The sequence below is a fragment of the Taudactylus pleione genome, unplaced genomic scaffold (assembly GCF_031769625.1).
Source record: "Taudactylus pleione unplaced genomic scaffold, aTauple2 ptg000253l, whole genome shotgun sequence".
Taxonomy (NCBI): Eukaryota; Metazoa; Chordata; class Amphibia; order Anura; family Myobatrachidae; genus Taudactylus; species Taudactylus pleione.
In genome coordinates, this window is record NW_028284655.1 from 118,373 (window position 1) to 190,461 (window position 72,089).

Here is a 72,089-nt window from a genome sequence, read left to right on the forward strand (position 1 = left end):
CAATTGCCAAGAGGAAAACAGTCTTAAAAGTTAGCCACTTGAGCTCCACTGACTCCAAGGGCTCAAAAGGCGGACCCTGTAAGGCCCGAAGAACCACCGCCAAATCCCACGGGGCCACAGATGGCACAATGGGAGGCTGGATTCTTAAAACTCCCTGGAAAAAGGTGTGTACATCCGGCATAGCAGCAATCCTGCGCTGGAACCACACCGACAGAGCAGACACGTGCACCTTCAGTGAGGAAAGACGTAATCCTAAGTCCAAACCCGACTGAAGGAAAGCCAGAATACGCGAAACCCGGAACACCTGGGGATCATATTTTCTGGCCTCGCACCACTGAAAGTAAGTGTGCCACACTCTGTGATAGATCCTCGCGGAAGCAGGCTTGCACGCCCTCAGCATGGTGGTAATAACGGAGCTAGAAAAGCCCCGAGACCTCAGGACGGCTGTCTCAAGAGCCACGCCGTCAAAGATAGTCGACCCAGATCCGGGTGAAGACAGGGCCCCTGAGACAACAGGTCCCGCCGTTGAGGTAGGAGGTACGGAGCGTCGATGGACAGGCTCCGCAGATCGGAGTACCACGGCCTTCTGGGCCATGCTGGGGCCACCAGGATCAGTGTGCCTCCGTCTTGCTTGAACTTGCGCAGGACCCGAGGCAGCAGAGATATCAGAGGGAACAAGTAAGCCAGTTGAAACAGCCATCTCACCGACAGCGCGTCTATCAGACTTGCGCCTGCGTCCCTTGTCCTTGACCCGTACACGGGCAGCTTGTGATTGTGACGGGACGCCATCAGGTCCAGCTCTGGCAGCCCCCACTTGTCCACGAGTAGTTGGAATACCTCTGGATGAAGCGACCATTCCCCGGGATGCACGTCGTAACGGCTGAGGAAGTCTGCCTCCCAATTGAGGACTCCCGGGATGAAGACTGCCGAGAGAGCTGGAAGATAGCGCTGCGCCCAAGCCAGGACGCGGGACACCTCCGACATCGCAGCTCGACTGCGAGTCCCTCCCTGGTGATTGATGTACGCCACCGTGGTGGCGTTATCTGACTGCACCTGAATGGCCCTTCCGTGAAGAGCGGTGCCGGACGACTGCAGGGCTCTGTATACTGCCCGCAGTTCCAGGATGTTGATGGGAAGAATCGCTTCCTCCGCCGACCAACGACCCTGAAGGGACAAGGAGCCTGTCACCGCCCCCCAACCCCGGAGACTGGCATCTGTCGTGAGCAGAACCCATTCTGGGATCCAAAAGGGGCACCCTTCGAGGAGATGAGCCGTCTGCAGCCACCAGGCTAGGGAGAGATGCACCTCCGAGGACAACACCAGTATCTGAGAGCGGATCCTGTGTGGCAATCCGTTCCATTCCGAAAGAATCAGCCCCTGCAGGGGCCTGGAATGGAACTGGGCAAACTCCACCATGTCGAATGCCGTCACCATGGACCCCAAAACTCTCATCGCTGAGTGCACCGACACTCTGCCACTGCTCAGACAACTGTGAATCCGCAGCTGTAAGGAGGAGACCTTCTCTGGAGTCAGAGTCCAGCAGGGCCCCCAAATGAACCATCCGCTGTGATGGGATGAGGGAGGACTTCTTCCAGTTGATCAACCAGCTGTGTGCCTGTAGACAAGCGACCGTCAGGTGAAGATGCTGGATCAGTACCTCCGGGGAGCTCGCCAGCAAGAGGAGGTCGTCAAGATACGGTAGCAACCGTATCCCCTGGCTCTGAAGGTGAGCCGCCATGACCGCCATCACCTTGGTAAATACCCTTGGTGCCATGGAGAGGCCAAAGGGTAGAGCCCTGAATTGGTAGTGGTTGTGGAGAATAGCAAACCGCAGAAACCATTGGTGCGATGTTGCTATAGGCACATGGAGGTAGGCGTCCTGGATATCCAGGGAGACCATATAATCCCCCGGTTCCATCGCCAGAATTATGGAACGCAAAGTTTCCATCCTGAATTTGGGAACCCTGAGAAACCTGTTCAGGGACTTCAAATTGAGGATGGGGCGATGAGAGCCATTGGGTTTCTGCACCAGAAACAGCGTAGAGTAATACCCCATCCCACGTTGAGACTGTGGTACGGGTATAATGACCCCCGCCGTCAGCAAGGCCTCTATGGCTTCCTGAACCTGCAAGGCCTTGGTTTTGTCCTGAGAAGGACTTGTGCAAAAAAACTGGCGAGGCGGCCTGTGCCGAAAAGACAGGGCGTACCCCTGGGAGACCACTTCTCGCACCCAGGCATCCGTGGTGGTATTGTGCCAGCACTGGGCGAATTGAAGAAGTCGGCCTCCCACTCTGGGGTCCCCCAGAGGGAGGCCCGTCCCATCACGCAGAAGGCTTATCTTCTTGCTTGGAAGAAGGGCGCCCAGCACTCCAGGCTTGCTTCTTTGGCTTTGAGGCGGTCTTGGGTGCGGACTGCCTCGGGAAGGACTGACCCTTTGCCTTGCCCTGAACCCGAAAAGAACGAAAGGCCGAGCTCCGGACCTTAGCAGGTGTAGCAGCTGAAGGGAGGAAGGCTGACTTGGATTTTGCCAGGGTATCTACTATTTTGTCCAGGTCCGGACCAAATAGTAAATCTCCATTAAAAGGTAAGGCCTCCAAGCCTTTCTTTGAATCCGCGTCTGCTCTCCAAGACCTCAACCACAAGGATCTGCGAGCAGACACTGCTGCCGCTGAAACCCTAGAGGTCAGCAGGCTAGCATCCAAAGATGCTTCTCCAATGTAGGAGGCGGCATCTCTCATCTGTCCTAACAACGCCCTCTGGACATCCGGAGCTTCATCCGTAAACGTGTCCTCCAAGGCGTTGGCCCACCCCTCAATGGCCTTGGCCACCCAGGAGATGGCCATGGACGGCTGGGCTACAGCCCCTGAGAGAGAATAAATAGACTTTAGACAAGTCTCCACCTTCCTGTCCGTAGGATCCTTCAGCAAGGATATAGACGGCAATGGCAAAGTAGCACTCCTGATGAGGCGTGTTACATGGGAATCGACCGCAGGCGGAGTTTCCCATTTCTTACAATGCGCTTCCGGAAATGGATAATTGGACGCCAAGCGTTTCTGTGGCAGGAATCGCTTACTGGGCGCCTGCCAGGCCACCGCCTTGTGATCAGTCAACTGATCAGACAAGTGGAACGCTGCAAAAGGAACCTTAGCCTTTTTAAAACTAGGATACCTCGACTTGGGAGCGGGTGCCTCATCCTCAATCAGAAGAATGGCCCGCACCGCCCTAACCAGAGCCCGCACATTGATGGAAGACTTAGTGTCTACCTCCTGGACTGAGGCATCTGAGGCTGAGTCATCCTGCACCTCACCATCATCCGAGGACCCCTCAGAGTCCGAAAAGTGCACAGCCTGCGCCATAACTGTGCGTTTAGACGCCCTGGAGGGCACGTCACTGCGCAACATCGACTGAAAAGCCGAAGATGCTGCCGCCAAATCTTGGACAGTGTGGGAAAGTGCATCCACCCAGGGTGGAGGAGCTGCCCCAGGAGCCTGAAACGGCACCACAGCCTGCTGCGCCACAGGGGTGGACTGTATATACATTGGCAACCCCGCATAGGGACCAACAGGCTGAGACCCCGGGGGAGTCTGCAATAATTGTGGGACACCCGGGGAATGGCAGGCTGGGGCAACGCCCTAGTAGGGGCGGCAGTCCGGACCGACAGACGGTCCGCGATGGACACCAGCACCTGGGAAAACATCGCCCATGGTGGCTCCTGCGACATAGGAGGTTTAGACATACCAGGGAGCACCTGACACCATCCGCACAGGCCGTCCTGTGACAAATCCTCCCTATCCACTCCTGCAGAACAGCGCCTGCAGGATAACAATACCGGAGCCCCGGAGTGCTCAATCTCCTCCTCAGACATGACTTAGGAAGAAAACGTGCGCACTCACCCGTGTGCTGGACAACAGCCCACAATATGGCACTGTGTAGCACTCAACTGTATGTGACGGACCTCACAAATACGTGATCTATATAAGTGAGGTCAGTAGACACACCCTTCCCCCACACACCTGTAGGGCTTGTAGGAGAAGGAAATGGATAGGTATAGGCTGACAGTAAGTAGAAAAAAGACACAGACAGGCAGCACTAGCAAAAGTCACATACCATGCAGGAAGATATACTCACTGCACCTTTCCACTATAATCAACCTCCCAGATTCAGTGTCTGGGAGGGCTATAGTGCTGTGTACACTGTCCTTTTGCAGGGGAGAGGTCCGCGTGCTCCCTGAGAGTATCTGCGCTGCCACTTGGAGAAAATGGCTGCTGGAGACCTCAGAGGAGTGGCCGAGGAATCTGCAGCTCAGCGACACCAGACTACTAGCTGAAAGGCGCGCTGAGCTGAGGAGCCGCTAGACAGGGAAGGCTTCCTCCCCAGGCTAGCAAATTTAACCCCCGGGTTGCCGGTATCCCACTTGCCGTTTATTTACCCTGGTGGTCTAGTGGTCTGGTGGGGTATGCCTCAGCTGGAGGGGGGGCCCGCCGCCACCGCTAGCGTCCCCGGTCTGTCCCCTAGACCGGGGGCATGGGACTGCATTTAAAAGGAACCCGCGCACCGCCGCTAATCAGCGGTGCGCGGCTTACCTTGATCTCCCCGGCGTCTCCGGCAGCAGTCCCGGGGGAAACTAGAGTCCGGCTAGTAGACTCTGGCTTCCCCCGCCGCGATCCCCAGTTCAGTGCTGGCGTCACGGCGCCAGCAGGGAGGAGCGGCAGCGTGGGCGTCTGTACAGACAGCCCATCGCTGCCGCTCTGGAGAACAAAACTAAAGTAAAAAATAAATTTAACCCAGTTAAATAAAAAGCTTTAGGGGGCTGCTCCTGCAGCCCCCCCCCCCCCGCAGGGTGACCCGACTCCGGCCGGGCACCATCTCAAACTGAGGTGCCTGTGGCTCGGGGGCGGGGTATAGGGGAGGATGGACCCAAGTGCATCCTGGGAGAAGCTAAAAGCTTTAACTCCGTGGTGCCCGAGGATCCAGGATCCAGCTATACCCCAAGGTCACCCTGTGGACCCCTATGGACCCTGAAGTAGAAATAAACTTTATCACCACTACAACAGCACACCTTACACCTGATATACTTTCCACTATAATGAAATCATCATTACAAAGCCACAGCTGTATCACTTCAGAAGTGTAAACAATAACATCTCCAAGAGACACTGCTCACAGAAAAGCAGCACATCACTGCCTCACTGACAGAAATACACATTTCTGACAAAAACATAGCCTGACAATTTTTCATCAAAGATTGACTTATACAACGGTGATCTATTCAAGAACTTGAACAACTTACCTGACCAGCCACTTCAGCATCCAGCATAGCAAGCAGTGAGCAGACATGCCAGCCTTGACCCTGAAGAAGCATTAAGCACTTCCTGTCAGTACAATTCAGCTGAACAAGTTTTCTTTCCAAAATGAACCACTCCTACAGTGACAGTAGTCATTAATGTTCAACTGTTTAAAACAACCTTTTCTCAATGTTCAACTGTTATATCCACTTACACGGTTATCCAGTTAATTGCATATTCATTAAAAATTATTCGAATTAAACAGCCTATTCTGAACTATTTTGATTTCCTATTCTGTATTTGTTTTACACTATATCATTCTCCCCATAGAACTACTGTATATTGTCACAACAGGGGACATTTTATGATAGATATACCACTCTTGGGTGTGCAGTCATGCCTTGGGTGGTTGAACCCAACGCATATATAAGAGCACGACATCACACCCAAGAGTGGCTATATATATATATATATATATAATGCATCTGATGCTAGTTGTACAATTCTGTTCCGATTCTGTGTGGTCACAACACCGCACCAAGGAGGACAATTCTACTTTCAGGAAGGCACCCCTATATTTTGCCCCTTATCCGGAGTGCTGAACCATTGGAGACGGATCTTCCGTGTGGTTATTTTTGATTTATGCTTGAGTGCCGCCGCTTGGATGTATACGTGTTATTTATTTAGGAGGGCACCAGCAGCAGTTGATATACATATAGCCCAGTGCCGAGTATTTGGACTCTTATATATATATATATATATATATATATAAAAAACACAGCAGGATATGACATGTGCCTAAGAGAGGACCAAATAGTCCCCTCTAAGCAGGAAGTAGCAGAGGGGCAGATCATCACACATCATCCCCCGCTGGGTCTGCAGACAGATGATCAATAATCTCCTCCAATCAGTCAGAATATCTACATTTAGGTTTACTAGTTTAGTGGGGGCGACCCTGTCTTTTGCCGTAGTCACGTCTTATGCTAATACTGCAGTTGATTTTCCTTATACTGAGACTCCCCCCTGCAGTTTCTTACATCGGTGCAATTCCATCTTGGTGAATCTTTAGACGTACCATCGAAACTTGCACTATGGCAGGTGCAGTACCTGTTTGACCATAGGTCTATACAGAAATTTATTAGGGTCATGCGCTTCACTCGGTTGCTGCTATGTAGTTATAGAATGGATTCCCTAGAGAACCCCTACATAGATATAACAAGGGTATATCACTAAGCGCTACCACATAAGTAAGAGAAACAAAATATTAGATAGGTATCACATATACCAATACACAAGAATGCAATAAAACAAAGTTCACCCGACAGGGTATATAAACTCTTCGATCTTCAAACCGATTTTTTAGAAACAAGGATATCTTTCCAAGGTTCCAATCATAGTCAATTCAACGTATTGGACACTTCTTAATCTCTCAATGTTCCACATCCATATAATGACATAGAAGAGAGAAAAGAGATCCAAAAATAGTGCAATACTATAAAGTTTAATTCTGCACAATATATTCAAAATTCTCATACATATGATGTGTATATAATGCAATGTAATAAATACTCCACCAATAAAAATAAGGTAATCAAGGCGTACCGGAAGGAGTGGGTGCATTGAAAATACATGCCTTGATTACCTTATTTTTGTCTTACTGCATTCTTATTGCATTCTTGTGTATTGGTATATGTGATACCTATCTAATATTTTGTTTCTCTTACTTATGTGGTAGCGCTTAGTGATATATCCTGTTTGACAATGGTCTCCTGTGTGAGTGGTTGTGCATCTTTGGACACAGCTGCTTAAATTTACTACACAATTTTGTATATTATTTACCAAGATTGCCAGGCACCTACACCGGTTCCCCATCGTTTGCAATACATATAAGCTATTTGGTAAGAGTACCCACTTATATTTATAAAGCATACTGCTTACTGTCAAATGGTCATCACTATTGCCTTCCACCCACCATTTTTTACTACTTATACATAGGAACGTTTTAAATGTAATGAATGAGTGTAATACTGTTCAACAGTGGTATATACATGTACATTGTATAAATTTTGCATTTAATTGAAAATGTTATTTATAATTTAGTGTTTAGAAAATTGGTATATTAATATCACTGTATTTTATCAAATAAATCAGAGTAAACCAACACCTACGTACGCAAGATCAAATAAGGTTCTGTTTATATAATTGTCTATTTCTTCAGGAAAAAAAGTAGAAATAGCATAGCAGATACCTGATGATAACTTCAGTGGGTTTTTGTTTTTAAAAATGTCACATTTAATGTAAACATTTATATTTAATAACTTGGTAGTTTTGTCATAAGGATGATGGTGTTACACTATATTTTCATATATATCGCAAATGTGTCATTAATGGTAATAACATTATTTTCAATGGTAGTTATGTTAAAATAAGCCTACCTTAGAGTGCGAGGTGTCCTATCAGCAGACATAAATGATAACTGACTGTTTTATACCAAGCTGTGACTTTTATATCAGAACTGAGTGACCTCACAAAGGCTGGTTGTGATGTCATTAGTCACATGATCAGCTGCTGCATATCACCCTGCTGTATTTTACCACTCACAGTAAGGAATTTATGTCTGGTTATAACATGTTAAATCACTTTTTTTAAATTTACTTTAAATTCAAAGCTTTAATGTAAGCTTGAAGTATCTTAACACTTATTTTTATTCCATACATTTAATTACATGGGAACTATGAATGTTCCAGTCGTAAGCATATGCTTTAATTAGGGTGAAAGACAGAGGAAGCCTAACTCCTTAACGCCCAGCTGCCTTCCAGGCACTCCATTTGTGTGGCCCACAGAAGCAGCCAAACAGTGGTGAAAATTCCTGTCGCAGCTGTTTGTTGTGCCGCTTCCTCGGACGGCTTGCAAAGGTGAGCTACCCCAAATAGCATGGTACTGCAAAACGAGATACGTTCAATATCCCAACAGCAGGGATTCTGGCAGTCAGTACCCAGCCCCTGCAGAACACCCTTATCTTTCCAATTACTGGCTTGGAAGGAAATGTCATGACCAGGCCATACAGAGCCAGTTATGTGTTTTTCTGCATGCCTGCGGCAAATGTATTATGCTACTGCTGATACAGGCAACTGATATATAGCTATATTGCTCCATGCATCACACACTTAACTAATCGCAGCAGCGTAGGCCCCCTTTGTGTTCTACCTCACCTGGAACAGCTCTTTCCTCTCTGGGTTGCTAAAAACAGACATTAACTGAAAGTGTCACCCCAGTAATATTGCCCACATAGGCATGGGCTATCACAGCCTTTACAGATCCTGCATCGCAGTATGTCAAAAAGCTTAAATTGAGACGCATGTAACAAATAGCAACAGGTTCCACTGATACAAGGATGTGTGTAGCCCATAGCAACAGATTTAGCTAATAGCAATGTGTGCGTGTAACCCATTGCAACAGATTCAGTTGAAGTACAGTAGGTACATGTCTTACTCAGAGCAATAGATTCAGCTGAAACAGGGCTATGGGCAACACACATCAACAGATTCACCTGAAATAGGCAAATGCATGACCCACTGCAACAGACCCAGGTGAAATAGGGACAGGTATGTCACAGCCCATAGTAACAGCTTCAGATTTTTATCAACACTTCATTTTTCATGAACATTCCGGAGATGATGTGCTGGGAACAAGGTGTACGCAGATTCTTTTGGTGTGCTAGGAAATGAGGAAAGAGGCACAGCTTTGACTTGTTCTTTACGCAGACAGTCTATGCTGGGTTTCAGATGATGAATGTGCTGGAACATTGTCAGAAATCTCTTCACTCTAAACAATTTAATTCACCTCATACAGGAGAATAAATCCTCTGACAATGAAGCCAGTCTGTGTGTGTCTGCTTTTCATTTACGGTAATCACAGGAATGAGGTCATTGTCTTTCCCTGCGACTTTCTGACATGTACAGTAGTCACGCATTATAGGAGAATCACAGGGAGATAGTTATCCTAATACAGTATTATATACTAGGCACCAACCTCATCTGCCACCATAGAAATCATCAAAAACAATTGCTAATGATCAGTCTGTTGCTGAACTGCCTCTATTAGGGGTATTCAATATGAAACGTAAACTTCGCCGTCTATGCGTGTCGAAGTTTTCGTCGCACGGCGGAGCTTTTTCCCGGTGAAAAAGTATCGCACGCACCCCCGCTTATACCCGTATTCAATATGAAATCGTCGAAAACGGCACCCGGCGAAAGTGTAAACAGCGAAAACTTCGCTGATTTTGGGGAAATGACCCTAGCACCCCCAATAAGATGGTCTGCCATGGGGGATCACTCTGGATACTCCCGATTAGCCCTGCTGAAGGTTTCTGGGGTCTTTAAACGGGCTCGATAGCTGCTATTTTGGGGATTTGGGAAGGTGGTGAAGAATAGTATTTAGAAGTTTTTTTTCCAGAAAATAATTAGTCCCATCAAATTTTGGGTACTTGAAAATTGGGGTGAGCATATTTAAAAGTTTCTCAAGTGAAGTTTTAAAAAACGTGAAAAATCCACCTGCCGCAAACACCTGCAATGAAAAAACACCTGGGGAATACTTGGGGACCCCCCTAGATTGTAGTTCGCTAGTTTTTAACTTTGTACCCCCCAATTTTTTGGGGGGGTCTTCTGAGGTATTTTTAAAAAAATAATTGACACAGTTTACCTTTGGGGGACTGTCTGAAGGTTGCAGGGTGGTTTCCGAAATGTTGCACCCCAAAACCCCAATTCTGCACTATTTTTCGCCACCCATTCCTAGGTGATACTTTTCGCAGGGTCGAATGCAATATACTTTTCAAATTGAATACGGTGTAAAAGTAAAAGCGGCGAAAATGACGTCATCCGAGCGAAAACATCGCTCCATATTGAATACCCCTATATAACTGCAAATCTGGTCCATGAGAACGTCACTATTATAGGACCAATACAGCAATGTAGGCCTATTTAATAACATACAGTACATATATACGGTAGAAACATTTCCATACCAGTTTTAATGCTCCTGAAGTCACAATTATACTATGGACACTGTGTAGCCAATCTTCTAATTAACCCTCCACAAGTAACGCAAAACAACCTTCCACTAGGGGACATTGTAAGCAGACTTTTTGTGCTGCACAGAACATAATGAAGTTTCATTTTAATATCTATTCAGGTGTAATGTTTAAATGCCAAGTGTGTGTGCACGCGTTACTGTCATATATATTCAGATGTAATGTTCAACGGCAGGTGTGTGCGTGTCACCGTCATATATATTCAAGGCAATTTGGGAGGGGGGGGGTGTGTGTGTGAGAGACTCTCATAAATATTCAGGTGTTGGGAGTTTCTGGGTTTACGTTTAAAGGCGTGTGTGGTTTAATTTTTCAAACAAAATACAACCACACGTCAATATACTCCTCCAACTTTCATTGTACAGGACAGCGTTTTTTTTTTTTTACTCCAACCTTCATGATACTCAACAAGTCAGGTTTTCAGGAAACCGGTGGTATATTTACTGGCCCACCAAAAAATAAAAAGGCATTCACTCAACTGTACACGATTAGAGAAACCAGAATACATGTTGGAGGTCCAGTACTTGAGGATTGGAGCAGAAAACCACTGGCATATTAGAGCTGCTCCAAAACACGAAGGGGTTCACCTTTGACTACACGGCAGACGGTCTGGGCTGACCAATTAGGAGAATCTACCCCTCTTCCAGTGACTAAACCAGAAGTCAGGTGACAGGAACCAATTACCACTACACTGTGACATACTTCTGTTTTCCTGTCAGGTAAAATGATAATAAATACTGAGCCCTCTCAATCATGATGAGCCACAGTTACTGTATTTTGTGAGAGGAACCAACTCTCATGGGAGCGCAGTCTATATATTTACTAGAACTCAGCAGTAGCAATTGGCACTGCCTCATGTCGCTACTGATCCTAGGCTAGTTCCCATGAGTATTGCTTCAGGAATATGGTCGATGGTGTATGACAGGTGCATTACATTGAGAATACTTTATTTAATCTGACATCCAAACTAATGACATTAATACAATCAATTAAAATATCACATATTTACTTGTAATATCCCCTTGGTTTATTAGTACCATACCGCGCAGACAAGTTCAACCAATAAAATTCATTCCTTCGTCACACACAAAAATGCGACTGATTATTCCAGGCACAGCCCGATATAAGACGGGACTGGCGGCTTCAGTGCAGGGCCTTTCAGCTCAGTGCATTTGTGGGAGGCTAGAGGTCAGGGTTATGAATGGATCAAAAAGGTCGAAGACTAAGGAGACAAAGGTCACAGGATGAAAGGGACAATGGGTGAGCGGAGAGGCGGGTAGTCTCTGAACTCTTTTAGGTAACTGCGATGTTTTCCTTTGGCCCATATTGTCATTTGGATGAATCCGACCAAGGTGAAGAGGGCGACTAAGAAAGAGGGAATGAATGTATAAAATATCTGACGCTTTAATAATATAACCACATATCACAGAAGCAAAATGGCAGAGCAATAAAACATCACACATTTTTAGAATTGTTCATAAAATATACTGTGTCCTATAGCAACCAATCAGATTCTTACATCTGTTTAGTATGGTTTAGATAAAGAAAACAAATGTCTTATTGGTTGCTTTGAGCAACTCCTCCTTTTCTTTACAGTTACCTCTGGAAAAGGTTATAAACTGGGAATGCAATGATGAAATGATCATACCCTAGTCCAGCACACTGCTACAGCAACAACAGCCCTACCCCATTCATTGCAGCGTCTCTTACTAATGCTGGGCATCACTCTACAGTTATCTGTCACATCTCTCTGGTGGGAAGGAAAATCTGGTCCATTTTCTAGTGTTTGGGAGCCAATTTCTATTGTTATTTGCTCCCATATATGACCAGATTTTCATTCCAACCAGCCAGATTGGACAGATATCTGACAGATAACTGCATAGTGTATGCCCAGCACAACACATCCTTTCCAGCCCCAGATAAAAGCTGTAGTTAATCATTCTTGGCTGATAAAGTGAATTTAATTTCACTTTAAAAAAAATCAAGATTCTGGACTCATAAATTGCTGTTAGGAGATTAATATATGGTAATCTCCTATCTAACAAGTGCAAAATAACATCACCAGCGTCCACTCTCAAACCAAAGCCCTCAGCAGTATTAACAAGCAAAGCAGCACACGAGGTACGGCACGCTGCATTCAGTATACGATAAGGGCAGAATCCCACCAGACACCAAGTAAATTATATTATATTACATAATGTTATACATACATACATACATACATACATACATACATACATACATGAACAGCGACACTCGGGTCAATCAAGCAAACGGAGTCAGAGGTAAGTATCGTAGTTTAGAAAATGTTAATGCCCCATCATCAGGGTCTGATGATGAAGCACTAAAAGCTTTGAAACGTCAATACACTTACATACAGGAACAGCGGCACTTGGGTCAATAAAGCGAATGGAGTCAGAGGTATGTATATTGGGCTTCCTGCTGGCAGTCCTAACGGGGGGGGGGGGGGGGGGTGGGGCACTGGGGACCATTTGCGGTGTGAAAAATATAATATTATGTATATACACACACATTATATATATATATATATATATATATATATATATATATATACACACACATACACGCACATACATACACAAAGTCCGGGCACTCACTCAGTATAGGGTAGTTATTGCATAGGTGCCCTCCATGGACCACCAGGTCCCGTATAGCAAAAAAAACAACTGGCGGCACTCCACGACTATTTCTAAATGATGAATTTATCATCATTTAGAAAAACAATCGTGGAGTGCCGCCAGTTGTTTTTGATATTTATATGGAATATGCTTGAGCACAATTGCAGTTTCTTACAGAATGTCCTTGTGGAACTACAAGTCCAATAATAGATTGCTCAATTCATTTGCAGGCTGCAATCCACATGGAAAAAAGTGTAAAAATGCTTGCACACTGCTTGTTATCAGTTGTCGTATTCCCCAATGTACCAGAATCCAAACAGGAAAAGATTTCTACAAAACTGAATAAAGGGGGCACCACATAGAAATGTGATTGCTAAAATAGTGCATTAAAAGTCTAACAGGCACTGAAAAATAGCATGCGTAACAACAATGGTGGTTAGTCCTCCGCAGGTTAACAAGTATAATGGATTTCTCCAGCAAAGCACCAAGTTCCTCCAGAGTCTCAGAGACCAGGAACGTCACCACACCAAGCCATGACCCTACGCGTTTCATCACATGGACTTCGGCAGAGGGCTTCATCCAGAGACCTTATTTATAGGTCACAAGTAAATGTAGCGTCAAATCACAATTAATTAATCTCTGTGTGAACTAATCAGCTGCTAGCCTGTTATATTACAATTACATGAAATCACATAAATAAAGAAGCAGTAGTAATAAACAATGATGAATACACATATTTGCTTTTGTTTTTCCCACATATCTCTTATCACTTCCCCATTCTAACAGGTATATTACATGGGTTGTATTACAATTAATTAACCCCTTTATTTTAAATTCTTTCAGGGGTTTTTTCACTGCTGAAGGATTTAGGGTCTGATTCAGACCCGCTCGCGAGCGATCACAGCGCTCGCAAGCAGGTCGATGGTCTCCGGCGTGCGCATGCGTGAGACCCATACTGCGACGCCAACTCAGTCGCAACGTGTCTCGCTACAAGACGAGGCGGCTGTCGATGTTGATTGACAGCTCGCACCATTTTGTAGGCGAGGAGGGGGGGTAGCTGCACAAACGCCTGGCGTTTGTGGGCAGACCTACTGACATCACTCGAACAGGAAGTCCACTTGGGCTTGCAAGAGCTGAGACCCTACCACAGGGTCTCCTCGCAAGCCAGATGGTCGCGATAATCGCGACCATCGCCAGGCCGCCCGCAAAAGCTGTGGGTGGTCACCCACAGCTTAGCGAGCGGCCGGGAAAAAAAAACAAAAAACTCCGTCCTGATTCAGAGCAAGCGCCTCTGAATCAGGCCCTTAGTCCCTTTTAATCCATGAGGATACACCTTGCATTTACCACATGTAAAAAACCCTTCTGTTTTTCCTAAAGGGAAACCAATATTCGTGTTTTTACTTTTACCTGATAATAGACTGTGTGTTAAATATGATTTTAGTGTTTTAAAACAGAGAGCCTTAAACTTCGAATTTTGGAACACTTAAGAAGTACAAAAAATATGGTAGAAAATCAGTGTTCCCCGACATGTTAAACAATGTCATGCTTGTAATCCCACAACTCTGAAATGTATGGGCCTTGAACATATGCCTGTTGATAAAAGGGGAGGTGATAGACCCAATCGGCTGGGCAGGAGAGAAACATTTTGGATTGTAACTCTGAATACGTGATACCCAAATGGGTTAAACGAAGGTTATGAGATTACCTCTTTTTGACCTAAATCTTCACTGCATTGTCTCTAGCAATTTGGCAACACACACGAGTGTTTCTAAATGCTGTATGTTGTTAGTCCTTAATTAGCGAAGGGTTCTGTATAAAACTCCATAAGACAAGTATTCAGTCATTTTATGATAAGGAATAATATTATTTTGTAGCATGATGAAAGTCACTGTACCTTATGTAATATGCTGATAAAACTCCATGTAATTATGTTATTCCTTGTTTTTTATATATGTGTACTCATAACATTGTTTATTACTACTGCATCTTTATTCATGCGATTTCATTTAATTGTGATATAACAGGCTAGCAGCTGATTAGTTCACACAGAGATTAAGTAGTAAATTTGTGATTTGACGCTACATTTACTTGTGACCTATAAATAAGGTCTCTGGATGATGCCATGCTAGCCCTCTGACGAAGTCCATGTGACGAAACGCGTAATGACGTTCCTGGTCTCAGACTCTGGAGGAACTTAGGCCCTGATTCAGACCCACTCGCGAGCGGCTGTCCGCTCGCAAGTGGGTCGATGGCCTGCACTGCGCATGCGCACGACGGAGGGAGCTCCGTCGTGCGCATGCGCAAGACGCGACGAGCGAAGGACTTTCCTTCGCTCGTAGTGTCTGATCAAAGGGGGCGTGCTGTCGATGTTGATTGACAGCACGCCCCCTTTGGTGTGCGTGCCTGCCAGACGGAGGCGTTCCCAAGGGAACGCCTACCGTCAGAAGCCGGCCCCACTGACATCACTAGTGATGTCAGTGGGAGTGATTTTGGCTCTGATAGAGCCAAAATCACTCCTGGCCTTGCGGTTGAGAAACTCAACCGCAGGCTTCTGCTCGCAGTGGCGATGGTCGCGATGGTCAAGACCATCGCGACCATTATCCTGCACGCTCGTATATGCTGTGGGTGGTGACCCACAGCTATACGAGCGTCCAGCAGGACGCTCCATATTTATGGAGGTGGGCCCTGATTCAGAGCGAGCGCTCTGGTCAGAGCGTCCGGCTCTGAATCAGGGCCTTAGTGCTTTGCTGGAGAAATCCATTATACTTGTTAACCTGGGGAGGACTAACCACCATTGTTGATTTGCATGCTATTTTTCAGTGCCTGTTGTGATTGCTAAAATAGAAATGTTATACTGTTAATGCACTATATTGTACCCCCTTTATTCAGCTTTGCAGAAAAATTACATTATATATATTTGGGGTTTTTTTTGGTACTCACCAGGTAGACACTGGGTCATGATAGCAAATCCGATCCAGGAGCCGACCTACGAAGCAGAAACAGACAGGTTACACATAGGTGCGTGTATGCTGTATGCCATATGTACTAACATGGCCTGGCTCCATGTCACCCTATAGCTGGCACATGGTGACCAATAGTAACCTCTCACTCTCAGATTCTTACCTCATATGTGTAGTTAGGGCAGGACACCAGTAGGAAGAGCCATGTGAACGGATTACGTGTTGGAAAAGGAATCTTTCGCGTTTTTGAGCCTTCAAATACACAAAATATGGTGAGTAATGGAAATGGGGTTTTAGTTAAGATTAAAACATCAAAGAAGGTTTTCACACAGATTGAAATAGTTTTTCTTCACTTTTCCAATACTTTTGCCATCACTTTTAGGACTTGAAGATAGAAGACCCAGAGAGTATGTGCGATCATTAAATTGGACTCTACCTATTGTATTGGCTCTTTGGTCTCTCAGATACATTTGTGAGAACATCAAGTTCATTGAAAAATGCATCCACCGCCTATCACAGGCAGAATGGGATTTACCATAATAAAAAGACAATTTTTCCGCATACCAGCCAAATGGCTAGATTGAAAATTAATAATATAAAAGCAGGATGGGCTGACAAGTGCTACTGAATTTCACTTTAGGCTGTCAGTTGCCCCCATCTAGTACACTCCCTGATCTTACATCTAGTAACACGGCAGTTCCCAGTCTTTCTGATACTGTGCCACACACACAAATAAAATTAAAAATACATGGTAGGCAGAATCGGGATGGGGACGGGATGCCGGTGGTCAGAATCCCAAAGCCGACAATTCTACAGAGTTTGTATACCGACACCTGTCGGTAGGGATCCTAACCCTCCCCAGTGCCTAAACCTAACCTCCCCCTCCTCGCACCCTAAACCTAACCCTCCCCCTTGTGTCTAACCCTAACACCACTACTTAGCTTCGGGATTCTGGCGTTAGGGATGCCAGCACCGGGATTCTGACAGTTGTCGGGATTCCAATGCTGGCATTCTGAGTGCCAGAATCCCCGCGGTCAGGATATTGACTGCATCTCAGCAGAATCATGAATAACTCAACTTAAAAAAAACAGCTGCTGAATCTATAACTATACAATGAAAATATATTACACATGGCATTGCATAAATTAAACTTATTTTAATAATTAGATTTATGTGCTTACCTGTTAAATCATTTTCTTTAATTCCTTTATGCTGGGTAGAGGTTGGGTGGGCACAACATAGTTAATACGTGTGCTCCACAGCCCAGGCTCCCTCCCTGCCCTCAGCCACATGCACTTCAGTTAAGTTAGTAAATCTAAGGCAAGAAGCAAGAAGGAGGGGAAGGAAGACTGGCACGCACTCAGGTCCAAACACACAGCAGATGTGAACAGGAGAACTGGAAGCAGAGCAAAGCCCCGCAAGCCAGGTGCATCAGGGTGGGTGCCCTGTATCTCCTATGGAAACAAAGAAAAGGATTTAACAGGTAAGCACATAATATCTCTTTTTCTTCTTCCTCCATAGGGGACACAGGCTTGACGCTGGGACGTTCCAAAGCTAGACCCCTAATTGAGGGAACGCTCCTGGGCTGCATTGAGAACTCTTTGCTCAAAAGCCACATCAGGGGAAGCGAAGTGTCAAAGGTATAGAATTTCAGAAACGTATTGGAAGAGGACCAGTTTGACGGAGAGGCCCCTAAGATCCGCGTACCAAGCCCTTCTCCGCCAATAGGGAGCCACTAGGATCACTGTGCCGTCCTCCAACTTCAACTTGAGGAAGACCCGTGGAATCAGAGAGATTGGAGGGAAGATGTATTAGAGCGGGAAGGTCCACTGAACTGCCAAGGCATCTACCAGAAAGGCCTCCAGATCTCTGGTGCGTGAGCAATACCTCGGAACCTGACGATTGTGTCGAGATACCATCATGTTGATGCCCGGCAAGCACCAAAGAAGAACCAGAAGCTGAAAGATGTCCGGATTTAGGGCCCATTTGCGATAATGAACGTCCTGGTGGCTTAGGAAGTTCGCTTTCCAATTTTGCACTCCGGGAATGTAAACCGCCGACAGGGACGATAGATGCCTTTCCACCCATAGGAGAATGCAACTGACTTCCCTAATAGCGGCACGACTGCGAGTGCCACCTTGATAGTTTATGTAGGAGACAGCCATCGCGTTGTCAGACTGCACCTGGACTGGGCGACCCCAGAGGAGAGGCAAAGCCAGACAAAGAGCTCTGTAAACCGCTCGGAGCTCCAGAACGTTGATCGCAATTGGCTCTCGTGAGCAGACTACTGACCCTTATAAGTCTGCTGACAGGACACCGTCCCCCAAACCGAAGACTTGTGTTGATTGTGAGGAGGACCCAAGTCCTGAATACAAAAGGATTAGTTGGGACCTCTGGAGCCACCACAAGAGGGAATGACGCATTTCCTGAGAGAGAACAATCACCTGAGACCTGAGCTGTAGATGGGATTTGTTCCATCGTGATAAAATCTCCAACTGGAGAGGCCGGGAATGAAACTGGGCATACTCCACCATGTCGAAGGTGGAGACCAGAGAGCCCAGAATCTGCATGCAAGAGTGTATTGACACTCTGCAATGATGCAGAAATAAACAAATTTTGGTCTTTAAGTCCCGAACTTTGTCTGCCAGGAGGAAAACCAGCTGAACCCCCAAATGCACCATCTCCTGAGAAGAGAGGAGTGATGTTCCATTCGTGAACCTGGAGAAGGCACACCGTGACCCGAAAGTCTTCCTTGAGAACCTACGGAGACTGGGCCAGGAGAAGCAAGTCATCAAGATGGGGAATCCGAATATTTCCCTGCCCTGAAGATGAGTCACAAGGACCGCCATGACTTTCATGAAGACACAAGGAGCCATGGAAAGTCCAAATGGAAAAGCCCGAAACTGGAAATGTTCCTCCTTGACCGTAAACCTGAGGAATTGTTGGTGACTGAGACGGATGGAAACATGCAAATTGGCATCTTGGATGTCTAAGGAGGCCATGAAGTCCCCCAGCTCCATAGCTAGTATAATGGAGCAAAGAGATTCCATTCGGAACTTTGGAATCCTCAAGTACCTGTTGAGAATCTGTCGGAAGGACACGTTCGGGTTCAAAACCAGAAAGAGACTGGCATAAAAGCCTGTGCCCCGCTGAGACGAGGGAACTGAAACAATGCTCTTGTTTTCTCCTGATCCAAAGGAAGACCTGTGGAAAAAAAACTGGGTCGTAGGATGCTCCCGAAAGGTCAACGCAAATCCCTGGAAGACTACCCCTCTTACCCAGGCGTCCTCCGTGGTTGCCTTCCAAATTTCGGAAAAAAAAAAAGAAGCCGGCCTCCTACGCTGGTGTCCTTCCCAGTCATGTAGCAGGTTAGTCGGCTGGCTTAGCAGCCAGGCATCAGGGAGACCAGGGTTGCTTACCTGCTGGCTTAGAACTTTTAGCGGAGGATACTTGGGACCTAGAAAACAACAAGCCTTTGGCTTTTCCCTGTTGACGAAAGGAGTTAAAATTAGAAGATCGCGACCTAGGAGCTGCCTCAGAAGGTAGAAGAGAGTGTTTTAGGTGCCGCCAACGTAGCCACTATTTTGTCCAACTTCGGACCAAAAAGAATATCTCCTGAAAAGGGGAGAGCTTAAAGGGCGTTCTAAGAGTCAACATCCGCACACCAGGAATGAAGCCAAATGGCTCTTCCAGCTGACACTGAAGAGATCGAAACCTTGGAAGTTAGTATACCTGTGTCTATAGCCGCTCCCCCAAAATAAAAAGTCGCCTCACGGATATGTTCTACGAGAGACAAAAGCTCATTCCTGTATGTACCTGAAGTGAGGCCATCCTCCAGGGCCATCCTCTGCCTAGCGACCAATGGCCTTAGCAACCCAGGCTGATGCGAGGGTCGGACGAGCTACTGCAACTGCATTAGAGAAAAAAAAGACTAAAGAAAAAGTTTCCAACTTCCTTAAGGGATGCAGTGTTAGAAAGAGGAAGGGAGGTATTCTTGACCAGGCGGGCAAAATGCACATCAACCGGGGGAGGAGACTCCCATTTAGCCCGATCGGCAGAGGATAAAAGGAAGTAATGCACTTAGAGACCTGGAAGCGAATATTAGGATGGGACCATGCCTCCGCCAAAAGGTCCTCAAGCTGCGCCGAAGAAGAAAACTCTGCCTTCTTTTGAAGTTTAAACACTGGAGCATTGGACATAGGGGCCGGTTCCGCATGCTTGATTAGCAGTACTGGTTTAAATGCTTTGATCAAGGAAACTACATCTACCTGAGGCTGGGAATCCTCCAGAATAGAAGAGGACTCAAAAGCAGAGGCTACAGATAAGTTTTCCTCATGGTCTGAGGAAACTTCAGAGTCTGAATCGATATCAGACAGGGGTGTAGAGCTGTCCCTTCTAGAGGGCTCACGCTTAGAAGAGTGCTCCCTGTCCAGCATCTGTTTGAAAGATTCTGACACCTGTGCTAAACCCTGAACTGACTGTGTAAAGGACTGCATCCAAGGAGGCTCCATAGCAGAAGGCAGCAAAAGGGATGGCATCAAATGGGGCATTTGTGTCGCGCCTGAAGGGACACCAGCAGGGGGAGCGGACCCCGGGGATGAGAACCTATCCACTAACTGCAATATTACCTGGAATAGCGTGGAAAGCCAAGCAGGTTCCCGATTGGCAGGTGGAGCTGAAGGAACCTCCTGTTGTGGGGTTCTAAAACAAACAAACAAAAAAGACCATTGTGGTCCGGAACCTGTGAAGAAAACACAGCAGCACAAGTCCTACAATTACACAGCACAGAAGCACCCACCTCCCTGGGAGCTTTACCTCTGGAAGACACAGTACAGAAATCCAAGGAGGTTCCCATACACTAGAGCCCAGAACTGTGATAAGCAATAAATGTTAATGCACCACAAATAAAAAATAAGTGAGGCTAAGCAGAGACTGAGACTATGCAAAGTACATTAAACAGTCATACACACAGAAACATCCAATGCAGCAATAAACAAGGCAATAAATGCTCAACAAACCAACCCCAAGGGGTAAAATTACTAAGATGGGAGTTCTATTTAAGAAGTGATGTTGCCCATAGCAACCAATCAGATTCTACTTCTCATTTATCTAGCAGCTTCTAGAAGATAATACCTGGAAACTGATTGGTTGCTATGGGTAACATCACTTCTTAATAGAACACCCATCTTAGTAAATTTACCCCCAAGAGAGGAGGTAGGAGCTATACGTATAACCTGACTGCTGAGTGCGAGGAACACAAGGAGACCAGGAGTCTGCACTCTCTGGAGACCAGCTGATCCAGCAAGCACTATGAAAATGGCTGCCCAGCGTCTGTGGGGGAGGGGAGAGAGGAGGAGTCACCCTGGGACGCAATGCCTCTTTGAGGGGATGCAGAGAGGACCTAGGGCCCCACTGCCAACACCGCTGGTGTCTCCATGACCAGCAGTGAGAAGCCATGACAATTAGACTCCCTTACCTGTCCCCTGGTGCGCCGGCTGCGGCTCCCTCCATGGAAGCTCTGGTCGAAGAAGCTAACCCAGTCGCCAGCGCTGCGACCACAGGCGCTGGGGTGGTGGAGCGACAGTGTAGGCATCCTACAGGACGCCCAGCACTGCCCACTCAGTAAAAAATAAATAAAAAACAACAAATAGTTATTGAAGCTGTTGCCCAGCATCACTCTGTGCCGCAGCTGCAGGCACCAACAAGAAACTGAAGAGCCTGTGGCTGGGGCGCGGGGAATAGGGGGGAGGGAGCTTGGCTGTGGAGAACAAACATTAACTATGTGGTGCAAAGACTCCAACCCACCAAAGCCTGTGTCCTCTATTTAGGAAGAAGAAATATATTTTTCCTACAACATCTAATTCTCGTGAAACAAATGTTGCCCCATACACTGGTTGGCTGCCCATATCTAGGGCACCACCACTGACACTTGTTCTGTATAGGAGGACTCACCAGCTGGCCGCAGATTCCTCAGAGCAATGTGTATAGAGAAATTCCCCAGCTGACAGAACTGATAGATAAAAACACACCAGATGTATTAGTACATATGCACAATGCTATAGTGATGAACTGACAGTATTAGTAGTAAAAGGAGTGATAATCACTAACCAGGAATATAGCGACTGCCATCTTCACCTGCTCTTCTCCAAACACTGGTGGACAAATTAAACATCATGATTATGGTGTACAAGCAATAAACACTCATATCCCCCCACATTGTGTGCAAAATTATCTTATATAATGTGTAACAAACCCACAGCAATATACATATGGCAGATTCTACAGGATGCAAATCAAGTCGCATGTCGCTGGAATACGGATATTGGCTCCACCCACAACATGGCTGTCTCCAGCATGTGCAGGCAATAATTCCATGTCAGATCGATGTACAACCAAATAAAAAAATATTTAGGAGCCACTAGTCATTCTATGTTGAAATGTATAGATTTGTGAAAATGATGAGATAGGTTTTCTTATTGGATCAGTTTGTATTTCTTTTCATTTTAGAGATCTATTAATGATGTTATCTGGCTGGGTAGCATCAGTCTGTGGATCACAACATCATACAGAGCTGCATTCCCCCAGTCTGTCTCCATGTTCCCTTATGAGCCTGGCTTACACACAGTGACATGAGATGCACACATGTATAATCACTCACCTGGTGGTGTATACAGGGGGTGATTTATGTAGTAAGCCATCCAGGCTGCAAATCCCCAGTAGTACATACAGTTCTGGAACACACAGCACAGACCATTACAGCTCATCAGTGCGACATAGTTTTCTAGCATATTTAATGGCGGGGACAAAGCATTGAAAATAAATAAATAATAAAGACCAGCCTTCAACAATTCTATAGTACCAGCTATATGCTATAAGATTGGACTAAACAAAAAGGTGCATTGTATTGCCCTTAAAGGAGCAAGATACACACCAAATATCACATGGGGTGTTTATAGAAGTGTGTGGGGGTTACTGAACACACAATCTGGGATGACCATACACATTGCACTGCATTACTTTTTTTAATTATATTGGCCATTTGGTTTCGCTCTCTGTGATGAGATACCAGTCTCGCCCCCTGTGGGTTGGACACTTGTATACAATTTTGCAGCTGCTGCTTTGTGAAAGTAATCCTCCCCTATAGCAATGTGTCTGATACCTGTTTGGCAGTATAACGTATGTTGGATGCTGCTGTGTTGTAGTTTCCCTGTGTGGTCGTTTACTCATCCCTCTGGTGAGGGCAGTCTAGCCTTTCTGCTGGGTGTGGACATCCATGATCTAGGGCTGCGTTTCCCCTTTATAACACTAGTGACACTATGGGGTAAATTTGCCAACAATTGTTTTTGGTTCTAAACCAAAACCGTTCGAAACAGACGTTGGATTTTAGTTTCAATTGAAACCAGACACCAATGTCAGTTGGTTTTTGCATTTCTAAGTGCCATCGGTGTTGCTCTTTCAGTTCAAAAACAGACATCAATTAGAAGTAAAAAAACAAAAGCAAATCCGTCAAACAGAAGCACTGTACATATGACCTGTGCAGACTTTGTTAATACAAACTTCAAAATAAAGTACATTTTTTTTTATTTATTTTTAAAATGGTGTAGGCTTCCTCCCTCCCAAAGTCAATACCCAACCCCAGCTGTGCTGTATGGGAATGGTAGAGCTCATTAAGTGACGTGCAGTGAGGGCGGAAGTGCGATTCTATGCCCTTAAAGTCCACCTAAAGAAGAAACTTGTCCCCTTGCGGGCTCGCGTCGCTCGTCACGATTCGGGCTCGGTGGCTCGCCACAAGATTATATTCCCCCTCTATGTCCACGTGGATGGTAGGGAATGACGTTGGGCAGTAGCGGATGACGTCAAGGTCCTCTCCGTGAAGGGTATCTAGATACTACCGTATGGGAATTAATAGGGAAATGCTGAGAGCAGACACTGCCATAGCAACCCTCCGCTCTCAGCCAAACAACGCTTCCCCATGCATTCCTACGGAGTGACCAGGGATAACCTCTCATTCGGGTTAGGTGAAGTACAGTATATACAGTGCTGTCCATTGGGATTGGGTTTTCTGTTTGTTATCTTCTGAAGACCTAAGGATGCGTACACGGACCGAAGAAGATGCCATCAAAGGGTTTGGTAAGTATGACTTTGTTTTTTTTTTTTTTTTAAATAATAGATTACAACCTTTGGTGTGAGAGTCCTGTGCTTGTTTTAAGGTTCTCTCTTTTTCCTTACAGGCTAACTATAGGTGCCAGCAGGTCCTTAATGTATGGGCATTATGGCACTATTTTCCCATACCAGCCCCAGCTGAGAGGTCCGGGACTAGTCATTGATTTGGGGGGGAAACCCCACATAATTTTGTAACCATCATAGTGATCTGTGCAGTGCTTCTCCCAAACTCACCTGGCACATGCCAGTCTATTGTTTGGTTGGGTTTTCCATGGTTTTCTGGGTCGGTTTACAAACAGACTATTAGTAAATCAGCTTTTTCTCATCTTGACTATGTAAAAAAAAAAAATTATTGTTGGTTCAAAGTTCCAAAGTCAGGTTTTTGGTGATTTTTGACATTAGTAAATGGTCAGTTTGCAAAACAGACAGGAAAGAGACCAAAAACCCCAAACCGACCTTTAGTAAATAAACCCTATGACTGATTCACGTCGTGTGGGGGGGGAGAAAGATTTTAACACCTAGTATAGTTGAGCTGGCTGCGACCTGACGAAACATTGGGATTCCATAACACACTTCCCATTTAAATTCTGCATGAAAGTCTTTAAAAGTAGAGTTGTTACCACTAGCAACCAATCAGATTATGGCTACCACATTCCACAGTGTGCTAGATAAATAAGTAGAATCTGATGGTTGTTATGGGCAACAACTCCACTTCTATAAGACCACATTTTAGTAAATATACCCCTAGGTGACTTCTGTTAGTAAAGCATTTTCTATAAACAGTCAAAGCCCCAACCTCATAAAACCACCTCCTCCATAAGCTCATTGTCTCATCCAGATATTGTCTCTTCCTAATATCCGCTCTTCCTGGTACAGAAAACTTATCACCTAGTAGATCTTTAGTAAGCTGTTCAATGAGCTTATTGGTCTAGACCAGGGGTCTTGATCAACCTTTGGCCCTCCAGCGGCTGTGGAACTACACATCCCAGCATCCCCTGCCACCGATTTGATATAATAGCATGCTAAAACTGTTGCAGGGCATCCTGGGATCTGTAGTTCCACAGCAGCTGGAGGGCCAAAGGTTGAAGACCCATGGTCTAGACTATAGTTATTTACCCTAAAAGGGCATTTACCTTGAAAATGTTCCTGAAAGGCATCGTGCCATGGGAAAAACGGTGTACAAAGAGCGTCTCCAGGAGACGTTTAATGTAGTGGAACGAATGACAGATACACGCTAGGCTGTAATAGATAAAATTGTGATATAAATATAACAGATTCATGTACACACACATAAAAAGGTACACAGAGCGAAGCCAGCTCATATATGTACAGATACACATCATTGTGGATAGACATAATTGTGAATAATGCAGGCCAGGCATGCAGTTAGGCCAGGCAGTAATATATAAATATATATACACATTAGAAGATTCATTATAAAATTTGGTGTCAAATTAAACAGTTGTCCTACCCCAGATTAATAAGGAACAGAGGGCCTGATTCAGAGCCAGACGCTCTTTAAGAGCGCTCGCTCTGAATCAGGGCGTCCCTGTTGTTTTTTTTTCTTTAAAGACGGCCTCCTGGCCGCTCGCATAGCTGTAGGTGACCACCCACAGCTTTAGCGAGCAGCCAGGTGATGGTCGCGATGGTCATGACCATCGGGGTTTGCGACGAGACCCTTCTGGCAGGGTCTCGTTCCCGCAAGCCCCAGTGAGCTTTCGGCTCTAATAGAGCCGGAAGCTCACCACTGACATCACTCGTGATGTCAGTGGGGCCGCCCCCAAACGTCAGGCGTTCCTTCAGGAACGCCTCCGTTTGGCCAGCCACCCCCCCTGCCCGCCTCCAAAACGGGGCAAGCTGTCAATCACAATCGACAGCTGCTCCGCTTTGGTGCGAGACCAGTAGCGACGGAGCGCCCGTTGCTGGCCGGGTCTCACGCATGCGCAGTGGGGGACCATCGGCCTGCTTGCAGGCGCTGTGCGCTCGCGAGCGGGTCTGAACCAGGCCCAGAGATCAGAACTCTGTGCTGTTGGGGACTCTAATTCTTCTAACTGTCATCCTGTGGCTTCTTGAGGCCTCCATTCCCCTCCTAACATCACTACTCTGTGCTGCTGGGTACCAGCTCCTTCTACTATATAACTCTCAGTCTATGGCTTCTTGTTTGCCTCTAGCACCCTCCTCAGTCATGGCAATTCCCCAGTCCTTACTACCAATTACACAAGTGGATTGGTCACCGCCTCCTATAAGTTTAGCATACTGTACATTGTGGTTAGAACAAGGTACGGGGCACATTGCAAATAAAGGTTAATCTCGACCAGTAATGTATTAATTGTCATTTAGAACTGTAATAATGTATTTTGAAGTGTAATATTTTACATTTTCTTAATTGTCACCAGGTGAGTTCTTTAGGTACCTCCAACACATCCTCTAACAGTTATTTTCAATCAATGTAACCAGTCAGTCCAATGCACCCTAAGCAGTTGTGCCAGACTTTGCAGAACTACCACTGTTATAATTGGAAAAAACAACATTGTTTAACACTGATTTGAGTGCATATTTCCAGTTATCTGTATTATCTTCAGCAGAGAATTTAGTATATTGTTTTATACTGCCTTACGAAATTTTATTTTCCAACAAAACCAGATAAACCTCCCTGACTCACTCACTGCAGAGTGCACATTGCAACCTAAGGACATGGGAGAGGCTACGCGGCTGACTTCCGATATGCAGGTTCAGAATCCAGCAGTGAAACCTTACATAAAATCTGTCCTACTGAGGCTACACCACTGTGGGAACCCAACCAGGCTTAAAATGGAAATCTCAGCTGGCAGTGTGTGTATTGCTTCCGGACAATAATGATGAGGGTAACAGCTCCTGTAAAGCCAGTCCAAGTACATGCTAGTGATCACATCTTCAAGTCTCCATGGACTTCGTTACCTTGAGCAACTGCCGAAAGCATTTTACTAAGTCCCTGTCCCACATGCAGATGAATGAATTAGTGACCCCTGCATAATGTGTGTTTTCATATTGATATACTGTATACAAGTATACTCTTCCAGTTTTTTTGCTTAAAACGATTCCACACAGGTACTAGATTCCTTCAGCCAGGGATTAGGTGTTGGGCTTCCAAGCTCGGCAACGGTGTTAAAAAAAAGCTAATAGTAGGCCTTACATACATCTCCAAAAATATGTTGTGATGCTGCGAATATTCCTAAGATCTGACCGATTACAGGCCGCCCACAGCAACATCTCAGACCAGCAGCAAAAGAAGTTTTAAAACAATAATAATCTCTGCCCTTAAAATGCATCTTTGAAAGATAAATATGGTATATAAAAGGAAATATGGCTGATCCAAGATCACAGAAAGAGAATAGCCTGATTACACTATAAACTTTAGATTGGATGCTCTCATGAGCAGGACCCTCTTCACTCATGTGCTTCTCCTTTACCTTACTTATACTATCATCTACTTCCTACAAAGGCACCTAACCTTTGGTTGCTGCCTCCCTGCTGCTTATGTGAGTGTTCTGATCACGGATCCATGTCCTTGTCCTGCAGTGTTTTGTACTGTAAGTCACTGTTTTCGTTGTTTGCTCATGTTAAGGTGCTGCAGGACCCTTGTGGCGCCATAAAAATAGAGTATAATAATAATTATGGGGGATATCCAATTAGCAGCGCTAAAGTAGCACTGCTAACTGATCACGCCGGCACTTATCATGGATATTTTACCTGATGTATCCTGAAAATAATCCATTTTTTCACCACCAAAACTGGCAAAAACACATAGGTCCGCGAGCTTATCGCGGATCCTATGTGTTTTTGGGAGAAATATCCTATTATGTCGACCGAAATAATAGGATGAGGGAAAAGAAAAAAAAAATTGGCAAAAACGTGGATAATCGGCGAAAAATCCCCGTTTTTCACAGATCGTGGCTAATTGGATCACACCCTGTCTGTCAGCAGCTAAAATGGACCTTCTGGACATTTAAGTGTGAGAATATACATTTCTACAGATAGAAACCCAGAAAGATACTGTCAGGAGTACTCACTGCACCACAGAGTGCCGGCTTGTGATGAAGTCATATTTGGGACCATAAATAAAGGGGACTCGGAAGTAGAAGAGTAAGTAAATGAGGAGAGGCCCGGCGTACTCGGTGAGGAATACCTGTAGACACACAAAGATGGGTTTCAGGACTCTACAATATATTCATTATACAAACAAATAAGCCATTCTGTATTGGGATCCTCACCAGCTGCAGAAAATATAAAATGTGTTCTATTAAAACATTGTGTCTCATAACAGTGGAAATGTAGCGGATCAGCACAGCAACAGGACCTAAGCTGGCATTGTCACTTACACAGCAGACAGCCCAAATTGCAGACACTTGTACTGTGGTATGTTCTACATTGAAGAGGACACTTTCCCTCCCTTTGATGTACAAACACTGAGGCACGCCTGGCACCACAAGAGCGGTTGGCACCCTGCTCTCATTAGACAGACTATCTATGCCAGAAACAGCATAACTGCCTGGATAAATGTCCATGTAAATATACCTCAGGCCTATATTATTATAATATAATATATATATATATATATATATATATATATACACACATACACACACTGTATATAAATAAAATAACTGCACACTTGCTGCCCTCAATACTGTGTACACCTAATTACCGATGCTCTCTTAGGATTCTTTTAAGCAAATGCATTTATTTACTGTATTGCATAAATGCAGTCAATAATATATTAGTCATCTAGTTCAATATAAAATAATGTACGATTTATAAATAAATTCATGTAAAAAAGTCCAACTGTAAGCGCTACTTCCAATGCCCAAGCATTTCTGGCCAAATCTGTAAAGTAACATCTGTAAATAAAGTAAACCACGTGATGCATATACTCACAGTGACCCAGCTGATTTGCGCTCCCAAGTCTCTGAAGTACAGAGTTGCTGTGGTTCCCACTGGCAAATTCTGCAGAATGTCCTCATCTTTCAGTGACTTCCCCTCTGTAATACAGAAATTATTATTATACAAACAATGTATCAAAATATATATTCCAGAGACAAAAACCTTACGGTTTCACATGTCCCGTTAAGGCTGCTTAGACATGATCTGAAAATTCACAAAACCTATTGATTTTCTGCCACTCAAACTTCAAAAAGCAATGAAATTACGATCATTAAGGCTGACGCCTTAATGGGTGTGCGCAATACAGATACGGTATGCCATCACACCCTGTGGTTAACTGCAGATTCAGCACTCTCACAGAATGAGATTGCCGTCACTCACAAAATGGTGGAACTGCTAATTCACAGAATTGTGTGCTCATTGGAATACACACATGCAGTCTCTGCATCTGAGGTCAAAGCAGAAAATAGAGCTGTGCAGATGGGATAAAAAAGTGGTGTGGGTGGGGGGGGAGGAGAGACAGCAGCGTGAATAGGTGAGACAAAAAGGCGTGTAGAGGAGGGAAGGTTAAGCAGTACAGAGTGGGGGGTAGCCAAAGTAATTCAGATGGGTGGAAAACAGTGGTGCGGATGGGGGGACAGCGACGTGGATGGGGGTAGAGAGTGGAATGGACATGGGAAGACAGAGCAGTGGAGATGGGTAAAGACAGATTGGTGCGGATAAGGAAAGACAGACTAGCACAAATAGGAGAACATACAACAGTAGGGATTGGGGAAGACAGATTAATGTGGATGGGTAGGAAGACAGAGTAGTGCAGGTGGGGGGAGGAGACAGAGTTGCACAGTTGGGGGGGGCAGAGTGGTGCAGATGGAGGAAGAAAGAGTGCCACAGAGGAAAGGAAGACAGCGTCGTGGCTTAGGGGAAGGCAGTGGTGCAGAAGGAAACAGAGTGGCACTGATGTAGCACGGTGCAGATGGAGAAAGACAGATTGGTGCGGATGAGAGAACACAGACTACCATAGTTCGGAGACCACACAGCAGTAGGGATTGGGGAAGAAAGATTGGTGGAAGGGGAGGATGGGGAGGAAGACAGAGTTGCACGGTTGGGGAACCAGAGTAGTGCAGATGGAAGAAGCAAAAAAAAAAAAAAAAGAGTGCCACAGATGAGAGAAAGAGAGCAACGTGGCTGTGGAGAAGGCACAGGTGCAGGGCGGTGCAGCTGGGGAAAAACATTGGTGCGGATGAGGGATCACATTAGGGAGACCACACAGCAGTAGAGATTGGAGAATATATAGCAGCATGGAGGTATATAGGGGAAGAAAGTGTACATGCATACACAAGAGTTTTTAATATTTTTCAGCTTATTTTTAAAAATAGGGAGTTGAACGTGTATTCTAAATGAGATAAATGTATGCAGTGAGAAGCATGTTGGAAGCCAGTGAGATTGTTTTGGTGATCAAATAGGAAGATTGTGGGCACTGAGTGGGATGTGGGAGCCACATAACTGCTCAAACCTCAGTTGCAGAGACTGCATGTGTGTATTCCAATGAGCACACAATTCTGTGAATTAGCAGCTTCACCATTTTGTGAGTGACAGCAATCTCATTCTGTGAGAGTGCTGAATCTGCAGTTAACCACAGGGTGTGATGGCATACCATATCTGTATTGCGCAAGGAACACACCCATTAAGGCATCAGCCTTGATGATCGTAATTTCATTGCTTTTTGAAGTTTGAGTGGCAGAAAACCAATAGGTTTTGTGAATTTTCAGATCATGTCTAAGCAGCTTTAATGGGACATGTGAAACCGTAAGGTTTTTTGTCTATGGAATTTCATAGCTTTTTAAAAATTTATTAACTATCAGGGTTTGGATGAGCAAACCGGGCCACATGCAACAAAATGGTACACTAACGCAGGTGGAAGAGGGGACAGCACACAGGAGGTTGGTTTGGGAGATGCAGAGTGCGAGACAGCTGTAGGCGTGTGGGGTAGCGGCAGCAGCCGTGGTGCAGAGCAGTGGCAGCAGTGCAGTGCAAAGGGGGCATCAGTGGGCGACAGAAAGCTCACTGGTAGTGCGTATGCACTTGAGAAAATCAAATCAATAAGTCACAGATGCACGAATGCAGCAGTGAGATCCATCTATGCATCTGTTAAAAATTGAATGCGTTAAAAAAAAAAAAAGGCGTAGCCCTGCCCCCTAGAAGACAACCAGCATCGGGCTTTGGAGCCCCAGTACTGGTTGTGCTACATACAGGGGACAAACGACATAGGGGTTCCCCGTATGAAGCACAACCAGTCCTGGTTGCCAAAATACAGGGGGCAAATGAAGCAGGGTTTACCCGTATTTAGCGCAACTAGCACTGGGCTCTGAGCCGGTCCTGGTCCTGGAAATACTGGGGGGGGGGGGGGGGGGGGGGAATGCATAGGGCCTCCCTGTATTTCCCAGAACCAGCACCGGAACCTTTCTAGCAGGGGGGTGATGCCACAGCCAGGGGAGCCTTTTCATTGGGCCCCCCAGCCGAAGCATCACCCCTGACGGCTAGTCAGCCCAGGCCAGGGATCCCAGGGGAGTTGGGGACGCCCCAATTAAAGGGGTCCCCCCTCTCCAGGGTGCCTCACCCCCCGCTAGAAAGAGTCCGGTGCTGGTTCTGGGAAATACAGGGGGACCCCTACATCATTTGTCCCCTGTATCTTGGCAACCAGGACTGGTTCTGAAAAGCCTGGTGCTGGTTGTGCTTCATACGGGGGAGCTCTACGTCGTTGGTCCCCTGTATTTAGCACAACCAGTACTGGGGCTCCATAGCCCGGGCTGGTTGGTTTTTTGGGGAGGGGGCCACGCCATTTAGTTAATTTTTTTACACTGTTTTAACTTCTAAACACAGAAGTACAGACGGGTCTCACTGACCCGTCCGTGCTTCTGTGTTTGTTTTTTAAACACAGATGCAGGTATCACGGAATACCAGAGTCCTAACGCCTGCACCGCCGCCAATGCCCGCTACCGTCCCCGGCCGCAGTTAATGCACGCCAGCCCCTACCCCCTCTCCCCCGCATCCCGGCAGCAGCAAACACCGGCTTCCTGCCCCCTGGTCACGGCCACTGCTACAGCCCGCAAATGACGGCCACCTTGCTGCACCCAAGTGAAGCCACTATGACTACACCTGCTGGAGGCTACTGAGGCTGCGCAACAAGTTGAAAAGTCCTCTCTCTACAATGGCGCATTCTTGATGTAATAGTTTAAAAACTGTAACTTTCTAATTTGCCTGAACCCCAAAAGCATGTACCCTGGCACAAAAGCTACCTAATAAAACAAACCACAAGTCTAAATTCGGCCACCTACCCTGAGTTTTGCCTTCCCAAAAATCCCCCATAGACTACAGCAGAAAAGTGGTCCTAATTGAGAATTTCAGAAAAATGTGACAGCTGGAGCTTTAGATTACTCCCAAATCCTCATTTTTTTATGTTTATGCCCTGAAATTTGGTATGCAGCACCATGCGACAGTTCTACCCGCCCCTACCAAATTTCAACTCCGTACCTCCTATAGCTTTTGAGGTGTAGCCCTTTAAACACCCTGCTGCCCCCCCTTCGGAAATTCTCTATGGAGAAATCCGTTTTTTTAGATGCAGCCTTAATATAAGGGCACGAATGAGCCCTTATAATATATATGTAACACAACAGTTCATGAAGCAAATTCATTGGGATAACTTATCCAGAAATTGTGGCATGGTAATGAAGGTTAGAGCATATAGACCAGTAAGTAACCACTTAAGGTGCATACACACGTAACGATTTTTTGAACGATTTGCCGTTAACGACGTTGTTATCGTTCAATCACTCAAAAAATCGGTCAGTTTCTGAGTTAGAACGATGAACGATAATTGTTCAAGCGCGCTCCAGTTTGTAGTTTATCGTCCATTTCAGACTGTCCAACATAACGATTTTCATTAAGGGATGGAACATTTTTCGTTCACCATTGTAAAAATCGTTCATTACACTTCAAAAAATCGTTAACTTTTTCAAGGGAAATCTGACAGAAAATCGTTGGTTACAAAATCGTTACGTGTGTATGCACCTTCACAGCAGAGGTTCTCAAACTCGGCCCTCAGGACCCCACACAGTTCATGTTTTCCAGGTCACTCAGCAGGTGCACAGGTGTAGTCATTACTCAGCAACACAGTTTAAAAGTTCCCCTGGTGCAGCTAATTATTTCACTTGTGATTCTGTGAGGAGACCTGGAAAACATGCACTGTTTGGGGTCCTGAGGACCGAGTTTGAGAACCCGTGACTTAGAGAAATAATTACATTGCAGCTACACTTATATCTATTACCACATTGTGCATAGAGGCCAATAAGACATACATGTGAAATTACTTACTAGGGTCCAGACGTAAGGATTGGCGGGCAGGGTACCACTCAGGATCTGAAACACAAAACAGATTTTACAATTATGTGGAGGATATCAGACTGAAGTAGAGGAATGTAGAATATTACATAAATAAGTCAGAAACGGGCAGGTAGCTGGTAAATCTCAGAGTGAGGCAATGACAACATAGATTAGGTATATTAATGCTAAGAATTGGATTTTAAACTGCACGTGGAGAATTTGACCAATCTCTTTTCACCTCAGATTAGCCAGATTATTGTGTAACACAATAGTAGCGCTGGAATCTGACGAACAGAGCTAAAACGACAGGTAACTGCAACTTGGATAGACTAATTTTATCAGGAGCCAGTGATCAAGCCATGGTGTCTGACCTACCACACTATCAGTGCTACACCAAGGGGTCTATTCACTAAGCCTTGGAGAGAGATAAAGTGGAGAAAGATAAGTACCAGCCAAATCGCTCTTACTTATCGTACTTCTCTTTCTCCACTTTATTTCTCTCCAAGGCTTAAGGCTCATACACACTAGACGATATGCTCCATTAGCGATATCGTCAGTGTTTGCACTTGAACTCAGGGGCTTATTCAGCAAGGAACGCATGCTAGCACATGCATGCACCCATCCGCTGCGAGAATATGCTAATCAATGCATGCGCACAGAGACCGCAGGACAAGATGCGGACGCCCAGCCCCATATTAAGCCGCCCATCTCCCTTTACTCACAGCCTGATCGGTACACAAGATAGAGTAAACATCGGTAACAGAGAACCATCGGACCCATTAGCATAATAGTGGTTGACCTGACCTGCCGCAGGATTTTCACAGCTTCCGGTGTACAGCTTACGGTATGGCTGCGTATGCCGCTGCACTGCCTTAATTATGCACGCCCCTATAACGGTGTTATAACGCCTGTGTTCGCCTGACCACCACCCACAAACGGCACTTCCTGTCAATCAATATCGAAAGAGTCTGCGTACACACTGCGTGTAGTCTGCGTACCATAAACCGATTGCACAGGCTAGCTCGTGCAATGTGATGCATACGCATGCACAGAGCCAAAACATCGGCCAAATGCAAGCGTTCTCTCCTTTGCCTTCCTTGCTGAATCAGGCCCACAGTTGCTTATATGCACACAATCGGCCGATTGTTGCGTTCAGCATATGCATCGCACGAACTAGCCACTGCGATCGGGACAGCGATCGCAGAGGTTACGTTGACCCATGGCAGAGTGATTGACAGGAAGTGCCTTTTGTGGGTGGTGACGGGGGGGTGGTCGGACGACGCAGGCGTGCCATTTCAGGGGCGTGCATAAATTATCCACTGAGATACCATACGCAGCCTGAGGCCTCATAGCGTGCGCTGAAGTAAGCGATTCCTGTGTGAGGTCTGACCTGCCTTACCTGTGCATATGGGTCCTATGTTACCGATTATTTTGCCAAGTATACGGATGTGAGTAAGGGGAAGTGGGCATCCTTATGTTAGGCTGCGATCACAATGATAATACAAACATTTACATATCACCGCTGATATTAGCAATTGCATTGCATGCGTATAAGCAGAATAGCGATCTATGCTGAATCGGGCCCATATTGCATACACACTAAACGATATCGTTCAGTGACGTCATCCTGCCACCTCTCCGAACAGGCAGTTCCTGAATTTTTTTGAATATAAATCCAAATCTTTATATTTTGTGATTTAACTGCACTGAATTATCTCATATACTGTATCTTATATCTATTTCGCACTCTCTCATCAGCCGACCGGCCCCGCCTGTCCTGCAATGTTCTTGATATCAGGATAGCCAGGGTTTGCGCACACTGACAGCAGAAGTGCTCATACCCCTTCCTTCCTACCAGCTGCCAACCCCACTCTCTCATCCCATGTTTGACACAAGACACGGTGACAGCAGAAGTGGGGTAGTCAGGTTCTGGGCACCTCTCCTTTACAATTTATGATACTTTTGATACGGTATAACTACCGATTTTCATTTTCAGTTATTACTGCTTGTAATCAAATTTTGACATTGTAATATCTAACCCATTCATGTTCCATAGGTGACAATCTGCTGTTACCCCTTTATCCTAAGAAGTGGGACTTATATATTTCAATATTTCATTACCTGTCTACTTATTTTGGAATATCAATGTGTGCTACTCTACCTGATGTCTCTGCCCACAGGCACCAGGACATGACAGGTGTGTATTTCTATAAACTATATTGTCCTTAGTGAATGCACTGAGGGATCCTCTGAGCAGGAAGGCATTTATGCTTGTATTTGTCTATATCATGTGTGTCAGTCATTGTTCTGGAGGATTTTCTAACCTATACTGATTTATAGTTGTATTTTAATACATTCATCAACATACATCTGAAGTATTATTATGAACAGATTGACCTTTATTTATCAATATTTGCCATCATCCAGAATAGTTAACTCTATTAGTATATATCTCTCATAGTTTCCTTTACTGGTAAATTTGTGTCAGTATCTATATATATTATATGTTTGTTGTATGTCAACCTTATATTTTAGAATTAGAACTATTAAAAGTTAAATCTTAATCTTTCACTTATAAACTTGAGTGCCCCCAACAAAGAGTCTTCTTTCTCTTATTTCTATATATCTTGATGTTCTGACTCTGGGGAGCACCGCCAACTTTAAAGATTCATTATCCGAATAACAGCATTACAATCTAACTAGTTGGTTTTTCGAATTATACCTTTCACCATGTCATTTTTTCGTCAAAATTTGAACTCGCTAGGGTGGTGTTAATCAAAGATTTTTACATCTACCCCCCTTCTCTTAGTAGTGTCCTGTGCAAAACTCAACTCCAACCATTAAACAATATATCGACAGATTGACAGGCATGTTCGAGACGACAGCAGACATCGTTAACGACCCGCGGGAGTGTGCATCGTTGGTCGTTTAGTCCATACACACTAAACAATATATCATTCAACGATATTGTTTTCGTTCATAAAAAACGTCTAGTGTGGCCATTTAGGTTGCGTACACACCTATAGATTTATCTGTCCAATCTGTCTGGTGGGAAGGAAAAACTGGTCCATGTACCAGTGTTTGGTAGCAAATTTCTATTGTTATTTGCTCCCTTAAGGCCCCCATACATAGTGCGATTTTTTTTACACGATTTGTCAGTTTTCAAGCGATTGGAACAACCAATTGTGTAAAAAGTGTGGGGATGATCACGATGCCGATGCGCACCCCCGCCGTTGTACATAGTCATCGCTGATCAACTGAACCTGCAGAAAGATTTCGACCTATCGTACCTGATTTGACACACATCAGTCTGTGTGTGTGCGTGATCGATACGATGGTCCATAGTACTGCATACTGCAGTCATTTACAACCCATCTATATCGTTTGTACAAGCGTTCCATGTGTGGGCACAATATCGTATGACCAGGAGAGTTCAGGAATTCAAGGGAAATCGCAAACAACATTGGATGGTTTGCAAATCGCACCGTGTATGAGGGCCTTTATATTACCAGATTTTCATTCCCACCAGACAGATTGGACAGATATATCTATAGGTGTGTATCAAGCCTTAATGAATAGACCTCCCAAGTGGAAATAAGTGATTGGGACTACTGCACCTTGCATTTAGTAAAGGACAATAGGAGTATCCCTGCCTATGTACTAGTGTGACATCAGAAAGGGGTTGTGCAATCCCGTTACTCAAAAGACTAGCAAGACAGAGCTCTACAACGAAGGCTATTTGTTTTAGCTAGATGTTATCAACGCAGACACACAAGAAAACTGCTACATGGAGATTTTGAATCTATTGCCCCTCTCTTCTCTCTACCTACACTGCCCATCAGGGAAAGTACTGCTAATGACAGTGAGGGTCACACTGACAATGGTGGAGTGCTAATAGGGTTACACAATGGTGGGTGGAGTCACCACGGCCCACTTTACAACACATGGATGACAGCTGGAGAATAAGCATATTTTACATGTGATTAATCAAACAGGCGGTGAGGTGTAATAGTTCAGTATCTGTGCTACTAATTGTGCTAATTAGTCCAGTTATTTGATAGGTCACTGCGGGGGCACTGCTACATGGGGGATTAGTAGTACCTTTTATAAATACCTACGGGATTTGGTGAACATGTTCTTTATGTCTGCAATGGTAGCATTGGGTTCCACCTAGAAAGCAAGGCATACAGTATAAATAACAAAAGATACCAAATTACCTTACATAATACAGAAGATAAATCTGTGTTCATGAGGGAATTATTATTCCTAGGAACAACAGACTTCCCTTCAGCAAGCGTATGGCAGGACCCCTCAGCGAACCAGCCTGCACCTTCAAATGCCCATTAGTAATATAAATTGATATCAGCTGCATATAAAGTGGCGAAGTTGGAAAAATGTAACTTTCTCAGTCATGTTTGTAAATGTTACAAGGTCTCTTTTCATAATGAATGAACATGAAGGGATAAATGTAATAGTCTGCGGACTGGAGGCATGGCTGCAAACCAGGCTGATTTGCCTTTTAAATGACTGCTACTTTAATACATTGGGCAGTCTCGCACGAGACTCGCCGATGCCTGCAGTCCGCAAGCTATTACATATACCCTAAAGACTATGATTGGTTTGAAGTAGCAAACCTGGAAACTTGTTTAGTCCAGATCGGATTACCACAATTTGCATGCTGGCTCCAAAATACAACATTCTAAAACAGATACCCATGAAACATATGTCTGTAATGTATACCCTGGGCACTGAAGCTGACGTCCTGTAATAAATCTGCCACAACATACTACACTAAATCTAAGCTATGCAAAGCAGTCTGACCCACGTAAACGTAGGGGAAATAAAAAAAAAAGGCTAAAACATTAGCAAATTATATCGAAGGGTCAGATATTCTCTTAAAATCTTCTGATATTATAATTTGTGAACTTCTGTCTTCTCTTTCATGTTATTGACCTCAACAGGTTCCATCTGACAATACAGCAACCTCCCCTCACCTTATTGCCTAGATGCCATAGCTACCACACAATCTTCTCCCCACCTAATGTCCGCCCTCTCTAGTGCCTTCCCCACTCAAATACCACCTTCTCCTTTATTATCATTGCCTCACCAGTACCACCCACTCACTTAGTGGCTCCTTACCTTGTCCAGGAAGCAAAGCTTCTCCCGTGTCTTGGCATCAAGGATCTCCACCTCGAAATAAACAGTAGCACGTTTAGCAGGAGTTTTTTTCTTTGAAGGTTTAGCAGACGCACGTTTCGAGCTCGCTTGACCCTCAGTTTGGGACTTGGGTCGCCTTATTTCCGACACTATAGAGTTCATATCCATGGCTACAGAGCAGTCTCACCAGATGTTCGGAACAAGAAAAAAAAATTAACCTCTCTCTACCTATTCTGTCACACTGACAGCCCAATGCCCTCAAACAACTTCTGCCTGATCGCCCTGTGTTGCTATGTGCCTCGCTTTTTCTTTCCTCACCGTCCCACGATGGTTTTGTATTCAGGGATCTATTACGATCTCAGCAATCTTTTTGCCCTCTCAGCAGTCTCATGCTCTTTCTTTCAACACAGGCCTCACTCTTAGGAAGCAGTCTCTGTGACAGGTGTACAAGCATAGAACATCAGTCGCCTTGGCTGTCGGATTGCTCTTATTTTCAATAGGTAGCTGCTTACTCTCAGTATGCATAAGCTCACGTACAGTTTCTCTCTTCCACTTTCCTACAAATGTATGTAATTCTCCCCCTGGAAGTCTCACTCGCACAGGCTGTCCAGATGTAATATGAAGCAGATTTCTATATTTATCACTCACTAGGCTATTTCACATCTGTCAGTTTCTGCACTTCCTACGAGAGCCACACACTGACATTATGACCCACACATGGACACAGTGAGACCAAGCACTCTAGAACCTCAGGCGGCATCTCCTGCCCTCTGACCTTCCTTTACAAATATTTATCACTCCTGCACCTATCCGCTCTCATTCTTCTGCCGTCACTCCTACTTATCTACACCAGACGCACTGTTCCCTTCTCCTTCAGCCCTCCCTCTATCTGAGGCTGTCTCTTTACACCTCGGTGGTTGTCTCTTGGTATTCATTGATCTCAGCAAATATCTGGGCTAAGTACCAGCAGCCTAAATATAGGCTGCTCCCCCACACTGCCTTACCCCACACGATGAAGGAAAGACCCCTGAGAACACAAGGGAGTGCGCATACACTGCTTGTGAGTCTACCCATAAAGAGGCACTCCAGAAAGAGACAGTCACAACCCATCAGAGACAGGCAGCAAGCGTGCACAAAACAGGCTTCATTAACCCTCTCCTGGCAGGAAATCTGTTAACTCTTTCAGGGACACAGACCTGCATGTGAGTTTTCAATCTACTCAACTATTGTGCATTACCTGGCAGTATCTAACCGAACGAAATTAAATATCACGGCAAATCCGACAGTGGATTAGCACCCCAGAGTGTTGCGGTCATACCTGACCATAGGACACTGCCCCCCTGTGACAGCTGAAGGAGACCAATATGAGAACATTACTCAAACACACAATAAAAGCATTGGAAAGATCTGGGTGAGTTTTCTGTGGATGTGGTTATTTAAACAAAGCCGGACAAGTGACAGTTTGAGAACAGTGTTGATTAGTGATTAGTATTAGTTAAGGATCGCTCTGAAGGTTGGAACAGAAAATTGGTACAGGTGGGTCTAGGACAATGGATGGGGACCAAGGTTTTGATTATTAGCACTTCTTCCTGTTTTTGGACAGCAGACGTTAATTGATGCTGCATGCAATTCCATCCAATCGAGGATGGTAGCATTAATACTCTGCAGACATGCCTAGGACAGGCTGGAAAGATGTTCTGCAGAGTGTGAGGGTGTAGCTGATAGAAGTGTGATGTTTCTAGAGCAGAGGATTCTTACTTTAAATTGTGCAGCACACGCCATGGGGCAGGTCTGCTTCACCGACAGTAGCCGGAGACTCTTCACACAGCAGCAATATCACAAAGGTGTTAACAGCACTTCCACATACAGAACCACAGGACGAACAGCGGGAGGCAAAACCTCACAGGAGACTGACTGAGGACCACAAGTGTAAATAGTGAGTATCATTGACTGCCCACCCAAGTACTCTTCTGCTGTAACTATATTGTAGGATGACCACAAAAGTGTTATTTATTTAGTGCATTAGTAGATGTATAAATGTATTTCCACTTTTAAGGTGCGTACACACGGGATGACTTTTGTCAACGATATGAACAATAACGATATTGTTTAGCGTTAGATCGTTCATATCTGACTTTTTTTGCACTGAACGACCAACGATGGCCGTGGCCGTATGGACGATAACAATATCTGAGGTTGACTATCCCAGACTGGCCAACTTGCTCGATATCTATAAATTCTTCATCATTTAAATACTGCCAGAAATCATTCATAAAATCATTAATGTTCAATGATTAAATCGTTCAAAGATATCGCTCATTTTTAAAAATAGGAACAATCGTTCAAATATATCGATTTTCAAGCAAGTTGTCTAGTGTGTACGCAGCATTAGACTGAAAAAAATAAAAGCTGAATAAAGGAGCTACAATAAAAGGTGAAAATGATAATAGGGGGTAGATTTACTAATGGAGCGTACACACGGTCAGATTTGTCAGACTTGTCAGATTTGTCAGATGAACGACTGAACGATTGAACGATTTGAACGATTTGACCAAAGTTTTGAACGATTTGAACGACTGAACGATTTTTGACTGCATTAAAATGAATGGAATCGTCCAAGTCTGACTGCAAACACATCAGATGTCAGAAATCGTTATCTGACCATCGGGAACGCGCATCGTTGATCGTCCATCGTTCAGGCATGTCAGATATGAACGATTTTCCTTCAGATATGAACGACTGAACGATTTTTAAATCGTTATCGTTCATATCTGAAGGAAAAATCTGATCGTGTGTATGCACCATAATGGAGCGTACACACGGTCAGATTTGTCAGACTTGTCAGATGAACGATTGAACGATTAAACGATCTGAACGATTTTAACAAAGTTTTGAACGATTTGAACGATTTGAACGATTGAACGATTTTTGACTGCATTAAAATGAATGGAATCGTCCAAGTCTGACTGCAAACCCATCAGATGTCAGAAATCGTTATCTGACCATCGGGAACGCGCATCGTTGATCGTCCATCGTTCAGGCATGTCAGATATGAACGATTTTCCTTCAGATATGAACGACTGAACGATTTTTAAATCGTTATCGTTCATATCTGAAGGAAAAATCTGATCGTGTGTATGCACCATAAGAATCAAGTTTGGGTGAGATTGCAATCTCATGTTAGTTTAGGCATGTTTTTCAACCCGCAAATTTACTAAAGACAAACTGGAGTGAGTTTGCGAAGAGAGTTCTCTCTTTTCCCTGTTAAAACTCGTGTGAGATAGCAAACTCTAAAAAAAAAACTCACCATCGTCCAAACTAGGAATTATTTTATATGAAAAAGATGCAACTCATGAATTTACTAAGATTCGAGTTTACAATCTCAGGTGAGATTGTAGCAAACTCACTGATAAATTGAAGTTTTAAATAGACCACCTCCTGATCTGCGAGTTTGCCAGAAACATACACAAATCAGTGTGATTTGTGCACGTTTCTGCCTTTATACCTAATGTAACATTTTTTTTTTTTTTTAAATGACGTAGGGTTGTCCCCCTAAAAGCCATAACCAGCCCGGGACTTGTCAGCCTGTTCTGGTACCTAAAATTACGGGAAACAAAATGAGTAGGGTTCCACCGTAATATGGGTACCAGCACCAGGCTGCAGGGCCAGTCCTGGTTTTAATTATAGGGGGAAAAAAAATGCGTAGGGGGTCCCCCTATAATTAAAACCAGCACCGGACCCAAAATGACCAGGGTGTAATGCCACAGCCCAGAGACCCTATTACCGGGTCTCCAGGGCCAAAGCATTCTCACCCCAAGTCGCTCAGGTCAAGCCGGGGATCTCAGTCGAGGTGGGGACCCCGCCAAAAATGGGGTCCCCCATCTCCCAAAACTCCAGGCTTGGTCTGAAACCCGGAGCTCTTCCGGCTGATAGGGTCTCCGGGCTGTGGCATTACACCCCGGTCATTTTGGGTCCGGTGCTGGTTTTAATTATAGGGGGACCCTTACGCATTTTTTTCCCCCTATAATTAAAACCAGGTCTGGCCCTCCAGCCTAGAGCTGGTACCTAAATTACGGTGGAGCCCTGCTAGTTTTGTTCCCCGTAATTTTAGGTACCAGGACAGGCTGACAAGTCCAGGGCTGGTTTTTGTTTTTGGGGGGACCCGACGTAATTTTTTTATATATTTTAACCCGTTTTTTACAGGTACAACACACAAGCAGCTTACACATATTTCACTGATATGTGCAGGCTGCTTGTTCGGGTGAGTTTAGTAGAGAGAAAACTGCAATCTCGGGTGGGTAATCTCATCTAAACTCGCAACTAGGGGAAGAAATCTTGATCTACTTCACCATCGGAAAGCTCACTTTCAACTAAACTCACTTCTTAGTAAAATTTGCATGTTGAAAAACGGAAAACTCACCCGAGTTTCGGCGAAGTAAAGTTTAAAAAAAAAACAAAACCTTGACCAAACTCGATTCTTAGTAAATTTACTTCTAGGTTATTACTACTAAACATGGAATTTGCTATAAAGATCAAATTCTTTGCATAGCTGGCAGCTCTGCTGGAGTCAGATTTTTAGAAAGATGATACAGGTTGGGTCTCCCATATCCAAAATGCATGGGACCAAGGGTATTTTGGATATCGGAATATTCTGTATTTTGGGATATTTGCATTCCATATTGAAATGTTTTAGGAATAGGGCCCAAATTTAAACACAGAATGCATATATGATTCATATACACCTTATACATACAGCCTGAAGATAATTTTATACAATATTTTCATTAATTTTGTGGCTCAAAAACAAAGTTTGTGTACATACATGAAATTAATTTATGTTTCATATACACCTTATACACACAGCCTATAAGTCATTTTATACTTTATTTTTAATAATTTTGTGCTTTAGACAACATTTGTATACATTGAACCATCAAAAAGCAAAGGTTTCACTATCTTAGTCATGCTAAAAATATTCCATATTTCGGAATATTTGGATATGGGAGACTCAACCTGTAGATAGATTTTTATTTTTAATAAAAATCTATCTACTGACAACAGTAATATATGAACATAGAATATTACTATTCAGTGTATTAATGACTTGAGTGAATAACATATATACATTTTCTTTACAGACGATATAGATTATGATTCACTTTTACAGTGTTCAGTGCTTTTTAATTAACCCCTTATTGGTCAGGAATTTATTTTGTAACTACTAGGAAAAACAGAAGTATGATGCCTATTACTGGACGGCTATCCCCCTATGTATGTATCCAGATTGATTCAAATCTCTTACTCCAAATAGTTATCGATTAGGATAGTTTATGAAGGTTATGTGGGTGGTTCTGGAATAAGCTGCCTAAAGAGATGAGTTTTCAGGGAAGGCGTGAAGGTTTGGAGACTATAGGAAAGTCTTAAGCCGGCCATACACGGTGCGATTAGAAACCTCACGATGTGTTGTACGATTGCCCTTGCGATTCTTCCTTTGAAAGTCTCCATATGATGTGGTCAAATTGTGTACGATTGATCGTTACGATCATACATACATCATGATACACCAAACACAATAGATCGCAATCTTACGTTTTTTCCGTAAGATGTACGATCCAACTATACGACGGCGGGGACGCGCATCGGCACCAGAAACATACCAAAACAACAAACGATGTGCACGATTGATAGTTACGATCGATCAAAATCGTGCAAATAAATTGCACTGTGTATGGGCCGCTTTAGGGGTATATTTACTAAAGGGAGAGTTTTTAGGAATGGAGATGTTGCCCATAGTAACAAATCAGATTCTACTTAACATTTAACTAGCACCTTCCAGAAGATAATAGCTAGTATCTGATTGGTTGCTACGGGCAACATTTCCACTTCTAAAAACTCTCACTTTAGTAAATATACTACTTAAGCTGCACACACACACACAACGATTTTTTTAATGATTATCGTTAAACGATATCGTTTAACGATAATTGATGGCAAAAACCGTTCACTTTCTGAGTCAAACGATGAACGATTATCGTTCATGCTCGTTCACGTTTGTAGTTTGTCGTTCAGTCAGACTTGTCAACTCAACGATTTTCATTAAGGGAATATGCAAAAATCGTTTGAAGTTCATAAAAATCGTTCATGACATTTAGTAAATGAACAAGTTTAGTAAACGATTTTAGTAAATTTTTTCAAGGGAAAAAATCGTTTACTCAAATCGCTCATTAAAAAAATCCTTGTGTGTGTATGCAGCTTTAGCCTTAGGATGGGTAGACATCAGAATGACAGCCAATCGTGCAGATGATCGCACCGAACCATTACAGATTGGCTCTACACACTACACGATTTATTGAACGACAGAACAATGCCTCGTTCCGTCCTTTATTAAACTGCACAGCCCTGTATACGATATTGTCTGATTGGCCGTGCAGCACTTTGACGATTTGCCAATACGGCAAATCGTCCCAATATCATCCTAGTGTGTACACACCCTTAGCAGCAATTAAATCATTCACTACCTTAATCAGTGCTGTCTCTGAGTGTTTGGAATGAAAGCTGCACTGAAGTTGGTCCAATAAGTTACAGAAGCACATGCAGGTTTGATATCTGTAACCTTTAAAAATCACTAAATAGAGACCTGACTGTACAACGCTGTGTCAACCTTTTTTCACTATTTTTTTTTTTTTTAAATATATGGAACATTTTTGCCTTAAATTATATTTCAAAGATTCAACATATCTGAGGTGCGTATCCACTAGGCCAGGGGTTCCCAACCACGGTCCTCAAGGCACACTAATACCCCTTTTACACCAAACAAATAACCCGGGTTATTGCCAGGTCAATCCGGGTTGAGGCTCTGTGTGAACGGCTCCCAAAAAAATAACCCAGGTCGATTTTCTGGGCAATCTTACTCTGGTTTACCTCTTTTCCACCAAAAACCCAGGTCCGACCTGGGTTTTTGGACATGGTTCCAACCCTGGTCAGACCCAGGTCAGACCCATTTACACTGCACCTTTGATCTGGGTTACTCCCAGGTCAGCCCTGTTCACACTGAACTCAGGTCTGCCCTGCTAAACCTGTGAGGTCATAAAAAGTGGGAGGTGAATGCTCCACAACCACCAATCCGCTCATTTTAGGCATGATCCAGGTCAGATAACCCGGGTTGCACCGTTTACACTGCACCATTACCTGGGTCCAACCCTGGTAGCTACCTGGGTTGGATTGCAGGGTCATTTGACCCAGGTTATTTTTCAGGGACCCTTTTACACTGAGCTGCGACCCGGGTAGACCCAGCAAAAACCCAGGTTTTTGATCTGGGGTAAAAGGGGTAGTTGAGAGCAGGGTTGAAAACGGGTTGTTCCCGGGTCATGAAGCAGTGTAAACAGGTGCTACCCTGCTTATTTGACCCGGCTAGCTCCAAAAGATGCTGATTGGAGCTTCTGGGGCACCGGCAGATTATGTCATTTGCCAGTGCCCTGCAGAGAGACACACACATGAAGCCATCGCTTGCCTGCCTAACCTCCTGCACCACAGCAGCCACAAAAGCAGGCAGGCACACAGCCTGCCACAGCCAGAACTGCAGCCTGCACCACAGCCTGACTAGCAGCCACAAACGCAGTCTGATACACAGCCTGCCACAGCCAGAACAGCAACCTGTAGCAATGCTGTAAGCAGTCCCCACCCCTCTCCTTTGTTGATTTTTGTGACCATCTTTGTCAGACCTTAAAACAGACCATTTTTAATGACTTCTATAGAGAAAAGCAGGGATTACCCAGGTTCAGTGTAAACGGGGAAAACCCGGGTCGAGTTGCAGTGTAAACGGGGTCTGAAGCAGAGTTTGACCCGGGATTGACCAGTGTTCAAATTCCAGGGTCGGACCCGGGATTTTGGTGTAAAAGGGGTATTACAGTCCAGGTTTTATGGCTAGCCATACTTGAGCACAAGTGACTTAATTAGTACCTCAGTTATTTTGATTTAACCATCTGTGCACAATCATGTATATCACTAAAACCAGGACTGTTAGTGTGCCTTGAGGTCCGAGGTTGGGAATCACTGCACTAGGTGATTAGACAGGCGATTGAACGATAACAACATCGTTAAATAGCTTGCTGATCGCCCGCAAATCGGCCATGTAAATGTCAAAAACGACCAGCGATGCGCATGCCCACTGGTCATTTTTGACATCTATCATTGCCCGTACATGCTGGTCAATCTGATGATCACGTCAGGTTCAGCATGTACGGGGATGATGGATGTGCCTACACTGAACGACTGAACGTTCCGTGTAGACACATCACAGACTGGGAAACGACAGCACGAATAGAATGTCGTAATCGTGCGCTCGTTTCTATGTCTATTAGTGGATACGCACTTTAACAATTAACAATTGTTTTCTTATTATGTCAGTGTTTGTGTCATTGGGTTTGTTGTGGTGGATTGTGCTTGCATGTCACTCTGTTGGTTTGTATCAAGAAAGGGTATGGTGTTCTCTTTTGCATATGTTTGAGGACTACACAATTTGGCATCAGCGATTTGAATAAATACAAACATCATGGAGATTCACATATAATTAAGACTTTTTTTTACATTGGACTTTGATTTTAAATTGGATTTTTATTTGTGAACTAATTCAGAGCGCCAATTATTTTACATTATATATATTATTTATTTTTTTGATTATAATTTTTTTTTGTGCTATCCCAAGGGATGGAGAATGAATCGAGTCAGCATCACAAGGAATGGAGAATAAATGGTGCCGCCATCGCAAGGATTGCAGAATGAATGGTGCCACCATCGCAAGGATTGCAGAATTAATGGTGCCACCATCGCAAGGATTGTAGAATGAATGGAACAGGCTTCACAAGGATTGCAGAATGAATGGTGCCACCATCAGAAGGATTGCAGAATGAATGGTGCCACCATCACAAGGATTGCAGAATGAATGGTGCCACCATCAGAAGGATTGCAGAATGAATGGTGCCACCATCACAAGGATTGCAGAATGAATGGTGCCACCATCGCAAGGATTGCAGAATGAATGGTGCCACCATCACAAGGATTGTAGAATGAATGGTGCCACCATCACAATGGCTGAAGAATTGCACTGTGCTTTCATGGATGGCAGTGGGGGAGCATGAGCAGGGTAATCCCACCTTATGGGGGACATTTATCAAAGCTTAGAGAGAGATTGGAACCAATCTCAACCAACCAATCAGCTGCTGTCACTAATGCCGCATATCCACTAGGCGATTAAACCGGGTATCGTTATATCGCCCGTAAATCGTCCGCTAATCAGGCATTTTAAAGTAAAAAAATGACAAGCGATGTGCGTGCCCGCTGGTCGTTTTTTGCCATCTATCATCGCCGGTACATGCTGGTCAACCTGATGATTATGTCAGATACAGCATGTAAGGGGATGATGGATGTGCTTACAACTGAACGTTCAGTGTAGGCACATCACAGACTGTGAAACGACAGCACGATTACAATGTCGTAATCGTGCTCTTGTTTCTATGTCCGTTGGTGGATATGCACCTTTAGGCTGTATTTGAAAAAAAGACAGTTAGAAGCTGATTGGTTGGTACTTTATCTCTCTCCAAGCTTTGATAAATCTCCCCCTTAGTTACAGAAAGTGGCAGCGGAGTGGTTAACATACCAGCACTATCATCACAGGACTTTACCCTCAGAGTGATCGGAGTACATGTCAGCGGCATGTTGGAATTACAACCCAAGGAGTTACACTGAGGAGGCCCGGCCCAGGGATAGGAGCAGAGAGTAGTCCCTGTATGGGATGCTGCCAGACCCGGCTATCTGTGTCTCTGTGACATTATTAATAGCTGCCTGTTACGCCTCTGTGCCAGTGCATCACTCCATCTTCCCTCTCAGCTGCTACACCGCCGCGCATTCCTACAGACTTTTGTCCCTCTGCGGCCCCCGTCTCTCAGCAGTAAGGCCTCATTCTTCACAAGATCACCGGATTATACCACATCGCACAAACGACATGCTGAGTAGGTAGCAGAGCTCTCGCTGACATGACACACGCTCACTCCTGCCCTCTGTGTTTCTTTCACCCCCCTTACCTCATAGTGCTTCATGGTCCGGCCGGGCGCCGCAGCAGCATACACACTTTGTCGTTACCTGCCCCCCGAACTGAAGCAAGAGGCGGGGACAACTGATTGACTGGATGACGGGACCAGGTAACCCAATCAAGTTTGAGGGTGTGTTGTGGAGGGACGGAGCCAGCTCAGATTTGGCCAATCAAAGTGCGTGCTCATTTGTTAAAGAGAAATTAGAGTAAGGTGCAGGAGGCGGGACTAGTTAGATCACAACTTTGATTGACGCCAAAACAGCCAATGGTGGGGAAAACACAGTCGTTGTTCCGCCTACCTGCCAAAGGGACGGGGAGGAGCCTATGACGGACAACGGTCGTGCTATATGTAGCGCCAGCCGTACATGACAGTACCCGAGAAGGGGCGGGGCGGTGCTGGGCGTGTAGGGGGCGGTGCTGGGCGTGTAGGGGGCTGCTGGTCCTGGACGGATAATAGTTACTGACAGCGATAACAATTAGTGACAGCTGGCACTCGCCGATAACAGGTGAATAGACAGCTATATCCTATCGTGTCATGAAATGGAAGTACAGTGGAAGAGGCATTAGGAAGGACAGATGGCTCAGGAATGGTGTGTGTATTATAGGGTCACAGTCGTGCCCTTATATTAGGGCTGCATCTAAAAAAACGGATTTCTCCATAGAGAATTCCAGAGGGGGGTGGGCAGGGTGTTTAAGGGGCTACACCTCAAAAGCTATAGAAGGTACCAGGCTGAAATTTGGCACGGGCGGGTAGACATGTCGCACAGTGCTGCATACCAAATTTCAGGGCAAAAACATAAAAAATGAGGATTTGGGAGTAATCCAAAGCTCCAGCTGTCACTTTTCTGCTGTTCTCTATGGGGATTTTTTGGGAAGGCATAACTCAGGGTAGGGGGGCGAATTTAGACTTGGGGTTTGTTTTATTAGGTAGTTATTGTGCCAGGGTAGGGCCTTTAGGGGTTCAGGTAAATCAGAAAGTTACAGTTTTTAAACTATTACCTCGAGAATGCGCCATTGAATAGATAGGAAATTTCAACTTGTTGCGCATCCACAGTAGGAACCTCCTCCACTCACTGTGGCTTCACTTGGGTGCACAAAGATGGCCGTCGTTTGCGGGCTTTAGCGGTGGTGGGCTTGGGGGAAAGAAGCAGCCATTAGCTGCGGGGGGCTAGCGGGCGTTAGCTGTGGCCAGAACCTGGGGACGGTAGCAGGCCTTAGCGGTAGCGGTGGGGCAGGCGTTAGGACCCGGGGGAGGTAGCAGCACACAGATGCAGACTCGGGTCTTGAAGATCTGTGTTAGAAAAAAAATGGCGTGGCCCCCACCCCCCAAAAAACAACCAGCACCTATGTATCCCTGTAGCCAATCTGTCCAATGGAGCAGCTGTAAATATGGGGGGAAAAAAAGCATGCCCGCGCCCCACAAACAACAATCAGCACCGGGCTTTGAAGACCCAGTACTGGTTGTGCTAAATACAGGGGACAAATGACGTAGAGGTCCCCTGTATTAAGCACAACCAGCACCAGGCTTTTCAGAACCAGTCCTTGTTGCCAAAATACAGGGGACAAATGACGTAGGGGTCCCCCGTATTCAGCGCAACCAGCACTGGGCTCTGAGCTGGTTCTGGAAATACAGGAGGAAAAAATGCGTAGGGTCCCCCTGTATTTACCAGAACCTGCACCGGGGATCCCTGGGGAGCTGGGCACCTCCCGAAAAAAAGGGTCCTCTCCAGGGCACCCCAGGCAGATAGCCTGGGGCTATCCCCGGCACCCCTGGAGCGGTGGGTGCCGGGTTGATTGTGTAAAGTGTGGTGCAAGTAAAGAGTTAAAATATTGCCTTTTGCTTTGGAACTACAGTTCCAAGCAAGCCTCCTCCGCATTCTGGTACTTGGAAAACCACAAGTATCAGCATGCGGTGCATTATGGGCCTGCAGCAATATTAAAAAACCACAGAACACACACACTGTACAAAAGTAACATTTTATTAAACCATACATGGACACACTGTCTCACATACTCACCTAGTATCCCTGAAGCCAATCTGTCTTCTTCTCCAGTAGATAATCCAATGGAGTACCTGTAATAAAAATTCCATACTCACCTCCTCATATGCGTAGATCTGTCCTTTTCAAAGCAATTCAGGGTCTTGGCAAAAAAAAACGCAAGATACCCGGACCCACGGACATTAGTAGTGTTCTTAGAGAACACTACTACCCGAATGACAGCCTCGCCCGGGATTTCAGTTCAGTAGGTAATCCTCCAGTAAGTAATCCAATGGTGTACCTGTAATAAAAAATTTCATACTCCCCTCCTCATAATGCGTGCATCTGTCCTCTTCGTTGCAAAGTAGACAAATCCTGGGTCTTGGCAAAAAAAAAAACACGAATTACCCAAGCCCACGTACATTAGTAGTGTCCTCTATGGACACTACTACCCGAATGACAGCTTCGCTGTGGGATTTCAGTCCAGAAATCCCGGTTCGGAGCGCTCATTGGCTGAGAGAGGTGAGCCTTCCGCCTCTCAGCCAATGAACTGTTCTCACCATTGACTTCAATGGTGAGAACTGAGGGCCTGATTCAGACCCGGTCGCAAGCGCTGAGCGCTCGCAACCGGGTCAATGGTGGCCCAGTGCGCCCCGGAGCGAGCGCTATAAGCACTCGCTCCGGGACTCACTACAAAAGGGGCAGCTGTAGGTGTTGATCGACAGCTCGCCCCATTTTGTAGGCATGGCGGGGGGGTGGCTACACAAACGGAGGCGTTCCCATGCGAATGCCTGCCGTTTGTGGGCGGCCCCGCTGACATCACCAGTTATGTCAGTGGGAGAGCTTCCGGCTCTCTTTGAGCCAGAAGCTCTCTGGGGCTTGCGGCCACAAGACCCTACCACAAGGGTCTCGTCGCAAGCCCCATGGTCGCGATGGTCTTGACCATTGTGACCATCATCATGGCCGCTCGCTATAGCTGTGGGTGATCACCCACAGCTATGCGAGCGGCCAGGAGGCCGTTAATAAAAAAAACAGCGCCTGCCCTGATTCAGAGCGAACAATCGATTTTTGCGAGCGCCTCTGAATCAGGCCCCGAGAGTGCCCTTTTCAAAAATGGCGCCTCAGCGCCATTTTTGAAATTCAAAGATGGCCGTCGCAAGCCAATCACGGCTCGTGACATTTTTGCCCCACCCCCTCGGCTGGCTTATATACAGCCAGCGCGAGGCGCCATCCAGTCACAGTCTGTCGGCCAGGAGGCAGCAGAGAAGAGCTGGCGAAGACAGAAGACGCCGCAAAAGCCCTGGATGGGCGGCTGCCGGGAAAAAGAGCTTAAAGGCCGCCGCCTTCCAGGTGAAGACGCTGTAGAAGTCCTGGGGGAAGCGGAAGCCATGGAGAAGAGCTTAAAGGCTGCCGCCCCCCAGGTGAAGGTGCGGCATAAAAAAACATTTTTAAAAAATTGTGTCTTTTTTATTTTAATATTTCTTTTGCAGGGGTACTATAGGTACCAGCACGCCCTTAATACCCCGCCTGGTGGTACTTGTGGTTCTCCAAGTGCCAGTATGCGGGGATGCCTGCTGGGACCTGTAATACTACTGCAAAAGACAATATTTATATATTCATATGCACCATACAACACAATCAACCCAGCACCGGGCTATCAGCCTCGGCCTGGGGTGCCCAGGAGAGGGGGACCCTTTTATTGGGGGGGTCCCAAACTCCCCAGGAATCCCGGCCTAGGCTGACTAGCGGTCAGGAGTGATGCTTTGGCTGTGGCATCAATCCCCCGCTAGAAAGAGTCTGGTGCTGGTTCTGGCAAATATGGGGGGACCCTACAAATTTTTTCCCCTGTATTTCCAGAACCGCCTTAGAGCCCTGTGCTTGTTGCGCTGAATACGGGGGACCCCTATGTCATTTGCCCTGCATTTTGGCAACCAGGACTGGTTCTGAAAAGCCTGGTGCTGAATGTGCTTAATACATCCTTTGTGCCCTGTATTTAGCACAACCAGTACTGGGTCTTCAAATCCTGGTGCTGGTTGTTGTTTTTGGGGGGCAGGGAATGCTTTTTATTTTCCATATTTACAGGTTCTCCATTGAACAGATTGGCTACAGGGATACATAGGTGAGTATGTGAGATAGTGTGTGCATGTGTGAGTGCATGTATATTTTAATAAAATTTTACTTTTCTACGGTGTGTGTGTGTGTTCTGTGGTTTTTTAATATTGCTTTTGCTGTGAAACTACACGTACCAGCAGGCCCGTAATGTTCCGCATGCTGATACTTGTGGTTCTCCAAGTACCAGCATGCGGGGGAGACTTGTTGGGAACTGTAGTTCCACAGCAAAAGTCAATATTCAAACTTTACTTGCACCACACTTTACATAATCAACCCGGCACCCACCGCCCAGGGGTGCCGGGGATAGCCTCGGGCTATCAGACTGGGCCTGGGGTGCCCTGAAGAGGAGGACCCTTTTATTGGGGGGTCCCCAGCTCCCCAGGGATCCCTGGCCTGGGCTGACTAGCAGTCAGGGATGATGCTTCGGCCAGGGGGGTCTGGTGAAAGGGCTCCCCTGGCTGTGGCTACACCCCCCCCCCCGCTAGAAAGAGTCCGGTGCTGGTTCTGGTAAATACAGGGGTACCCTACGGATTTTTCACATCTGTATTTTCAAAACCAGGTCCGGCTCAGTGCCCAATGCTGGTTGTGCTGAATACAGAGGACCCCTACATCATGTGTCCCCCGTATTTTTATTTGTAAAAAGCTATAAAATTCCATAGACAAAAAACCTTACGGTTTCACATGTCTCATTAAGGCTGCTTAGACATGATCTGAAAATTCACAAAACCTATTTAATTTCTGCCACTCAAACTCCAAAAAGCAATGAAATTACGATCATTAAGGCTGATGCCTTAATGGACATGTTCCTTGTGTAATACAGATATGGTATGCCATGACACCATGTGGTTAACTGCAGATTCAGCACTCTCACAAAGTGAGATTGCTATCACTCACAAAATGGTGGAGCTGCTAATTCACAGAATTGTGTGCTCATTGGAATACACATATCACCAGTGATGTCAGTGGGAGAGCTTTCGGCTCTATTAGAGCCAGAAGCTCTCTGGGGCTACCACCAGGGTCTCGTCGCAAGCCCGATGATCGCGATGGTCTTGACCATCGCGACCATCATCCTGGCCGCTCGCAATGGCTGTGGGTGGTCACAGCTATGCAAGCGGCCAGGAGGCCGCACAAAAAAAAAATCGCCCTGATTCAGAGCGAGCACTCGTTCAGAGCATCCGTCTCTGAATCAGGCCTAGAGTAGGGAATGCTGTTTAAGCAGAGGCATGTGCGGGGAAGCGGAGGATCTCCCCGAAAGATTGTGCTGGCGGGAAGAGTCCGGGAAGACTGAAGTGGAACTTCAAATTAATTGCCACTGAGTAACCGTCTCTGGGCCTGATTCAGAGCCGCTCGCAAGTGGGTCGATGGCCGGGCAGTGCGCACGTGCGGCATGTGCACTGCACGTGCACGAGCCCCAGAGCGAGCGAGAAATTACTCCGGGGCTCGCAACAAAACGGGGCGGCTATCGATGTTGATCGACAGCTCGCCCCATTTTGTAGGCGGGGAAGGGGGGGTGGCTGGCCAAACGGAGGCGTTCCCGACAACTACTGACTCGTGATGTCAGTAGTTGAGCTTCCTGCTCTATTAGAGCAGGAAGCTCACTGGAGCTTGCGGGAACGAGACCCTACCACAAGGGTCTCGTCGGAAGGCCGATGGTCACAACTATCGCGACCATCACCTGGCCGCTCGCAAAAGCTCTGGGTGGTTACCCACAGCTTAGCGAGCAGCCAGGAGGCCGGTTCCTAAAAAAAAAAAACGCCCTGATTCAGAGCGTGCAATCTGAAAGAGCGTCCGCCTCTGAATCAGGGCCTCTGCGTGAGCACCAAGGACCTGATTCAGACCCGCTCACTAGGATGTGTTTGCTCGTAGCTGGCCGATATTCACAATCTGCGCATGCGTATGCATCGCAGTGCGTGCACCAGTGCTAGAGATCGGGAAGCGTTTGCTCGCTGCCCATAAACAGCCCAGCAGAGTGAGTGACAGTAGAAGCCGTTTGTGGGTGGTGACAGGGGCTGGCCGTTAGAAACGGGGGAGTGGAGGTGCGAGCGCAGGCATGCTTGAGCGTTTCAACGACGTTTCAGAGGCGTGCATAATTAACAGACAACGTCATAGTACACGTCACCTGGCTTGTATTTCACACTGAAGTGATCACAGTGCTTGTGGCAGGGTATGGTCAAGCACAAGCGCTGCGATCGCATCCGATGGTTCCCGATGTACCGATGGTTGCATACACTTCCTGGATATGACGTGCGCAAGTGGGCGTCTTAAGACGGGCTGGGGGGGTTCTGCATATACAAAGTGATCGCACGCCAAGACTTAGTGGGTGTGCTTATGCCTTGCCGTGTGATCGCCTGCCTTGCCGTCACTTGTCTGAAGTTGCATACGCTGGGTGCCAGCGTACGCATCTAGCGAGCGGGTCTGAATGAGCTCCTAAGTTCAGACTGAGTCGTGGTGTTTGGAAGAGAGAGACAATGTTCAGTCCAGCGTGGCAGCTCTGTGACCGCCAAGGGTGTGTGAAAGCTGACAGGCTAATGAGAATGAAGAGAGACGTCCCACAGTAAAGGGGCCCATACATCAATTGACAATTCCCCAACCTTATTCCTGATCTTTGTTTCTCCGATGATCGGCAAAATCCAAAATGTTAGAAATACCCAACTCTCCAATTTGGATAATTTTTGGATTGAATTGGGTTTTGACTTTTTTTTACACAATCTATCGGGAAAACAGAATATATTGCCGATAAATTGTTGATGTATGGGCCCAATAAGTCTCTACCTCATCTTGTTACATATATTTAAAGAGGACCGCATTTTAAAACACATTAAGGACCTCATTCAGAGTCGGTCGTTAGCGGCCACACGGTCGTACGCCACCGATGTTCGCAAAACTGCCCAAGCGTAAAGTTCGCAATGCGCGTGCGCAAACTAGCTGCTATGATCAGAAATTTCTCTCTCCTTGAACACAGCCAGGTCGGTAGTTTGAGTGACAGATTGAGGCATTTGTGGGTGGTAACAGGTGAAGGTGCTTGAAAACGGGGGAGTGGAGATCCGAACGCAGGTGTGCCTAATTATGCGAACAGCGTTTTTATGGGAGTGCATAATTAACAAAGTAGTGTCATGGCACACGTGACATGGGAGGTTTGTACACTGACCTGATCGTAGTGCTTAAGAGAGGGTATGGTCAACCTTAAGCTCTACGACCAGTTCCGATGGTCTCGATTAATCCTTATATGCCCGGACATGACGTGTAATGCGTACGAGAAGGGGGCGTATTTTTTGTCTTACGGCCGCATCCTCCCCTTGGTCAGCCAGCTAACGATCCGATCTTAAGGACGCAACTTGCGAGTGCATTCAGAACTGAGGGCCTGATTCAGCAAGGATCACAGTTGCTAATACACACGCAATCAGCCATTTGTTGCGTACTGCATATGCAGTGCGCGAGTACACCACTGCGATCGGGACTGTGATCACAGGGACTACGCAGCGTACATTGTAACAGAGCTATCAGCCATTGAAACATACTAGTATGAGTATGAGCTAATATTTCATTACAATCTATGCTGGGATATTCATGTTGCTTAGAACTGGGGCACCATTAAGACACTCAGGGCCTGATTCAGACCCGGTCGCAAGCGCTGAGCGCTCGCAACCGGTTCGATGGTGGCCCAGAGCGCATGCGCACGACGGAGCCGGCTCTGTCGTGCGCATGCGCGAGACCCGGATAGCGACGGGCAATCCGTCGCTCCGGGTCTCGTACCAAAGGGGGCGTGCTGTTGGTGTTGAGTGACAGCACGCCCCCTTTGGTGGGCGGGCCGGGGGAGTGGCTGCCCAAACGGAGGCGTTCCCATGTGAACGCCTCCGTTTGGTGGCGGCCCCACTGACATCACATCTGTTACAGCCAGTGCTCGAAGTGTGCCGGTATGAAACGGTATGTCATACCGGCACTTCACTTCGGCACCCGGCGCTGGGACTATCACTGTCCCAGCGCAAGTTAACAAGCGGCTGCGCTGCCTGCTTACACTTGGATCCGGCCACTAGCCAATCATGGCTCGCTGAACGGTGGCCAATCAGCAGCGACCTGCGGCATATTGAATTTGGCGCTGGCCGCAAGCCAATCAGGGGCGGCCACGTAGCCGTCCCTAATTGGCTGCCGGTCCACGGCTGGTGCTAAATTCAGTATGCTGCACCGACAAGGAGTGAGGAGAAGAGGCGGGAGCAGCACCGGTCAGCAGAATGCAGCGCGGCACTGGTGTGTGCTGGAAGATGACATGGAGGTGAGCTGGTAGCTGTTGTGTGAGGGCAGGTGAGCGGGTAGCTGTAATGGAAGGGTATGGAAGCTGTAATGAGAGGGTATGGAAGCTGTAATGGGAGGTATGAGGGCAGGTGTGATGTGAGGGCTGAGAGCTGTGCTGTGAGGTGGGAGGGCAGGTGAGCTGGGAGCTGTGCTGTGAGGTGGGAGGGCTGGGAGCTGTGCTGTGAGGTGGGAGGGCAGGTGAGCTGGGTGCTGTGAGGTGGGAGGGCAGGTGAGCTGGGTGCTGTGAGGTGGGAGAGCAGGTGAGCTGGGTGCTGTGAGGTGGGAGGGCAGGTGAGCTGTGAGGTGGGAGGGCAGGTGAGCTGGGTGCTGTGAGGTGGGAGGGCAGGTGAGCTGGGTGCTGTGAGGTGGGAGAGCAGGTGAGCTGGGTGCTGTGAGGTGGGAGGGCAGGTGAGCTGTGAGGTGGGAGGGCAGGTGAGCTGGGTGCTGTGAGGTGGGAGAGCAGGTGAGCTGGGTGCTGTGAGGTGGGAGGGCTGGGAGCTGTGCTGTGAGGTGGGAGGGCAGGTGAGCTGGGTGCTGTGAGGTGGGAGGGCAGGTGAGCTGGGTGCTGTGAGGTGGGAGAGCAGGTGAGCTGGGTGCTGTGAGGTGGGAGGGCAGGTGAGCTGTGAGGTGGGAGGGCAGGTGAGCTGGGTGCTGTGAGGTGGGAGAGCAGGTGAGCTGGGTACTGTGAGGTGGGAGGGCAGGTGAGCTGGGTGCTGTGAGGTGGGAGAGCAGGTGAGCTGGGAGCTGTGCGGTGAGGTGGGAGGGCAGGTGAGCTGGGAGCTGTGCTGTGAGGTGGGAGGGCAGGTGAGCTGGGTGCTGTGCTGTGAGGTGGGAGGGCAGGTGAGCTGGGTGCTGTGAGGTGGGAGGGCAGGTGAGCTGGGAGCTGTGCTGTGAGGTGGGAGGGCAGGTGAGCTGAGAGCTTTGCTGTGAGATGTGAGGGCAGGTGAGCTGGGAGCTGTGATGTGAGCTGGGAGCTGTGAGGGTGGGTGAGCTTGGAGCTATGCTTTGAACTGGGAGGGCAGGTGAGCTGTACTGGGAGGGCTGGTGAGCTGGGAGCTGAGGTGTGAGGGCAGGTGAGCTGTACTGGGAGGTGTGCTGTGAGCTGGGAGGTGTGCTGTGAGGGCAGGTGAGCTGGGAGGTGTGAGGACAGGTGAGCTGGGAGCTGTGATGTGAGCTGGGAGGTGAATCAGGGCCTCAGCACATATATGAATAGAGGGATCACAAAATTATTCCCATTAATACTGATTATTATACTACCAGATATCAGAAACACGTAACTCGTATTTTCCAGCTGAATCCGTGAGTCATTAGAATTGCAACAATGGAGATACTCTCTAACGAGAAATAGCAACATTGTAATCATTCTAGTGAACAGCAATTTTATAATACATAACACAATTGACCATTTAATATATCAAGCCATCTGTTAATAATAAATAAAGGTAATAATATACACTGAAATAATGGAATTAATGGCTGAAAAAGGTCAAAGAAGTTCATGGAATGAAATAAAACATAACACTAGCCCGAATCAGAGTATTTGAAAATACATAATTATTATAAATAAACACAAGAAGGTAGTACACTAATAAAGAGGTGAACTGACCGACGACAGTCGAATTTTATAATTTTGCTAGCACTTTTTCATATTTATTCACATATTTCTGTATCTTTACTATGTTTTAAATATTTCGCATAAATAATTGGACTATGGACCTGATTTAGAGCCGGACGCTCTGACCAGAGCGCTCGCTCTGAATCAGGGCCCTCCTACCTAACATTGGAGCGGCCTCTTGGACGCTCACATAGCTGTGGGTTACCACCCACAGCTTATGCGAGCGTCCATGATGATGGTCACGATGGTCAAGACCATCGCGACCATCGGGCTTGCGACGAGACCCTGCGGTAGGGTCTCGGTGACCGCAAGCCCTGGAGTGATTTTGGCTCTATCAGAGCCCAAATCACTCCCACTGATATCACTAGTGATGTCAGTGGGGCCCTGCGGTAGGGTCTCGGTGACCGCAAGCCCTGGAGTGATTTTGGCTCTATCAGAGCCCAAATCACTCCCACTGATATCACTAGTGATGTCAGTGGGGCTGGACCCAGACGGTAGGCGTTCCCATGGGAACGCCTCCGTCTGGCAGCCACGCCCCCAGCACGCCCACCGATGGTGCCCTAGTGCGCATGCGCACTAGGGCACCATCGACCCGCTTGCGAGCGCTCGCGAGCGGGTCACAATCAGGCCCTATGCTTTCTTTTTAAATATCAAGAATAAAAGTTATATTTTATGTAATATCAGAGAACATTTGTTCTGATCCATAATATATATCTTGCTTTTCTTTCCTGTTGACAAAATATAACTAACAGGCAGGGGCTGGCTGGCAACTTTCAGCCTGGGGGGCAGACACAAGCAAGTGGCCCAGTTTTTTTACTAACGAATGCAATGTAAAAATGGGCGTGACAACAATGCTGGTGGCATGGTTTCCGTAATGTGCGCGTGGTTTAAATAGCAAATGAAATATATGAGGGTAAAATTGTTATGACAAAGAGCTATAAATAAATACCATCTATTGTGTGCGTCTACTGGGGGCTGGGCTGAGTAGCTGCGCCCGGCCCTTTGTTCCGCCTTCCCCTAAAGCTCCGTCCCACAGTGTGTGTGTGTGTCTGACTTTGAAAAGGCGGGGCGCAATTCATCAATCACAAAATGGGCAGAATGCATTTCACAGTTAACAAAATGGGCAGAACATAGGCCCTGATTCAGAGCCGGACGCTCTGACAGAGCGCTCGCTCTGAATCAGGGCCGGCCTTCTGGTTTTTTAGAACGGCCTCCTGGCCGCTCGCATAGCTGTGGGTGACCACCCACAGCTATAGCGAGCGACCAGGAAGATGGTCGCGATGGTCAAGACCATAGCGACCATCGGGCTTGCGACGAGATCCTTGTGGTAGGGTCTCGTGGCCGCAAGCCCCAGAGAGATTTCGGCTCTAACAGAGCCGAAATCTCTCCCACTGACATCACTCGTGATGTCGGTGGGGCCGCCCCCAAACGGAGGCGTTCACATGGGAACGCCTCCGTTTGGGCAGCCACTCCCCCAGCCCGCCCACCAAAGGGGGCGAGCTGTCACTCAACATCGACAGCTCGCCCCCTTTGTTGCGAGACCCGGAGCGACAGAGTGCCCGTCGCTATCTGGGTCTCGCGCATGTGCACATGCGCACTGGCCCACCATCGACCAGGTTGCGAGCGCACAGCGCTTGCCTTCGGGTCTGAATCAGGCCCATAGTGCCCTGCTAAAAGTACCTAGTGGGAACACTAATATGTATATACATACAGACACATTAAGGGCCATATTCAATTAGAGGCAAAAAGCCTTTTTCGCCTGTTTTTTGGGGAAAATACAGTATAGCCTAAAAACATTTTGCCTAATTCAATTCCATGACGATTTCGCCTAAGCAGAAACTCGATGCATTGAATTAAGCAAAAAAGTATCTCCAATGAATAGCAGGTGAAAAGAAGTGCAAAATCTTTATTTTGGGGTGCAAATGTGGGGAAAGGACCCAGAACCCTTGGGACAGCCCCCCAAGGACAAATCTGCAAAAAAAAAAAAAAAACATAAGAACACCCCCAAAAAGACATGTCATTTTTGGAGTGAAAATGTAAAAAGTGGGGGGACAAGCATAAAAACTAGTGAAATAGGCTTCTTGGGAGCTGCAAGGATGGGTCAAGTGTTTCTGGGATTGCAGGTGCATGCAACAGGTGGATTTTTCACGTTTTTAAAAGGTTCACTTTAGAGACATAAAAATATGCTAGCACCCATTTTCAAGTACCCCAAATTTGACTGGACTACTTATTTTCACCATAAAATACTGCTTAATGCTATTCTTCACCACTTTTACAAAGACGCTAATAGCAAGCAATTTACACAACTTAAGTACATTGTGGATGGTAACTGGGGCAGGCCACTGGAAACAGGGGAGAGGGGAGTGGAGGTGCGAACGCAGGCGTGCCTGAGAAATTCAACATCGCTTCAGAGGCGTGCATAATTAACAGCCAGCGTCATAGGACACGTCACTTGCTTGAAATCTACACTGAAGTGATTGAAGTGCTTGCGGCAGGGTATAGTCAACGTCAAACGCTGCGATCGCATCCGATGGTGCTCGATGTACCAATGGTTTCTTGCACTTCCTGGAGATGACGTGCGCAAGTGGGTGTATTAAGACAGGCTGGCGGGCGTCTACAAACAAAAAGTAATCGCTCGCCAATACATAGTGGGTGTGCTTATGACTTGCCCTGCGAGCGACGTCACTTAGCCAAATTTCCATACGCTGGGAGCGAGCGATCGCATTTAGTGAGCGGGTCTGAATCAGGCCCTAAGACCACACACATGCAGGGGAATTCAATTCAAAGCGATGTTGAATAGCCTCGGGAGGGAGCTCCCAAAGCTATTTAATTCACCGTGCTGTTTGGTCGTGCTAAGAGATTTTTTCTCGCACCCCCCTGGGGATGCGAGGAGAAATCCAACAAAATTGCTGGCCGTGCGGCTGTTTGCCGGCTTAGCGCAACATTAATAGCCGTGCGGCCAGCACTTTAGTCGGAGAATACCGGTTCTGGCGACTAAACACCCAGGTTAAGTCATGAGAACCGGCATTCTCTGACTTAACAGCAAACTGATTTGAATAGCTACCGGAGCCTAGATAGATACATATGAGAGAGAGAGAGAGAGATAAATAGATATGAGATAGATAGATAGATAGATAGATAGATAGATAGATAGATAGATAGATAGATAGATAGATAGATAGATATGAGAGAGATAGATAAACAGATAGATAGATAAATAGAGATAGATAAATAGATATGAGAGAGAGAGAAATAGATATGAGATAGATAGATAGATAAACAGATAGATAGATAAATAGATAGACACGCACACACTGTATATAAGCTCCACCCTCCACTTACCTGGTTTTTAAAAGTGTAGAGAAGACAGGTAGCACAGGATCTCCTGCACTCTGGATCACTACTCACCTCTGCCCTCTCTGTCTCTCTCTTTCCTTGGTGACATCGACCAAACTTCTTTTTCAGCTCCTCTTCCCTGACAGATTCCCCGACAAGCCCCGCCCCCTTTTTTCCACTTTCCAGCCTCTAGGGTTCCTGGGAAAGGAAACCTGGCTCCCCATTGGTCGACAGCGGCCATTCCTTTGTAGCTTTGTATGAGGGCAGCCATTTTTTATTAGCCTCTGTAGCTAGTCTCAGATCTCTCTAGCAGCGTGGCTGGGCAGCAGACTGTCGGACTTGGAGCTGAAGCATCATCTGCGACTGCCTGCCTGACAGTCAGGCGGCCGTGGAATGCAAACATTGTACCGGCCCGGGGGGCAGATGGCACCCTGCCCCCCGACCCAGTCCGCCACTGCTAACAAGATTCCTAGGTACGGTAGCACCACCAGCGGCAGCCCGGCAAGGGTGAAGATCCCGATCGTCCCTAAGATAAGTCCCCATGGGAGCCCTAAACCTAACCCTCCCCTCCCGCACCCAGTGCCCACCTTACCTTCGTTCGGTATGCCAGGCGTCGGTCTTCTGGCGTATGGTTAATGACAGGCGTTGAGTTTTCGACGCCTGTCATTAGTACCACGCCGGGATTAGAGAGTCTGGAAGCCGGTAGTCGGCATTTAGACTACATCCCCACCGCCACAAATATTAAATCACTCCCTAACTTCTTACTAGAGGGATTTTGTGGAGATTTTTTGGGTCTTTTTATAAATATTATATCTATTTTCTGGTTAAAGTGAGTATCCTTACTCAATCATGCCCTGAAATATAATTGCTGGAGTGCTGAACATTTAGGGCCTGATTCACAGATGTACGTTCATCCGATGTTTTGCTGCAGACCCCCCAAGCCGCAGCATGATTGACATGCTGCGGTGTTTGGGGGGCGGAGCGGGGGCATGCCTGGTCACTGCTCCCACAAACGGGGGCATGTTGCCTTCGTTTTCCGGGAGGGACGAGGCCAGGATCTGTGTCGACGCAGATTCTTGGTCTCTTGCATACCCAGGCACCGGCCAGGCTGCGGGAAGCTTCAGCTCCTGCAGCCTGACCAAAGGAGCAACAATCACGACCATCGGTCACGATGGTGAGCCCAGCCTGCGTCATCAGTTGCGGTGCTGGGATCGCAAATGCACCAAAGAATTTGCATAGACCCTTGTGTGCAGCCCTTAGTTTCTGTGTGTGTGCTAGGACATTAGCATTACTTTTTTGTGGATTACAAATACATGCATGTAATAGGATAGTGACTCCAACGAAAGAACTCTGGGCCTGATTTAGAGACAGACACAATGCCAATGTTTAGGTAGTTGAGCAATTTTTTGCTAATGCGAATGCACGAAGCGTCCAGGAAACCCTTAATACGCAAGCATTAACCAAGGTGTACGCAATTGCTTATGACATCGGAATGAATAGAGATAGGGGTATGATTACTAAATTCTGTGTTTTTAAAACTGTAGATGTTGCCCATAGCAACCAATCAGATTCTACTTCTAGAAGATAACAGCTAGAATCTGATTGGTTGCTATGGGCAGTATATCCACTTCTGAAAACCTGCACTTTACTAAATATACCCCATAGTGTCTGTGATCCATGGGCTTTTCAGGGAGTAGACTGGCAGTTGAGCTAAAGTGTTTGCAAAAAAGGCTGTCTCATGGTGTGTTATTGGAGTAAAGGGCATGTCTGCGAACTCGGCTACCTTCCCAATTGCACATCCATAGAGGCCATGTTTGGAAGTATTTGAGATGAATAGCCTGCATAACTCCTAAGCTACCACAAATGCAGATGGTGGTGTTTATAATCACTGTCGCAGCTGCACAGACCACGGAGCCTGAAAGTGAGCATCTCATTGCTTGTACTCTATGTCGCACATGTAAAGAATCGTGAGCCTGATTCAGAGATGGTCACAATGCTAATATTTATGCAGATTGATAGATTGTTCGCCAATATGCTTGCATGTAAGTCACACTGCGCATGCGAAGCGATCGAATTGCAATTATGCTCACACAATGGATTCACTTGCAAACTGAGTGACAGGTAGTCAGCGTTTGAGAGAGGTAACGGGGGGGGGGGGTGGTTAGAGAAACACAGACGTGTCTGACCATTTAAACACTGTTTTATGGGCATCCAAAAATTGGCCACTGTGTCCTTGCTTGCAGCAGGAGAGCCCTCCGCGTGTCTGGAGACCCGCTGTGACAGCTTAGACTTACTCAGAAGGCTGATGGCCACCTGTTCTGTGTTCCATATAAGTTTGGAACTAAACAGAATCTCAGTGTTTGGATTGCAAGTAAACCGCCATAAATGACATTATTTTAGTTGTCGTTATCAATCTTAAAGAAATTCAAACCGAATCCAAACTCAGACACTTGAGGGTGGTTTTGCCAAAACCATAACATTTGGTTTTGCCAAAAAAAGGGAGTAAAAAGTGGGGGGAGACAGAGCCAAGAGATAAATAGACATGATATAGGGGTATATTTACTAAAGTTCGATTTTAATTTATTTTGATCGATTTAAAATCGATGTTGTGTTTCTGGGGCTAAATCACACATTTACTAACAGACAGTTTTTGATTTGTTTTTTTAAATATTAGAAACACAACATCGATGTTAATCGATTTTATCGATTTTAAATTGATCAAAATCAACCTTTAGTAAATATACCCCATAGAGAAAGGGAGGTGGGGGGACAGAGAGAAGTGGGAGAAAGTGAGGTGAAGCACAGAAAGAAGGAGAAAGTGTGAGTGTGTATGTGTGTGGAGGGGGAGATGACAGAAATACACAGTATACCAGAAGTTGTGGCAAACGTTGCCTGGTTTTTCCCCCCAGCCCCCATTCTCTTTTTCTACCTCCCATTCATTTACAAATTTGTACTCTGTTTTCAGCATCTGCACTTTTTTTCTCCTCTTTTTCTTACTTAATCTGTCTCTTGCAAATGGCTCTCTCCTGAGTTCTCGCTAGCTTATTTTAGCGGGGCACTGCGTCCTGCCCGATTTTAAAAGGGCAAAATGTGCCCTGCCCATAAAAACATCCTGCCTTGAGCCTTCCCAATCCACGGGCAGCAGGGTCCTGCAGGTGGGAAAATTTGTGGTGACCGATCACCGCCGGGTGAATAGGCGCCATGCTCATGCATCAGGGGAGAGTTTTGGGGAAGCCCGGCACCTTCAGAAGTGCTGGGCATGACCCCAAGTGTGACAAATTGGAGGTGTGTCCCAAGGACACGCCCCCTTCACCCTGCCCGCAATCTAGCGGGAACACTGGGCCTCATTCAGACCCGCTCACAAGTGCTGAGCGCTCGCAACCGGGTCGATGGTTAGGCCCTGCACGTGCGCAATCCCCGGTGTGAGAGAGAAACTCGCTCCGGAGCTCACTACAAAAGGGCCGGCTGTCGATGTTGATCGACAGCTCGGCCCGTTTTGTAGGCGGGGCAGGGGGGTGGCTACACAAACTGAGGCGTTCATGACGGAACACTTGCCGTTTTGTGGGCGGCCGCACTGAGATCAGCAGTGATGTCAGTGGGGAGTATTCTGCTCGATTAGAGCAGGAAGCTCCCTGGGTCTTGCGGCTGCCGAGACCCAACCTTAGGGTCTCGTCGCAAGCCCCGATGGTCGCGATGGTCTTGATCATCGCGACCATCACCCTGGTCGGTCACTAAGCTGTGGGTGGTAAGTAACCCACAGCTTAGCTAGCGACCAGGAGGCCGCACTAAAAAAAAAAAGCGGCCGCCGTCATTCAGAAAGAGCAATCGCTTCTTGCAACCGCCTCTGAATGAGGGCCACTATCTCTTCTATGTCTGTTTTTTCTTCCTCCATTAGAATCTTCTATCTTAATACTATCTACTTAAACCTCTTCCTGTGTCCCATTGTGTGAGTGTAGATGCTCACGCACCTGGAGCTGTGTGCTGTCTCTTACTTCTCCACTGATGCTGTTTTCCTAGCTACACCCTCTTGGTGACACAGCTGTGAGCAATTTATTCCTGGCGGCGCACGTAGTCTGTCCAATTCTCATAGCACTATGTCTAACATGTCGACATGTCCAAAATGTTATGAATATTGACAAACCCATTTATTTATATGCTGATGTTCCCTATTTCTTAATCTTTATTTACAATTTATTTTAAATAAACAGTTAATTGTATGTTACAAAGAGACAGCTCTTTTCTTCTTCAGGGTCCACAGGGTTGACCTTGGGGTATAGCTGGATTTGGATCCACGGGCACCACGCAGTTAAAGCTTTAGCTCCCAGGATGCACTGGGTCCATCCTCCTTTATACCCCACCCCCGAGCCACAGACACCTCAGTTTAAGTTGGTGCCTAGCCGGAGTCGGGATACCGTTAGCACAGGGGGGCTGGTTAGCAGCCCCTAAGCTTATTTTATTTTTTTAATTAAATTTAATTTCTTTATTTTAACTCTTCAGAGCAGCAGCATCTGACTGCCCATTTGACGTCCAAGCTGCTGCTCCTACACCCCAGTACAGATCTGGGGATCGCGGCGGGACCCCAGAGTCTGTACTAGCTGGGCTCTTGGGGAATCCCATGACTGCTGCCAGATCGTCGGGAACAGGTAAGACGCGAGTGCATGCAGTCTCCTGCTTCCGGTCTCTGGGGACAGACTGGAGGTGCTAGCAGTGGCGGCGGGCTCCCCCTCTCCAGAGGCATAGCCCACGTGTCCACTAGACCACCAGGGAGTTATGCCGGCAGCGGGAACCGGCGTTCCGGGGGTTAATTGCTGGACAGGGGAGTCAGCCTTCCCTGTCTAGTGGCTCCTCCCCTCAGCTCAGCACGCCTTTCCGCTCAGGTCTGGCGATGCTGAGCTGCTTCCTCCTTTCGGCCACTCCTCCTCTGAGGTCTCCAGCGGCCATCTTCCCTGGCACATCGCAGATCTCTCCAGGCAAGTGTGTGGACCGGTCCCCCTGTGTACCTCTCCCCTGTTAGGACAGCGTACACAGCACTATAGCCCTCCCAGACACTGAATCTGGGCAGGTTGATTGTAGTGACAAGGTGCAGTGAGTATTAACTTCTGCATTGTATGTGACTTTTGCTTGTGCTAACTGTCTGTACTTTATTTCAAAATACTGTCAGTCTATACCTATCCCTTTCCATCTCCTACGGCCCTGGCAGGTGTGTGTGGGAAGGGCTTTTCTCTGATCTCACTTATATAAATTCAGGTATTTGTGAGGTCTGTCACATACTGTTGTGTGCTACACGGTACCATATCTGTGGACCTGTGTGTTGCATACTTGTGGGTGAGCCAGGAGTGAGCCACTGGACTTCCCAATAGTGTTGATATATATATATCTGTATATATATATATATATATATATATATATTATCATGGCTGACGATAAAGCTGAGCACTCTGCGGCTCCCACTCTGTTCTCCTGCCGACGCTGCGTCGCAGGGGTAAATAAGGAGGTTTTATCACAGGATGGGCTGTGTGTGAGGTGCCATCAGTTATCTGGTCCCTCTAACCCCCCAAATTCGGGACAGGACCCTCCTTGGGCGGTGTTTTCTCAGGTGCTGGCATCCATCGTGGACCGTCTGGCGGATCTGGCTGCTCTCCCCCATGTGGGGTTACCCCAACCAGCCATCCTCCCTTCTCAGGGTATACAGCAATTATTGCAGTCTTCCCCTGGGCCTCATACTGTTAGTCCATATACCGGTTACCTATATATATTCAGTCTCCTCCAGTGACTCAGCAGTCCATTATTCCCTTTCAGGGACTCCCTCAGGCGGGTCAACCACCTTGGGTGGATGCGTTCTCCAGTTCAGTCCAGAGTTTGGTGGCTTCATCTTCAGCCTTTCAAACTCTGCTACGGTGTGACAAGCCTCAGAAGGCGTCTAACGCCCGGTTATGTCGTCCCAGTCTACGCAACTGTCAGACTTGGATGCGTCCTCGGTTGATGGGGAATTCCATGAGAACTCGGGTTCCCCTGCCCGGGAAGTGGAAACTAAGGCCCTCATTCAGAGCCGTACGCTCTGAGCAGAGCGCACGCTCTGAATGAGGGCCGTCCTCCATAATTATGGAGCGTCCTCCTGGACGCTCGTATAGCTGTGGGTCACCACCCACAGCCTGTACGAGTGTGCAGGTTGATGGCCGCGATGGTCTTGACCATCGCGACCATCGCCACTGCGAGCCGGAGCCTGCGGTTGAGTTTTTCAACCACAAGGCCCGGAGTGATTTTGGCTCTATCAGAGCCAAAATCACTCCCACTGACATCACTAGTGATGTCAGTGGGCCGGCTTCTGATGGTAGGCGTTCCCTTGGGAACGCCCCCGTCAGGGAGGCACGCCCACCAAAGGGGGCGTGCTGTCAATCAACATCGACAGCACGCCCCCTTTGATCAGACACAACGAGCGAAGGAAAGTCCTTCGCTCGTCGCGTCTGGCGCATGCGCACGACGAAGCTCCCGCCGTCGTGCGCATGCGCAGTGCACAACATCGACCCACTTGCGAGCGGACAGCCGCTTGCGAGTGGGTCTGAATCAGGCCCTAAATCTTCCATTAATGTCCCGGCATTGGTAAGGGTGGCCCCTAAATCCAAATACCCACATTTCAAACAGGCAAAAGTGACTTCGGCTGTTTTTCCTCTATCTGACCAACTGACTGATCATATGGCGGAGGCCTGGCAGTCACCTAATAAAAGGTTCCAGCCGCAGAAATGTTTAGCATCTAGTTATACGTTTACTGCAGGTCATTGCAAAAAGTGGGAAATTCCGCCTGCGGTGGATTCTCATGTTACACGCCTAATCAAGAGTGCTACCTTGCCTATGCCTTCCATTTCATCCCTAAAGGATCCCACAGACAGGAAGGTGGAGACTTGTTTAAAATCAATATTCTCTCTCAGGGGCGGTGGCACATCCGTCCATGGCCATCTCTTGGGTGGCTAAAGCCATTGAGAGCTGGGCCAATGTACTGGAAGATACCTTTCCTGAGGAAGCTCCAGAGGTTCAGAGAGCTTTAGTGGGACAGATGAGGGATTCCGCTTCCTATATTGGCGAAATGGCTTTGGATGCCAGTCTTCTGACTTCCAGAGTATCGGCAGCAGCTGTGTCTGCTCGCCGGTCTTTGTGGCTACGTTCTTGGAGAGCAGATCCAGATTCCAAGAAAGGTCTGGAGGCCTCACCCTTCAATGGGGAGATATTGTTTTTTAGATACCTTGGCAAAGACTAAGTCAGCTTTTCTACCATTGGTGGCTGCGCCTTCTAAGGCTAGGACCTCTGCTTTTCGAACTCATGGGAAGTCCAAGGGTCAGTCCTTCCCGAGGCAGTCGGCAACCAAGGCCACCCCTAAACGAAAGAAGCAGGCCTGGAGCGCTAGACGCGCTGCTTCCAAGCCAGAGGATAAACCTTCAGCCTAATGGGATGGGCCTCCTTCTGGGGGATCCCAGAGTGGGAGGTCGACTTCTTCAATTTGCCCAGTGCTGGTACACTGCCACCACGGATGCTTGGGTACGAGAAGTGGTCTCTCAAGGGTACGCCCTTTCCTTTTGTCACAGATCTCCCCACCAGTTCTTCTGCGTGAGTCCTGCTCAGGACGAGACCAAGGTCTTGCAGATTCAGAGTCCTTGCTGAAAGCAGGGGTCATTGTTTCTATTCCGCTTTCTCAACACGGGACGGGTTACTACTCTGCTCTGTTTTTATCAAAGTGCCCAAATTCAGCATGGAAACTACATTTCATCATTCTAGCTATGGAACCGGGGGATTACATGGTCTCCCTGGACATCCAGGACGCTTACCTCCATGTTCCTATAGCGCCTTCATACCAGCGGTATCTGCGGTTTGCTATACATCAGCACCATTTCCAATTTCAGGCTCTGCCCTTTGGCCTCTCCACGGCTCCACGGGTATTCACCAAAATGATGGCTGTCATGGCTGCCCATCTGCGGAGCCAGTGTATACGGCTTCTGCCATATCTTGACGACCTATTGCTGGCAAGCTCTCCAGAGGTACTTCTACAACATCTGCACCTGACGATCGCTTGTCTGCAAGCGCACGGGTGGCTGATAAACTGGAAAAAGTCGTCCCTGATACCGTCACAAAGGATGGTTAATTTGGGAGCCCTTCTGGATTCTAGTCAGCAAAGGATCTTTCTGACTCCAGAAAAGATTTCCTCCCTACAACTCCAGGTGCGCAGTTGCCTGAAGAGTTGCCTGAAGAGTTGCCGGGTGTCTGTTCACAATGAGGGTTCTAGGGTCCATGGTGTCAACGTTCGACATGGTGAAGTATGCTCAGTTCCATTCCATGCCCCTGCAGGGGCTGATTCTATCCAAATGGAACATCAAGGGTGGACTCGCAGTCGAGTAGCGATGTCAGAGATGTCATCTTGGCAGTCTTCATTCCAGGAGTCCTCAATTGGAAGGCGGACTTCCTTAGCAATCACGACGTGCATCCCGGGGAATAGTCGCTTCACCCAGAGGTGTTTCAACTACTCGTGGACAAGTGGGGACTGCCGGAGGTAGACCTCATGGCCTCTCATCACAATCACAAGTTGCCTGTGTACGAGTCCAGGACAAGAGATGCCAACGCAAGCTTGGTGGACGCACTGTCGGTGAAATGGACCTGCCAGTTGGCGTATCTATTCCCTCCGATATCCCTACTTCCTCGGGTCCTTCGGAAATTCAAACAGGACAGCGGTATGCTCCTGCTGGTGGCTCCAGCTTGGCCCAGACGTCCTTGGTACTTCGGAGCCTCTTTATTGATGGTTCCTTCTGCCTCAACGTCGGTACCTGTTGTCTCAGGGTCCCTGCCTTTACCCGGATCTGGGTTGTCTGTCTTTGACGGCGTGGCTCTTGAGACATCCATCTTAAGGTCCCGGGGTTACTCCAGCTCAGTCATCAGCACGATGCTGCAGGCACGCAAGTCTGCCTCCACCAGAATTTACCACAGAGTGTGGCATACTTATTTTCAGTGGTGTGAGTCGAGAAAATACGATCCTCAGGTGTTTTGTGTTTTTAGGATTTTGGCGTTCCTTCAGTTTGGTTTGGAGCTAGGCTTACGCCTAGCTTCTTTGAAAGTTCATGTGTCTGCACTATCTGTGTGGTTCTATCGAAGGATAGCTCTCCTGCCAGATATCCGCACCTTTTTCCAGGGTGTTCTTAGGATTCAGCCTCCCTTTGCTCCTCCAGTGGCTCCTTGGGATTTGGCGGTAGTGCTTCGGGCCCTCCAGGGTCCTCCATTCGAACCGTTAGAGTCGGCGGAACTTAAGTGGTTGACTTTTAAAACTGTTTTTCTCCTGGCTATTGCTTCGGCCAGGAGGGTGTCAGAATTGAGGGTGCTTTCTTGTCATCCTCCTTTTTTGATATTTCATCAAGACAGGGCAGTGTTTCGCACTTGTCCGGGTTTTCTTCCTGAGGTGGTTTCTAAATTACACATTAATCAGGAACATGTTGTGCCAGCCTTTCAGTCACCTGATCTCTCGGCTGGTGAGGCCTCCTTGGATGTGGGCCGGGCTCTCCGCATTTATGTGGATCGGACTAGTTCCATTCGGAAGTCGGAGTCCTTATTCGTCCTCTTTGGATTTCACAGGAGGGGTTGGCCTGCCAACAAACAAACTGTGGCTAGATGGCTTAGTTTGGCCATTTCTGAGGCTTATACACGGGAGGGCGTGCCTGTTCCAGCCTCTGTTAAGGGTCACTCTACTCGGTCTGTAGGTCCCTCGTGGGCAGCTGGCCGTGGCGCCTCGGCTGTTCAGCTGTGTAAGGCGGCCACGTGGTCTTCCATCCAGACTTTTCTGAGGTTCTATGCTTTTGACACCTTTACCTCTCAGGATGCTTCCTTTGGGCACCAGATTCTCCTTTCAGCACAGGAGCGTCCCCGCCCTTAATTGGACTGCTTTGGGATATCCCCAAGGTCAATCCTGTGGACCCCCTTTGGACCCTGAAGAAAATGAGAGATATGGAAAGTACTTACCTTTGTTATCTCTCTTTCTTCGAAGTCCGTAGGGTCCACAGGGCGCCCGCCCTGATGCACCTGGCTTCATATGGACTGTGTTGCTGGTCA

At 46.7% G+C, this 72,089-nt stretch overlaps 1 protein-coding gene across 3 annotated transcripts; it reads right to left on the bottom strand.

Annotated features, from left to right (window-relative positions):
• Window positions 1–11,301: 11,301 nt before the first annotated feature.
• TECR (trans-2,3-enoyl-CoA reductase) lies at window positions 11,302–48,790 on the bottom strand. Of its 3 annotated transcripts, XM_088480299.1 has the most exons (14): window positions 48,670–48,752; window positions 40,349–40,504; window positions 38,573–38,623; window positions 37,552–37,603; window positions 33,425–33,469; window positions 29,048–29,151; window positions 28,183–28,298; window positions 25,267–25,372; window positions 22,629–22,701; window positions 22,079–22,122; window positions 21,923–21,980; window positions 16,134–16,222; window positions 15,951–15,996; window positions 11,302–11,736 (listed from the first exon to the last, which is right to left on the bottom strand). In XM_088480299.1, the coding sequence occupies exons 2-14, from the start codon at window positions 40,370–40,372 to the stop codon at window positions 11,609–11,611; spliced, it is 936 nt and encodes a 311-aa protein (XP_088336425.1). In that variant the 5' UTR covers window positions 40,373–40,504; window positions 48,670–48,752; the 3' UTR covers window positions 11,302–11,608. The 3 variants fall into 3 exon arrangements, with proteins under 3 accessions (XP_088336425.1, XP_088336426.1, XP_088336424.1); XM_088480300.1 differs by lacking the exon at window positions 40,349–40,504 and having other exon boundaries at window positions 48,670–48,790; XM_088480298.1 differs by lacking the exons at window positions 40,349–40,504; window positions 48,670–48,752 and having other exon boundaries at window positions 38,573–38,772.
• Between the last annotated feature and the right edge of the window lie 23,299 nt (window positions 48,791–72,089).

What these genes read in the sequence shown, in the direction of transcription:
- TECR (XM_088480298.1), bottom strand. Translation starts at nt 38,758, where the DNA reads ATGGATATGAACTCTATAGTGTCGGAAATAAGGCGACCCAAGTCCCAA. An exon ending in CTTTCAGGAACATTTTCAAG is followed by an intron (nt 22,702 to 25,266) that starts GTAAATGCCCTT and finishes TGTGTGTTCCAG; the next exon opens with AACTGTATGTACTACTGGGG. An exon ending in GAGGAATCTGCGGCCAGCTG is followed by an intron (nt 16,223 to 21,922) that starts GTGAGTCCTCCT and finishes GTGTATTTGAAG; the next exon opens with GCTCAAAAACGCGAAAGATT.